Source organism: Parasteatoda tepidariorum, chromosome 4, assembly GCF_982258835.1.
Source record: "Parasteatoda tepidariorum strain Cologne lab strain chromosome 4, Ptep-v5.0, whole genome shotgun sequence".
Lineage (NCBI taxonomy): Eukaryota > Metazoa > Arthropoda > Arachnida > Araneae > Theridiidae > Parasteatoda > Parasteatoda tepidariorum.
In genome coordinates this window covers 4008697-4079337 of record NC_141758.1, presented here as the reverse complement: position 1 = coordinate 4079337, position 70641 = coordinate 4008697, and the positions used below count along the sequence as shown (strand labels likewise).

The window sequence follows — 70641 nt, the reverse complement described above, 5'->3', positions numbered from 1 at the left end:
TACTGTGAATTATTGATAGACGCTATACTTCCGCATGTTTGTGCGAGTAATTATTCAACAGAGAATACAACTATTGAGTAACAATGATGCCCTACAATAACGGGAGAGACATTCAGATTTTGACATTTTTATTAATTTCTCAAGAAATACTAAGAATATTATTTTATAACTGAAGAGATAGTTAGCTCATTCGTAGGGTTTAATTTAGCAATAAAAATTTAGTCGTCCAAGGGTATTCATTTAATTGTCATTAAATTTAATATGGTAGACAAATTTTAAAAAAAAAATTAACTTTACATTTGTATATTTTTTTATAGTATAACACTGAAAAATTAATAGAATAATATTAATAGAATTAGTAGAATAATATCAATAGAATTATCACTCGAGTAACGCAAACTCAGTTCTTAAAGGCCTTTCACAAAATAATTAGTTCTTAAATTAAGGGTTTCCTTGTCTTCTGAGTTGGCTTCCATAAAATAAATAGCAATCACGTGGTATATCTTTTCCCTAATCTACATGATGATTAGTTTGAAGTGGAGACGTGATTATCATTACTTTTTAAAGAATACATTAAATTCTTAATCACTTGTTTAATATATAATAAATATATAAAAACATTTCTAAAATTATGCATAGAGTGAAAAAACTACTTTAAAAGCTCATATCTTGAGAAATTTTTAACAATTTTTTTAATAAACTTTAAAATAGCAATTTTAATATTAAATGAAAATAGTTCCGAAAATTTCGTTGAATACTTGCAAAGTTATAGCCTAAAAAAATGCAAGAAAGAAATTTCTATTTTATTAAATTTTTCACATCTCCATAAATATGTAAGGGTTTGCAAATAACATCCAAAGTAATCAATGCAAATTAAAATCTTTTATTTCATCTATCAATCCATCATCAATCTTTTTTTAATCTATCATTCAAGTTAATTGCTTTATTTATTTTTTGGCATAGGGTGTTCAAAAATACTTGTTTTCGTTCGTAATTCATTGCTGGTCTTTGAAACTTTTTTTTAAGTATGAGAAATTTCATGACCTAATGACGACTAAAGTATTTCTTGAGAAATAATTCTAATTGGATTTAAACTACCTTATTTTAATTCTGCTATTCAAACTTTTTTCAATGTCTTGAATGTCTCCTACCTCATAAATTATTGGTCCAGTTTTTGTCACCACAGTTGTTACAATTGTTTATTTTAATGTTTTGCAAGATTCTGAAACCTGAAATTGCGACGGAATGTGTAGGAAAAGGAACACCATGAAATAAAAAAAAAATTCATATTTTTTTATTATTTTAAGAATTATTAATTCTTAGAAAAAAGTACCATGCGAGCATACCCACTCTGCAGAATAATGAAAAGACCATTTTTATTTATTATGTGGACCGGAAAGTGATGTCGTTTCAGCTCAGTAAATATTCGTTAGTCTTAAAAATCAATTTATTGTTTTCGATTCATTTTAATATCTAAAGCACGGAAACGACATTACTTTCCTGTTCACCTAATGCAAACTTACTACGAGTTTTTAATTTATTTATCTTGACGAAATTTATTGCAGTTCTGAGATCTTTTTCCACCTATTTTTGGACTAAGAGTAACTATCATAGTTTCTTGAAGCTAATTATTTCAAAAAAGCAAGTCATAAGAATTTCTCTTTTTAACTCTTAATTAATTTAAATAAGTAAACTTAATTTTTTTCGAAAAGAACAAAACTGAAGACTGAAAGGAGTCTTAAGATAAGTCTTATTTTTTCGAAATTGTCGACTTTCTCAGATAAACTAGATTTTAATGATTATATTATTTCTAGATTAATATTTTCATTATTAATACAAACCGTCAAACGGGGGACTTGGTGCCATGCTGGATTTTCGAACTCAAGCGGCAGATGGCGCCAGAGGAAGGAACCGATTCAAATTCGAAAACTACCACTAAGTATAGCGCCAGAGGAAGGAACCGATAGTAGGGCGATTTTAACTGGGGTACTACACCAATCAAATTATAACCTAAATTGTAACCTACCGTAAACCGGGGCGAGTCTACCCATTTTTTCAGTTTGCCAACTTTCAAGTGGTCAAACTTTTGTAAATATTAAAGAAAAAAGGATTTTAATAGGTGTTTCGGAATCGCTATTTATCCCTCTTTTAAGCTGTGAAATCGATTTTAGAAAATATTAATAGTTACGCTGTTACTGTATTTTTTTATAGAACTGCTGACAAATTTCTCGTATGGGGCGAGTCTACCCATTCTACTAAAATGAATGCTAACATTGTAAATAATCAAATTTTACTGTTAAATTGTTATTTTAGTTACTATATAGGATATTTATGAAGTAAAATTCATAACTTTATTATATATTCCATTTTTTTATTCATAAAATAACACAAATTGAGTATTTGATCGATTATCGCATTTTGATCACAGTTTTGTTTTTATAATCATTAACATTATAAAATAACATTTTTTTCTGATTATTGTTGATAAAAATAAATTAAAATTAATATAAATTTACAATTAAATAATTAATAAATAATAATAATTAAAGACTATTAACAAAATCGAAATTCAAACATTGGGAATCATGAAAAATCCTTTTCCCATTCTTTTAGGAGGTAATAATAATTTATAAATAATAATTTATTTAACTTGCATTAAATAAAAAAAGTTAATTTTGCAATATAAAAATTGAAAAAATAGGTAAAATAAACATATTTTATATTTACATTTATATTTAACCTATAAATTTTCTTATTAATGATAAATTTATCAATGCAGAATTAAAATAATATACTCAAATTCATTTAAAATGACTTAATTTTAATATAAACAAAGTTCTAAATTATATTATTATGCTTTATTAAAACTAAATACGAATGGGTAGACTCGCCCCGCGAATTCTGGCTTTTTGTTTACAACAGCAAAACTTACATTCTTTTTGTTTTTTTTTCATATAAAATTAATGTAATTTTAGTCTTAGATAAGTTTATCACTTAACCAAAGTGAAAATAGTAATAATAATAATAATATACTTACGGAGCACCAACTAAAAGTTTGCTGATTTTCAATACAAATCTCTCAAAAGACGTTTGAACAGGTTGGTTAAAAAGACACCAAATAAATAAAAACGGATTAAACTACTACCACGCCATCTTCCTTAGAGTCTGAACTAAGTCCTCCGTCGGTAAAAAAATTTTTATTTGCTATTTAAAATAGTGAAAATTAAATAAAACTAAAATGGGTAGACTCGCCCCTGGATGGGTAGACTCGCCCCGGTTTACGGTACCATTATTTGTGTCGACGTGGGTTTTTGGTGTCGTGATCTGGAAAAGAAGTATGGTCTGGTAATCATATTTCGGAAGCAGCCAGAAAAAAGGTTAAGTTCAGTTTTCTGTTACCTAACTATCAAAGAAGTTCTACATGCTTCGACGTTTCAAAATGGTTTTTTTTTTACCAGTTATAACCCTTAATTCAGTGTGTAGTGACTAGGTGTCATCTTGTTTCGGTCTGTCATCTACGTGCCACCCACCTGTGACAGTCTGTTGTCAAGTAGAGAGCTTGCCATTGATGTCCTAGATGTTGACCACCCATCTACAACAGTCTCTGGTCAACTGTTGACAAGCAGTGAGTCAGTCAATGACGCAAAAAACACTTGCCCTGTGCAAGGTGACTTTGTTGCACCAAAATATAAAGGAAAAATGTACCCGGGTCAAATGATTTCTGATTTCGACAGTAGCAACAAGGCATGTGTGAAATGCCTGAAGAAAAGTGGACAATTCTGGAAGTGGCCTGACAGCCCTGATTTTTCGTGGTACAAAAAGAGACAAATCCTGACGAAGATTTGTCCTCCCGAACCTCTACCAAATGGCGACAAATTTCAGATTATTCTAAATTCGGATTGACTGAAGAGAGAATTTCTATCTCAAATTTGTAGTTTGTGTTTCGTTTAATAAATTGAGTTATTTTGAAAAACATTTTGAAGAGTTTCTTTAATAAATAACAGTTTTCCACATGTATGGCCTTTTTCATTTTAAAATTTAAAGGTATACTCATAAAAAAAATTAACTTATAATAGCTACAATGACAAGGAGATGAATTCTGGAGAGTGATGTCAGGTGCAATGTTGCTTTTGAAATATATCCAAGCGTAACAGCAACAAAACATATTTATTAATATTTTAAACAATAAACAAAATAATTATGAAAATATTAAGGGCCTTTAGCAGCCAAAATACAGAAATATAAAAAGATATTCTCATAGAGGAAAGACCAGCCTACGCGCCGACTCCTCTTCATCTCCTCTACTCTTACTTCTTTAATTGGGTTACTGATTAACTCGCCCTCTAGTGGTGAGTCAATCACTACACCCCCCAACCAAGATTGAAATATTACTTTTACTTTTAATCTGATATATAAGAATAAAATAAGCACTGAATATTTCTGTAAAATATATAAAAGTAAGCTTATAATTAACCACATGAAAATAACAATTATCCACTATTAAAACAACAATTATCAAATATTAAAACAAGTTTTCCAAATATTAAAATAAAATTAATATATTAAACTAATATATAAAATTAAAGAAATGTAAACATGTGTAAAAAGAAATACCACAAGTTTTACAATTTCCATCAAAACTACGGAAAACAATACTTGATACTGAACATTCTTAATGATAAAACATATCAAAAAATTTACTATTATATTGTCGAGCAGTCTAAGTCTCAGTAGCTCAGTGATAGAACTCGCTTCTATAAGGCAGAAGGTCCTAGGTTCGATACGAGAAGCGGATACTAATTCCCAATTTTTCTGATTTAATTCTATGAACATTCCAGAAGCTTCTGGTACATTCAGTTTACATCATTTCCTCTTTAGTTGTTCCTAGGAAGTTTCTAGAACATTCTATACCAGTATATAAGCGATCCCGTCATTTGTAAGCAGTTCAGTTTCTGGTGCAGACTGGTTACCGTCGTTTGTACTTTCTAGACATTAATAAATTGATTATCTAAACCGCATCTTGTCATCTGCATTTAAACATGCTAACGTGACAAATTTGGTGGAGGCGCCGGGTACGAGTTAACCTCTCAATCAATATAACGGAGCAAAACACTGACCCGCTTAGAAGAAGCCGTCGAGTCCAAGGACTTCCACCAGAATTTGGACTATACGAAAAACCTAAAGAAGCTGTTCCGGAAACGACTGTGCCAGAGACAGACATGACCACTGGGGACAACAGGATATGAAACCTGCCTTTTGGATGACACCAACAGTTGCTGCTGAAGCAAGGAAACTAACAATCTTCCGGGGTACTCCAGGACAAGACCCGACAAAATGGCTGAAGGAATACCAGAGAGTGTCATCGTACAATCATTGGGATGACACTATGCAATTAGCTAATGCGTACTTCTTCCTGGACGTCACCGCAAGACAACGGTACGAAAACAATGAGGAGTCACTGATGTCTTGGACTCTGTTTGAAAGTGACCTTTGGAGACACCCAATCCTACCTCAGACGAGCCAAAGACCACCTCAAGTCTCGCGCGCAAAAATCCGGCGAAAGCATCCAGTCTTACATTCAAGACGTTCTCGGACTTTGTATTCAGGTTGATCCGACCATGTCTGAAGGGGATAAGGTTTCCCACCTCATGAAGGGCGTCGCAGAAGATGTGTTCCAAGCCCTTCTAACGAGAGAAATTCTAACAACAGCTGGTTAAAAACTATCGGAATTCAACAGAATTTTTTATTTTTCTATTTTTGGCATATTAGAGTAATTTTTTTTTTAAATATAACCTCAAGCTTCCGAAATATAGATTTTCCACCAATAAAGAATAACGTAGATTTTATTTCCACGCTTTTTCATTCAAAACGTAGAATTTTAATTCACATTATTAGCATTATTTTTTGAAAAAATTCATGTTTATTAATTACTTTCTACAGCTATGCAAGTCTATATTAAGACAGCATTAAATGTTTACTTCAATCTGTACTTTCAGTCTCAAGAATCAAAAGATTTTAAAAATGTAATTTCAGATGTGTTGGAATTTAGCACACACTAAGAAAGAAAGTAATTTCGTTAACTAAAATTAATTAATGCAGCAATTTATTTAAAATACATTTTAAAACTAAGAAAAGAAAATAATAAAAGTATCAATAATTTAAAACACTGTTTTTTAACTTCTAAAATCAATATATATATATATATATATATATATATATATATATATATATATATATATATATATATATATATATATATATATATATATATATATATAATATATATATATATATATATATATATATATATATATATATATATATATATATATATATATATATATATATATATATATATATATATATATATATATATATATAAATTTGTTGATTTAAATCAATGTTTTTTTTTTTAAATCATTTGATTTAAATCAACAAACCCTGCTCTCAAGTAATAATTTCATTTAATTTTTTTAAAAAGAAGAAATTATAGTGCAAAAGCCCTTTTTATTTGAAATAAATATTCAAGTATATATACAGATACAAAAACGCCAAATTCAATACTTTTTAATTTTTTTAGATCAAGTACAATGACACTTAACTATCAAAATATTTTTGTACATTGTACAAGCTCATAGATCAAATAGGAAATGTTCACATTTTTTTAAGAACTTCCTGAATAAAAATTATAACTCCTTATCAGCACTGCTCTTCATTTAATGTAAACACATTTTGAATAAATCACATTGTTGCATATTTTTTAATCATTTCCATTTACAAATTTATATAAATAATGATGCATCAAAAACATGCAAATATGTCTATATTTAAGAAATGAAAATGAAGATGTTATTTTACAATATATTTTAAACAGGAAATTTAAAATAATGTAACAATAGTGTTCGCCTCATGAATAAAATTTCAAGCATTCTACAATGTAATGGTCTGAAAAGTAGCCGATTAATTAATAATTATATTTTAACATGGCAAACCTGTTTAATAAAAATTAATTTTTATCTTTATCATTGTTATAGTGAAATTCTGTCAGATGCGAATTACCAAGTAAACATTGTTTTTACAAGCCTATTCTAAACTAACTACAATACTTATTATTTATAGTCAGACTACACGTTTTAACAGAGTGGTCAACTACTACGACCGAGCATTGTTAAAAATGAGCACAATCATAATATTCACTGATAAATTTATTAGATCATTAAACGAATTCATGAATGTTTCGATTAAGCGGTTAAGATTATTAAGTACACTGAATGTTTCTACAGGAAAAACATTACCTACGATACTACTTTAAGGTTTTATGTATCTATCATTGAAATTTATATAGTTTACTAAAAATTAATGAATCATAAATACCTTTGAAGTTAAAAATTTCATTCTCGCTGACCCTCTATGACAGGGATGGCGAACCTTTATAAACTGCTGTTTGTAGAAAATGCAACACCATGAAGGAATCATCAGAATCAAATGAAATTCGCAGCAAATGTCAATTATAGGATATTATGCAAATTAATAAAGTTTCAGAGCCATCGCGCGTGCGTGGCGCGCGCAGCGCCCTCTGAATTGATGCTGAAAGCGTATAAATAAAGTGCTGTAGCGGGACGTTGAAAATAGTCTATGATTATTTGTTAGTGGCAAACGTTTAGTGAGACCTGAGTATGCCTCCACGACGGAAGAATAAGAAATTCAAGCAACTTACGGAGTTTGAACGAGGGAGGATAATCGGCCTTCGAGAAGGAGGATTTTCCTATCGCGCAATAGCAGCTCGTATGCAGCGGAACAGTTCCACAGTGATGCGAGTTTGGAAGCAGTGGACCGACGAGCACCGAACAACTCGAAAAACAGGCACTGGACGACAGAAGGTGACGTCAGAGCGCGATGATCGACACCTGCTCCGCATGGCGGTGAATGATCGCACAGCTTCCTCCAGGCAGCTGGCAGCACATTGGTCTACTGCTACAGGTGTACAATTGTCGGCTTCGTCAATTCGTCGTCGTCCGCTGCGCCGTGGATTGCGTGCAAGGGTGCCATTATACAGGATTCCCCTCACGGCGGATCATCGACGGCTGCGTCGGCAGTGGGCTCTTGAGCACAGAGACTGGCGAGCTGATTGGCACCAAGTTGTCTTTTCAGATGAATCACGCTTCAATTTGTGGACCCATGATGGCCGTGTTCGTGTTAGACGTTATGCCGGTCAACGCTGCCTTCCTGAGTGTATTATTGAACGACATAGTGGTCGAACACCCGGAGTTATGGTCTGGGGTGCGATTTCGTATCATGGACGATCCAATTTGATACGAATTGAGGGTAATCTCAATAGCAACAGATACGTCCGTGAAGTGCTACAGCCCGAAGTCGTTCCTTTCCTTCAAGGCATCCCTGGAGCTATCTTTCAGCAGGATAATGCACGCCCACATGTTGCGCGGACTGTTAGAGACTTCTGTTCAGCACAACGCATGCAACTTCTTCCTTGGCCTGCTTATTCGCCGGATATGTCGCCTATTGAGCACGTGTGGGATATGGTTGGTCGGCGTCTCACTCGTGATCCGCGTCCTGCAGTTTCCAAAGACGAACTTTGGTTGCGCATACAAGCGATATGGAATTCTCTTCCTCAAGCAGATATTCAACATCTGTTTGACTCCATGCCACGTCGTATAGCAGCACTTATTGCAGCGCGTGGTGGCTGCACCAAATACTGATTTCGGACGCTTAATTTGTTTCTTTTGTTTTGAAAATTTCATCATTTATTTGTATCAGTACAAGTCGTTTCTGCATTAAATTTCATTTGATTCTGATGATTCTTTCATGGTGTTGCATTTTCTACAAACAGCAGTTTATATCAACGTGCCATATTTTCTAAAAAAATGCTTACTGAGGTCATCGGCGTGCCATCAAATAATTTTGACTTCATGATTATTGGGAAAATAATAATATTCAATACTATCAACTCAAAACTCTTTATTTACAACGAAAATAAAATGCATTTTGCAAAAATCTCAGTTATACGCGTAATTCAATTAAAAATAACATCAGTGTGACTTCTGTTGTTGCAGATTAGATGACAAATAATTTATATTAGGTTAAAGCTTATATTAGGCTGTAAGATGTTAGTTTAAACCAGTTGTTACTGGTTGTAATCAGTTGTTACTGAAACAATTTTTTTCAAATCAATTTCTTTCAAAATAAGCGAATTATTAAAACCCATATAAATACCTGTGTCCCTTGTAGTTGTTAGCAACCATGTTATTTCAATTAATTCTTTCTTAATGATGCTTCCTAAGCACTATCGAACAAAAACAGCTAAACGTGCTGATTTAGTGACGTCAGTGCTTTCTTCAAGACATAGCGATATAAAAAGAGCGGAGTTGATGTCAATTTTTTTGTTCATCTGTTAAATTTCTGGCCAGTTTCAAGATTCTTTCTTGTGCTGTGTTTCTAGATAGAAAAGCATCTTTGATGCGCAGAATTATCTTATCTTTACTATCGAAATAATCAAAAAGTGAGGGCGCATGCTAACCAGGCTTCCTTCAAAAACTCTCCCTCTTGAAAAGGTTTACTATGCCGAGCTATGCCATTTGCAGCCGAGTAATTTGCCGCTCTCGTATGACAATTTTTGCCAACATATTTAATCACATACGCCGACTGTTCATTTCTGTCCTACATTGCACTTTCAATTAATTATTTTTGCTCTGATTCGTTTTTTTTTTACTAACAAATTTGTGATTTGTTTCAAAATGCCGTTTCACAGACGATATTTAACATGACACTATTCCAGAACATAAAGCACACGCTGCTTTGTCGTCCTTACTAACCATGCCATATTTCTCAGTCCACCAAGTTTGAAATTCTTTGATGCGCTTACTAATCTTGCTCTTTTGTTTTTGTTGCTGAACTAGCTATTTTAAATAACAGTTAAAAATCGTAAATATAACACAAATAAGCTTTAAAATGCAGTTGTGACAACGACATTGACTATTATGCTATGCGTAAGCAAATTCTGCGTCACTATACTTCGTTCCACTTCAAGTTGGCACTACAGGGAAAGGTAGGATTAGTAATGCTGCGCCTTTGAAAAGTAGTTCTTCGCTATTTTGGAATTAATTACAGTTTAAATGTGCGTACAAATATAAATAAATATTCTGTATAATAAGAAAAGTTTATTTTCGAACATGTTTTAGAAGTTATGTCATGTTTAAATGTATTTAACTTATAAATTCCTTCTCAGGAAAGCGAATGTACTAAGAAAGAGACGTTTTAGTTTGGCGATGAATTAGTTTCCGAGGACGAGGAATTAGCGCGTTGGCTTTGTTTGTGCTCTGGTCACCAGCTTTTTCGAGTCTCCTTGCCTTTGCTTAAGTGTCATATTATCTCTTGTGCAGTTTTTACTTTGCTTTCCTTCAATCGCATAGCTTAATTATTCTTTTGTTTTGATTAGTTATTAACTGTTAATTTAATTTTCGCTAGTTATTTACTGTCAGCTTGTCTTTTTATGGTTGTTAATTGTTGTTGTTTTTTTGTATTTAATTGTTAATTTTTTGTAAATAATTTTTCATTTTTTGTTGTTTGTGAATTTTAATTTGATTTTTAATATGCTTCATAGTGAACTTTGGGATCGGTGGCGTGCCCAAAATATTGTGTCGCGTGCCATCAATGACACGCGTGCCATTGGTTCGCCATCCCTGCTCTATGATAATGGCGGCGACTGAGTATTGAGTATAGTAAAGTGCGGCGTGCTGGCGACTGTAAGTAACCTTAACTCAGCCTACTTCTGCTCTGCTAGTATTACCTTGTGCTTTTTCACATAAAATTACATTGGCTAAAAATGATATTTTTATTAATATTTCATTTATTGTTTTCTTTCATAAATAATTGTTTTTTTATTAATAATATGGGATTCGCGATCGCAACGAACTATAGGGGGCGTTGTTGTATGAGACTAATACCTGCGATTTCTATATGAACAGTCATTCAGTTACTCTAGAGTCGTCGTTAATGTAGCACGTAGCATTGCAACGTTCCTTCTTTATTGTGGCTAATTAAATTTAAAAAAGAAAAATGCTTGATATTCTATCTTATGCAAACGAAAACAAAATGGTATCTCTTTTTATTAGAGAAGGAATATCCAAAACACATCGGAAAAATATTTGTACATTAACAGAAAAAAATATGTATATTCTTATAAGAGTTAAAACCTAATGCCCGAGAAATAGTATTACTAAATTTAATGATATAACATGAAAGGCCTTTACATTCTATAGTTTTAAGAATCATATTACTTCAAAAATTAAAATGAACAAAAAGTATACATAAGCCTCATAATTCTATGAAATTTAATTTTGTAAACAAAGTTTTTTGACAACAATTTTTATCAAAAAATTTCAAGTTTCTATAAAAATCATTATTTAGAAACTAAGAAACGTAAAATAAAGAATGCTGACGAAACAAAAACAAAAAAACAATTCTTTTTTGTCGCCATTTTTAGTGCTAAGAAAATTCGTCTTTGGGATTTGCCAAAAACAAAACAAGATGCAATTTAATTTTTCAGGAGGGAAATATTTTACCGAAAAAACGAAAATGTACCAATTCCCACAACATGAAACTTTATCTTGGTAAACGTACGTTTTGGAAGTGTTATTTCATTTGGAATCTTATTTATCAGAGTTCATATGGCGATATGATTGTTTTGAATCTATGCTAAACTCTATATCGGCTCATTTTCCACCGAAATCCGATTGACTATTTTGATTTTAAATAAAGTGTTTTATTTTAAGGAATTGTCGCAAAAATTTTAAGTGTAGATTGGCGGCACTTAAAAACCGCCAAATCTGTCGCGGCGGTGGCGTTAATACGTAAGTACCGAATTTTTATTCCATACTTTTCTGAATCATATTACTTCAAACATTGGAATATACAAGAAGTATACATAAACACATTATGTTATACCATTTAATTTTTCAAAAAAAGTATTTTGAGAATAATTTTTATCAAAAAATTATAAACTGAAAAACGGAAAATAAAGAATTCTTAGGATAAAAAAAACGATTTTAAGAATTCTTTACATTGAAATAAAAACTTTCATATTGTTTCTTTTTTTATTATTCTTATAGTTCTTAATCAGACGTAAAAAACCATTCTGTAGAGAACCATCATCAAATGAAAAAAAAATATTTACAAGCAAATTTTTTATTGTAAAAATCATTGCACTTACCTGATTTATAATTCCCGGAGAATTCCAAAATGATAAGTTCCTTGTTTGAAAACTTTATTCTCAAATAATAGATACATAGTTAATCCCTTCATTACTTTTAGATAACATACTACACAGCAAAATTTTATAATTGATATGAATTTGAATATGTAGCTAAAATCAGAATAGCTGAATTCTAGTTGAACTTATTCTTTCAAAACTAAAAAATACTTACCAAAAAAACGATTAAAATTAATTAAGAATCAGCACAAATGGCACTATTTCAAGTAACTTGGATAATTTTTTATTGTTGTTTTCCGAATTATATGGATACAGAAATATATACTATTCTATAACGAAGAAGAATATGCTATAACTATTACAATTCTGTATGTTCTGCATTCATATTTATTCACTGGAATGACGAAAGCAATGTTCACTTCACTTTAATTCGTAATGAATTGAAGACAGAAGAAATGCATTTTACCTTAATACACACATCTGTAACAGTATCCGAAATCGGAAGTCATCAGTTGCAAGTTTGTTGATAATAGAAATTAAAAATTATTGAGGAATTTTTCTTCAAATGTTTGGCGTGTTCTGTTCCTGAAAGATTTACTAATATTCTGGAGATTTTTTTCAAATTCTTCGGCCTTTTCCTTAGGGAAATTTTGTTTCTTATTTGCTGCTAAAAAATGGCGTCTGATTCAGTCAATGATTTTGATGGAACTAAATGAAAACGTGATAAATTAATGTCTGATATTTACAGGTTCCCGCTAGACGGCGTACTCGAGCGTTGCGATCGCGAATAACCTTTCGCAAAAATGTGGCACTGTACCAAAAGTAATGAAATAGATGATTATTTTGAAATAGATGATTATTTTGAATGTTACTATTAGAAGATAGGATTCAAGAGTATTGCGTTTTCTAGCATGGCAGTATTATATTGCATCTTTCTGTTATTAGATCATATCTTTTTGCTACCTGGGTATTGTCACATTTACACTTAATGAAAGTGACAAATTAATCTTTACTTTTACTTAAGCCTTTAATTTTTCTTTAAGCGTTATTCCCTTTTTTCTTTCAATTTAGCAATTTTTTTATTTTAGCTTTCTTGTTGACCTTTCTCATGGTCATGCGGTCATCGCACTTCCTGTGGGGAAAGTCAACCAACCCCTCTATTCACGCCTTTCTATTTCTTCCTTTATTTTAAGGGGGGCTAACTAACCAATCTCTTTCGTTTAAATTTCAAACTCTCCGCCTCTTTAAATTTAATTGGCCGTAACTTTTCTGGTGCTACCCTAGTTATGGAATTTTTAAGTCACTTTTAATACATTCTCCTTTTATGCTTCTTTCTTGCAAGTTCCCTTTTTTTTTTTCCTCTCCGCGATGCGGACTTCGGTCCGTATCAAGGGGATCGTTGTTTTTTTTTACTTTCTTTTTCTTAACCTTAATTGTAGTCAATTTCCATAAATCATACATCTGCATGTTAAATTTTTTTAAAAATTATTAAAGACCGTCTTAAATTAAGCTGTCTTTCATTAATTGTCGTTTCAATAGTTAAATATTTTTTTGCTTTCCTTATTTCATGCATGACGGCATTTCTTTCGTCACCCATTTCTAACAAAGGCGTTCCTAATGTTAAAAATTTGTTATAAAGACGTCTAAAGAATTGTTATCTTGTTTGTTTTTCTTAAATAAATCTTCAGTTCAAGTTAAAAACGTGTGTTTCTTTCGTCTTTTCATGATGATTGTCTTCTCTTTGTTGTTGCCATTTTTCCTGTATATGTGGTGAGTACCTTTTTTTATTGTTTTGGGCATGCTTTCTATTATTATATTGGAAACATCAGCTTACTGTATTAAATCACATATTTATGTTTGGATATAGCATGACTTAATCTTATTTATCTTTAATCTTTAACTTATTTATGCCCTTTTTCTAAATTTGGTGTTACCAATTTGTTCAAACCTCCACACTTTGTGACCCTTTGAACCTATTGGGTTATTGTTATCCCACATTAGCTTAGTACTACCACTTTCCTTAAAGATCACATCCCCCTTAATTTAATTTTAATTACCTTTTATATATTTTCGGCCTTTATTTGTTTATTACAAATTCTATCATTTAACCCCTTTTTATCATGACTATATCCAAATACAAGCACTATACCAAATGATTTCAACCCATCAATTTTAATAATACACAAATAACTTTACTTAATTCGCACCAACATCTTGTTTTAATTAAACTCTAACAAATGGTGCCGTAGTATAACTTTTGTGAGGTTTTTTGGTTTGAAATGATGTAACTAATTAAACTTATTAATGAAGAACATTGGTTCTTATTTGAATTTTTTCTATGCGATTTGGTAGAGATAAAAATGATATATATTTATAAGATAAAATAGTCTCAAAAGGCTTTTATTTTGTATTTATTTTTAACCTAAAAAGATTTAAAAAAGATTAGTTACTATCAAATATAATGTATATTTATTAATATTGCTAATCTCATTAAAAGAGGTACTTTGGTTATATTATTTTTACACAATTTAATAAGTTGCGTGTTTTGTTCCATTATTCTACATATAAAAAAATATTGCATTTTTGAATAAAATTTATCAATGTTTCTATATTGATGGACTAAGTCCCAATTTTTTATAAATTTTATTGTATGCTGGCCATACAAACTGAGGAGACGTCATCAGTAATTTATTTGGAATTGCTACTTTACCCATCATTTGGATCTTTGTTTAAAATGATTCAATGTTTTTTTTTTCCACAGTATTTTAACCTTTTTACTATATAAACATTAATTTGCTTTAAAAAATATCTATATACTTTACCATTACTGTATTTTACGAATTAGAAAATTTTCTGACCGTTATTTTAGTTGATTTAGATTCCTCTTGGTCAATTTTTTAGCTTTCTTTTTACAAAAAAAAAAAAAAAATGTTTTCTTTCCCATATTTTTATTATTTTTGTGAGTCAATGTTTTAATATAAGATTCGCCAGGTTTATTTGATTATGTTACGCTTTTCATAGTAGAGTATAATTTAGTGTTTATTTGAATTATTACAAAAAAAAAAATGTTTGGGATAGTGTAGGTCCTGAATTTGCTTGAGGTAATACTTGGGCGCATCTCGTTTGGGATAAATTTTTAAATTATTTGGGATAAAACTAATGACTTGAGGTTTGGATTTGTTCAATCGCTGTTGAACTTTTAACTGACCATGTGTTTACTTTGTAACAAAGCGAACTAAAGAAACATAAGCGAAATGAAGATTTATCATTTTTCACGAACATCAAAGACAAGTTTCTGAAGACACCTTCGGTCTTCAGAAACTTGTCTTATGAAACTTTGCTGTGAGGATTGCTAGCAACTTCATCACAAAAATTCGACGATGGTTCGATAGCTTCTTATAATACATCAAAATTTATTGCTGATTCTGGGAAAGCTCATATAATCGGTGCAGAGTTGATACTGCCGGTTGTCAAGGAAGTTTTAGAAACAGTTTTACACCATCCACCCACATCCAATACAATCAAAAATATCCCTTTAAACAACGATACAGTGAGTGGGTGATGGCGCTCCTGCAATGGTGGATCGACATCGTGGGTTTATCACCCTTTTGTGAAGGGAAATACCAGATATTTTAGCTGTTCATTGCGTGATTCACATACAGCATTTAGTAGGTAAAAATCTCAGCGACCGTTTGCATTAATTATTGCAATATGTCATGTTTGCTGTGAGCAAAATTCACAGTAATGCTCTCAACGATTGATTTTTCAGACAGCTGTGTATGATAAAGAATTCGATCGCTTGCTACTACACACTGAGATTCTCTGACTTTCCGAAGGCACCTGTCTCAATAGGTTTTGGAATCTTTTCGACTCTGTGATGGAGTTCCTCTAAAACAGAGAGACAGAATGCTAGAATTTAAGAAAGATTTAGGCTGATTTATTTGCGAAATTTAATGGCATAAATTTACAACTTCATGGCGACGAGTGCAATTTGATCCCTTCAAAAGTCAGTCATTTCTGCCTTTCTGAAAAAACTCATTTTGTGGAAGCAGAATTTTGGTTGGAATGAGTTCAGCTAAGTCGCTCTGATGATGCACAATAATATTGTCAACACATTGACTCTTTGCACGTGAACTTTTCTGACCGTTTTAAAGATGTTTTGTTCCCTGGAAGTCCCTCAATGGGTTATTGGGTTATGAACCCTTTTGTGAATATTGAAACAGCAGAGGTTTAGACTTATGAGGAATTGGTCGAACTTTCAACTAATGAAACTTTGAAGTGGTGATCGTCTCGCAGAATTTTGGCTTCAAGTTCAAGGTAGCCTGTACCCTGGATTGCGGACTATCGATAAAAAAAATTTAAATGACTTCCCTTCCTCCTGCCTTGTCGAACTTGATTTCAGTGCTGTTATGGATCTTGTCACAAAAAAAAGAGAAATCAGCTCGAAATTGTGCAACGAGGGGACTTCTCACCTCACTATATGTATTGAACCGAACGTTAAGAAACTAATGTTTCGTTGATATTACTTTTTAGTGTAAAAAAATTATTTTGAGTGTTTTTTTAATTATCTAATTAAGAATAAAGGATTCTTTTTAAGCATAGGCTTCTTTGTTGTGTTTTTTTCATTACCGTATCTATTTTAATTTAAACAAATAGACTGCGATTACCCGCAGTGAGAAAAGTATGGAGTTAATGTACACATTATTTTTTTAAAAAACCAAATAAATGTAACTCTTAATAAATTGCTTAATGTTGTCTGTTATAATTGAGCGCACATCGCTCCATCACCATGCTCTAAATAATTGAATTTTCACAAAGGGGGGGGGCGATGAAATGTTTTTTGCTGCTTAAGAGGGCGGTAACGTTAAAAAGGTTGAGAATCTATGGGATAGAGCGTTCGCCTTTCAATGAGGTGAAACGGATTCGAATCCCAGCAATGCTTGATACGGATTTCGCATCCCGCTTGCACCGATCACAGTGGTGACGTAAAATGTCCTCAGTGGTAGACGGATCATGGGTTATAGTCCCCTTGCCGTCTGGCTAACAGTGAGTGGTTTTCGTGGTACTTATCTCTATTTATAAAGCAAATGCAGGTTAGTTCCATCAAAAAGTCTTTCACCAACGCCAATTTCTCCTAATACTTGATCCAGGAGTTCCCTTGTCTTCTGGATTTGGTTCAGCATGACGAGGCTACGCAGCCGTAAACTCAAAATGGCTTCGGCTGTTCAACGGCGCTTATAAAATAAAAAAGAAGAGAGACGAAAGAATCTTCGATAAACAATCTTAAAAGTGTGTCGCAAGATGCATTCTTTTAATGATCGATTTCATTTCAGTTTCACGACAGCTCCTTTCATACTTGAGGATGGTCGGCTGAGTGGCTTTCATCTGCCATCAGAGGTCACTCACTTCTTGCTTCAAGTCCAAAACTCTGAATTTGAAGAATGTTGGCCACTGTCTACGAGTGAAGAGCTCTCACACCCTACTCTTTCTCTCGTGAACAGCTCGTCAAGAGGACACTCATCACAATCCAAGAAATGAAATCAGTCCACAGGCCTTTGTTAGGCACATTCTGGCTGTGGAACAACACACTTTCTGGTGAGTGAAGCCATTTTGTAGGATGATCAAACGTCTCACAGTAGAATACCGAAGTGAAGCATCACTGACTACGGTTAGTAAGTGGGTGGGTGACCACTCTGATCAGCCTGTGCGAGGGTACGCGGTATCCGTCCTCGTTCAACTGTTCTACCGTAAAATTCCTGCGTCACACCTCGTGGTTGCCGAAGAAGGGGTACCATCCCCTTTGTAGATCAAAAATGAGATGGCATGTCTTTGGATCTTCTTAGGGATGTTTCCCAGATCACCGCCGATAACCCATTGTGCAACTCTAGTGCAACGTAAATAATGTACTATCACTAAACGGTATAGGGTTTATTTTGTTTTAAAAATTTAAATTTTTTTACCTCCAAGAAAGACTATTTTATTTCATGGTGTGGCAAGGTGGGGTTCTATATTTTTCAGATTGATCTAATGGAACTCGTAAAACTCTTGTGTGAGTTAGTTAACCATTTAATGTTCTCCCGCGCCATTTAATATGCTTTTGTCTCCTGTGTGAAACGTTTGGCAAGTTAATATCAAGCGTGTAATGACATTAATTTTCATTTCTTTCAGGTTGGAACGATAGTTGCGACATTTTTCAGACTTTCATATAGCTGTAGCGTTCCCTGTTTCAGCCGATTGGAAAATGGATCTGAACAGCATGTTTCTGAACAACGAATATTTACGTCCAGTAGAGTACCATAAATGGGTAAAACGATCACTTATATTACAAAGATTGCATTATCCCACAGGATGTCACAGACAATAACTTTTTAACATGTTGTTTGCTCTCATACATTTAATACATATCATACATACATCAATGGCAATTATGCTGATTAATTCAATCTCACTCGAATTTTAGATTAATATTTTTGCACTGTACTCGTGCTACAATTAAACAATGTGCAAAAAAAAAACAACAAAAAAAACGGACAACTGAATAATCTTTTATTCCAATGATCGGGTTTTCACGTTGTATGACTCAATTTTAATGGTTGGAGGGGGTGACTTGGAATATGCTAGATAAATAGTGCAGAAGCTATTCTAAATTACGGAATCATACACAAGAACGTACTTTCTCCGAATAATTTCTGTTCCCCAAAATATCGAGGGTAGACGCAATCTGGATAATTTGGTCCCCAGGAGAGCGGTCAGAACCCCTTAATGTTATTTGTACTTTTTTTTCCATATCTAGAGAAATTGTTAAGCAAATTGAAACATTTTGCACTTAGTTATAAAATTCGTTTACCCAAAGATAATTCAATGCAAAAACTAAATTTCAGTAAATATTTATTCTTTTATTTAATAATAGCCGAAAAAGTTTTGAATTGTAAGATATACAGTTTTTTACATCACTTTAAAGTAATTTTACATGGTAAAATACAAAAGTTTTTGAGAAATAGGTCGAATAGTTTTTGAGAAATCAAATTTTAAATATACGGCATGTTTGCATCTCGATTTCTCAGAAACTATATCTTGATAGGGTCAGAAATCCGAATCCGTATGTTTATTCAGAGAAAGTGCGTTTTTTAGTCTGATATTGCAATTTAAAATATCTACACTTATTAATTAACATATTTAAAGTCACCCTTTTGAGCCATTAAGATTGAGTCCTATCATTAGCTCAAGTTTAAAGGGTGGTATGTTTTTCATTTTGCGAACTGTACAATGAAATGGGTATTACTGTAACCTCCAATCAGTCGTTGATTTATCTCATCTCAATCGCTTAGCAAGGATTTTTTATTATTATTTTTTTTTTAAGAAATTAAACATATTTCCCTTCCCCCCCCTTAAGTCTACTGTATATAAAGGCCAATTTTTGTGACTAGACATAGAGTAATACTATTCTTTGTGTCCAGGTGTTTAAGCATTGGTGCAAAATCTTTTGTTTTGATACTTTAATTTTAAAGTGAAAGCTTATGATAATGCAAAATTTTTTTAAGCCAAGTCCAAACGCTGTTAATAGACTAAGTTGAGTAATGAAATTTGTTTAAATGGAATCTTATTCTGAATTCTCTTTTTCAGGATGATTTTCAACTCCACTTAATATTGGATTGCTACGGATTGCGCATTCATATTACCGTAATTTATGCGGATCATGAAACAATGTGGAATTACGAAAGGGACAGAACAGGAAATTTAATAAAATAAGAAATAACTTAATGCTGTTATTCACCTCCCGAAGGAAGGGAATTAATTAACTGATAAGTAAAACTATTTCACTCTTTTTTTTTTTTTTTTAAGCAGACGTCAATTATACGTGAATTTCACCGGTGAATGTCAACATTCACAGAGTTGGTTAGGTGAATATTCGAAATATTTGTGAGATCCGTGTCGATGTTAGTTTATTCATTGATATTTTATTACTTATTCGATATTTTGAAATCAATTAGGTTAGATTAAGAAAAGCATTAATGTTGAGAATATCTGGCGAATATATACAGGGGAAAATGAAAGTGCGTAGAATTCTGTACACTTTTCTTTTTAATAAGAAACCTTTGTTCGGTATTTCCTGCTCTGATGATCTTCTAAGAGTGAGTGCCATTGCCCGGCATTTAAAATTCTGTAAAAGTTTGCTAAATATAAAACGGAACGCCCTTTAAAACTTAGATCATATCGATGTTTTACGTCTATAATTTGATGGCTCCAAGTCCTAACGAATAATTACATTTAATATACACTAACTATTTAGTGCAGTAGATATTTTAAGCTTAAATATTTAAGATTGTGCTCGACTTCGTGCTCAGGTCGTCGGGCTACCGAAGCAGGGGAGCCATCCCCTTTGTGGAGGATCAAAATTGGGATGGCATGTCTTCGGATTATCCTCAAGGATGTTTCCCAGACTGTCGCCAATTACCCATTGTGCAGCTCTAGTGCGACGTAAACCACCAACAGATATTTTAAGTGACAAAAACCATACGCTGAAACGCATTTTCTCTGAATAGACAAATTTTTTTCGACTAGTTTGGATTCTGGACCCTAAAAATATGTAGAGTAAACGTAATCTGGAAAATAGAGTCCCAATAGTTTGATCACGAGAACGGTTGCAAATTTGGACCCCTTTATGCTTATTTTACTTTTTGTTTGCGTATTTCTCCCTACCTCGAAAATTTAAAAAATGTTTGCATGCTATTATAAAATCCGTTTATTCAAAAATAATTTCCATGCAAAAAATAATTTTTAATAATTATTTATCATTTAATAATAGCCTGGAAAATTTCTTGAATTACAACGTACAAGAATTATTACATCATTTTAAAGAATGTAATTTTGTATTGTAAGATAGAAAATTTGAACGAAATCGCTCTAGCAGATCTGATGAAATCAAACTTTAAATCTGATATTTTTTAAAATTTGTTAACTCAGAAACTATTTGATCGATTGCGCTCAAATTTTGTATTTTACTATAGAAAATTATTCTTTAAAACGGTGCGTTTGGCTGACCACCTGACCGGAACATCTGCACTTCAGACCCCAAGGTCAAGAAAACTGAGATGGGCACAGTAGGCCTTGACCCTCTACTGGCTGTCGTGCGTTTAGTAGTTTAAAAAATCTGAAGTCAAAAACACGTTTTAGTTTAGATAGGCGTGCAATAATCTTTTTTAGAACTTTATTTTGAAAAATACTTGTTATACAAAAATAAGATTTTTATATTGTTCTGCACTAACGTTAAAAAAAAAAAAAAATGACTAGGCTGAGTTAAATTTTATATATTCACCTGGTCCCGGAACCCGGCAGAATGTTAGTACATCTCTACTTGTAATACGTACCATATTTTACGAAATGCTTTACAATAAGTTTTCCTCGTTGTTTAAAACTTTCAATTCTTGAAAAGTGGAAGAATTTTCTACTTTCGCTCTACATTTATTCAGTAGCTCTTGTCTTTAACGACATGTTCATTAAAGTAATATTTATAGTATGATTTTTTTTCATGTTTTTTATACATATTTAAAGCTATCTTTTCAGGAATAACTATCCAAACCTGCAGCTCTGTTCTACTTCTGTTCTTGGACAACTAGTTCACAAACCATGCTCCCATCAAACAGCTCTTTAATATATGTACTTTTTTATTGTTATACAGTAATGAAATATTTGTTAGTTTTTTATGCAATTTTTACGTTGTTGAACAATGTTAGCTGTTAAAAAAATATATTATTGTTCTTTAAGTATACGCATTTTATTTAGCCGATTGTGAGAATGTTATGGAGAAAAAAAAGACTCTTTTTTACGAAATGTATCTCAAGCGTATGCACTTTAAAATGATGCAAAGAATTGAAAAATGACACGGATTTTTAAACACTATGCAAGGTGTAAAAAAAGTAAGGAAGCTGTAAAATATCTGGAGAAAGTGGGGTAGGACCGGGGACTAAATTATAACCCCCTACGCTGATTGCACTTCTAGTTGGTTCCGCTTCTATGTAGGTCTCTCTTCTCATTGACGTGTGAGGGGGAGGGGTGCAATTTACAAAAGTCAAGCACTATTTTGGCAACCGACTTCTACTTGGCCGAGAAATTTATCAAAATATATTATGCCAAGTTATTAAATTTGAAATATTGCAATCAGGATTAGATTTACAATTAGAATAATATACATTTAAAAATGCTTTATTTAAGCGTTAAACGACCTATTCTCAGCAAATTTAAAAACTGCTTTAAAAACTTACTCTTTTTTTTCTCTCTTATTTTTTTCCCACATATATTTATAGATATTTTTATTTCACTATTTTTCTCTCTAATTTAACATAAGACATAATTTATGCCATTAATTAATAGATACTTACCTTCTGAATTTCATTTTTTTTTTTTTTTTTCAAATAAGAAAAGGTTTTCTCATACGGTAACTTACTTATAATTCTAAAAATCTTTTCAACATTTTCATCGAATGATAATTTTAGGGCAAAATGCATAGATTTTATGAGAGTAAAATCATTAGCTTAAATATTTTTATATAAATATGAGTGTTTGCATAAATTTTTGTCTAATTTATAGAAGTCGGTTAGATTTAACAGCCTTAAGAAAGATTTTTTTTTAATTTTGTTAACTTATCTTGGGATGTATAGCTATGCCTAAGAAAATTGATGCTTAAATATTTTTTCTAAATAAATATTATTATATGTATAATTTTTTTACTTTAAATGTAAACCTTTCATTCAATTTATGATGTTTTTAAGAAAAACATTAATATAAAGTCGAATTATTTCGTCTATTTTTTTTTTTTTTTTCTCGTTTGAAATAATTTTTAATTCTTTCTTCTTTGTTCATTGCAACTTAGTAGTAAATATTTGATTCTAAGCATCTTAAAATTAGTTTTCTATATATATTGAAAATCAAATTTTTACTACTAAGTTACAGAAAGTAAAACAAAGAATTAGTTAAAAATCATTCCAAATGGGGGGGGGGGAAATGGACGAAATAATTCAACTTTTATGTTTTTCTTTAAAAACATCATAAATTAAATAGAAAAAGTATACTGAATTTCTAAGTTTCTGATCGCTTCTGTTACTGTTGGCATACTTTAAATCACTTGATTTTAGTCATGATTAAAATCGTAATTTGAAATATTTGAATTTTTTTAAAGAAATCACCAATTTAAATCAGCTGTAATTTGTATAACTTAAACGAACATAGTTTTAAAAACATTAATTATGAATTTATTTAGAAAAAAATTATTAATATAAGTTTTTAATTTTTTCATGCAGTGTAAATAAAAAATACATTCCTTAAGGTAGGAATTTTTAAAAGTCTAATTTAATTGAAGATGTATGTTTATTAAGGAAGTGATTTTTCTTACTATGAAATAATAAAAGGAATATGCATTGAAATTACTATATTATCCCTCTCATTAAAAAATGCATTAATACAAATCAAAAGTGATTTTTTTTTTAAAAAAAAAGAATAATTTCAACAGATTGATGAAAAAATATTAATTGAAAAAAATATAATTAAAAGTATTTCTATACAATAAAATAAATAAATACATTCTTTTGAGAGCTATTTCTTGAAGTCCGATTTTATTGATAACGAGGATTTCGTTACTAAGAAATATTGAAAGTGATATACATGTAAATTATTATGTTTCAAAATAGACTATACGTGAATAAGTTTGATACGAAACTTTCAAATATAGTTTTTCATTCAATATATTTTTTAAAAAAATTCTGGCTAAAAACATATTTCAATTACACCCATTTACTTTTTTGCTAATTAAAATGCAGAGCTTTTATATCTTAATGAATATGTAGTTAGAGCGTATCAAGACTTCCTCAAACCAGAAAGACGTTTTTTTTTAGTTATGTTTTATCTTAACTAATAAATCTTCATTAGGTATCTAGTTAAAAAACTGTCTCCCGATTTTTAACAATCATTATCAAGTTGAGCCTGAAAAATATAATTTTGATTTTTTTTAAACTCAGTGATTAGTTTGTAATAATATAATTATTTTATCCATTTTCGTAAGAAATATTAACTATTTTAGTTCTATTTCTTTTAGACAATAGTATGATTAAAATCAGATGCTTTAAATGGTAAATTTAAAAAAAATCCAATAAATTTTATTTTAAAAATAAATATTTGATTCAAATCAAATATATACGATTTTGGAATAGAACAAAAAAAAGTTTGCTAACCATGGCGTCTGGTCAGAGTTGTAGTCATTAACTTTTTAGTGTGTTAACGGTAAAAATTCGAACATTTTAAGTGGAAATTACTATTTTTTTTAAAAAATAATATGCAGAAGTTTGGTTAACATAGACTGGTTTAAAATTCATTAAAATCAAAGTTTTAAATATTAATGTAAGGTTTTTACAATTTAATTAAAATTTGGTGCTGCACCCAGAACTTTTACCTTTTAACTAATTTAAGACGATAAGTTGGCAAAACTTTTTTACCAATATTCTTGTGAAGAATTGCATCGGTCTAATTAAAATTTAGACCGAGTTTCAGAACTTTAAAAGCTCCTTGTCACCTTAAAATGAACAACAAAAATTTTTTTTCATAGTTAATATTTTAAAATTACAGAAAATGTCAAAATTTACAACATATAAAAAACTCCTTTTAATTGAAAATTACCACAAGGAGGAACACTTATTGACAAATCCCCCCCACAGCACACTACCTTCAGCCGAAAAATATTGGATGTTTCCATCAGAAATAATTTTACTGCATAATTGAAGTAGGAGGGATGGTCATAAGGGTTCCCTTGGGAGCAGTAAACCAACCTTTCTCAAAGGGATGTTAGCAGAGCAGTCCACCATGCTATAGAAAACCATTAGAGCAGTGTTTCTTAACCTCTTTGATATAATGGACCCCTTTTAAAATTTTTTAAGAAGTCACGAACCACCCCCCTGTGAAAAAAATAATTGCAAAAAACATCAATTATTAGAAAACATTTAATTATATTATTTTAATAGTATATAAAATTTTTAATGTGAAGGTTGCTGCTGATTTTCCTTAATTAATAAATTGAATTGGGGGATGGTTTTCGACAAAGCAACGTGCATATCATGTTCAATATTCAATCGATTTCGATGTTATGTTTTTATTGTCACAAGTGTGGAAAATCCCGCTACGCAAAGATACACAGTAGGAAACGGAATTATAGCTGCCATAGCTCGCTTTACAAGCAATGCAATGGGTAGGCTTCCAAATGTTATAAAAATTAGGAGCAGTCAGCGGACCCCCAAAATATAACTCATGGACCCCTTAGGGGTTCATGAACCACAGGTTAAGAAACCCTGCATTAGAGCAATCCGCTATCACCGAGGACGAGCGGCTAAATTGCTTGAATGTCAAATTTAATAAAGATATTCATTGTTGTGTTCAATATATATCATCCTTGAAAAGTCATAGACGTTATATAAATGATTTTTCTTTTTTTACTAGAAAAAGTCAAATCATCTGGTCTTACCCCACTCACCACTTGTTCGGTAAAACTGGGTACACATGTTAACTGTATAGAAAATTTAGAAAAAACTAGAATGTCAATAAAAAAGGGGAAGCATGACAATTTCAAAAAATTATGTATGTAATTTACATATGTTGTCCTACACTAGAGGAATGGAAAGGACAATTGTCTCGGAACTTGGGACTGCTTAGGGTCCGACCAAAATTCTTTACAAAAAATATAGTGCTGAGTGCCTATTATTTACTTGGTTTGAAAAAAAAGTCCAACTCTCAGTAGCATTTAAAAAAATTTTAGGTCAATTTGTAAGTTTTTATATGTTTCTGACAGAGTGAAAAATAACAATATTAAATAAATCAAAGGAAATACAATGATAAGCCACGTTTCAAAATGTTCAGTAGAGCGTTTTTGTTAAAACCACGATTTCATAAAGATGTATTCAGGTGAAGTCAAATGGAAATTACAGACACTTGTGTAAAATATTTATTTGGAGATAATGCTAAGGAACAGCTTAAGTAAAAAGGTCACCTTTAGGTAAGATGAGACTTTTCACTATCAAAGCTCTTCAGCTAAGAGAAACAAATGACATTTTAATGAATTAGAAAAACCAGGACTCTGTTTAGAAAACACATTCAAGTGACATTTTAAAAAAAGAATTTGCAAAATCCATTTGACAAAAATTAAGTAACTGTTTAGAAAACACATTTTCTTAAATTTAGTGGATTTAGACTTTTTCAAAATGTCACTTAACGACTTTTCCCACTCAATTATTTAATGAAATAAATATGCATCAAAATTTTTTTCCCTCAATTTTTTTGTTGAATTGGATAGGAACGACTGGTAACTTAAAAATGTTTTATTTTATACAAAAAATATTTTACAAACAGTTTTGGCACTTTTGCATTTCAGCAACAATCAACAAAGTAAATTTCACATAAATTCAAAAAATAAATGCGATGTGATTATCACAGTCGAAATTTGATCAAAACCCAAAAAGAATGTTTCAGTGTATTTAAAAAATAAATTCATTTTTTTTTTCATTTAAAAAAAATCTTTCCTTAAATATAATTATAAAATTTGTAAAGAGATTTTCAAATCAAAAATCAACCTTCAAACAAAATTCCTTATTTTTAAATCTAAAATTAAATGCAATATATATAGTGTCCATAAGAGAGCAGCAGGTATTGGGGTCATTATTGTGTAAAAAATATATATTTTAGAAACATTGCACATAAAATATTTCATAAAAAAATCAGTATATCTGTAACTGTGAATGAACGAAATGGGTGTTTGTAGACCTCCACAGGTGAATGTTGACAATAGTAGCTTTGTTATACTAGGTCTAGTTAAGTGCCACTGTCTGGTATACATCTAACCGGTACTCTGAATACTGATGTTTTTTCTAATCTACCCTCAGAGCTCTTTTTGATGATACAACCTCCAGTTGTAGTCAGAGCGCACAATGCTATCATTGTTTTAGAGTTGAAAGTTAAATTAGAAAAAAAAACAGTTATTTTAGAAAAAAAAAGCATCTCAAATATCTTACTAATCTTCTTACCTTTTAAAGCTAATTAATTTTCATTCTATAAAATTAAATGCAAACTTAAACAAAAGACATAATTGTTTATTTATATAAAATAGTTCTATTATTCATAATTGGTAAAATTGTTTTTACACATAATTATATCAGTTGGGATCATTTTTATAGACATTAAATTTTATTCATAGATCCATTCTTCATGACGCCAACATAAGTGGCATTACCGCACCAAAAAAATGATACTACAATTAAAATCACTCGCCAAAAATCATGTACCTTCGATAATGGAGGCAACCTCTTAAAGCGTCCAACCGCTATCAACGGTCATTTTATTGTGGAGTGGTCGCTCCCAAAAGGTTTTGATGTATTTACATGATGTCTGACCATGCATTTTTAATCAAATATAAAAAAAAGTACCAACTAAAACTTCGACAAAAATTGCAAGATAGGGCGAGGGAAAAAACGGTACCGAGGAGAGGAAGAAAAGAAAAAAGGTTTAAACACTGTGCATAAGAAAGCAATTAATAAAAAAACTTATTATAAATATATTTTCATTTTCAAGTAAACATGTTGAAGGGCATACACTTGCCAATAGTTCTCCCTAATTTTGATAATGTTACTTATTTGATAATTTTAATGCAGCTCTGCTTTCACTTCATAAAATACACTTCATATATAACTATTTGTTAATAATACTTAATACTTCAAATTCATACTGTAATCAGAAGGGTTGAAGTAGATATGTTATTTAATGTCATTGTAATTCCACAGTTTCATAATAGGCACACATATTCATGTTTTGATCACTATGTAATAAAATTAGATGTTCAAACATGTAAAAATGTTAGAGCTCTGATAAATAGTACAAAATTCAATGTTTACTTTGTGTTTATAACATTCAAATATTTATATATATATATATATATATATATATATATTTGCTTTTCTACTTTCATAAACAATAAAATTCTCAAACAAGTTCATGTTTGTGAGACATGTACATATTACTAAACAGTTTTTACGTGTTTGAGAGAATTTTTTATAAAATTCCAAAACTATTAAAAGCGTTAACAAATGTGATATGATCATCAAAAACATATCATGCAGTTGTTGCATAATTTTAAATATTTTTTAAACACTTTTTTTTTATATTTTTAAAAAAAAGATAACAGGTAATAGATTATCAAAATGCGGACAATATAATTATTTATAAACTTTCAATAGTAAATATCATAAATTGACACAGACCATGACTTGGCAAATATTTATCACCCAGTATCATTTATCGTCTAGAATGAAACTGAATAAAAGAAAAATACTGTACGGTATATATTATTATTTCAAATATTTAGAAAATAGCTTCTTAGGTAAATTTAACAAAACAACCATACGCAACTTACAGCTTGTTATTAAAATAACCTTTAAAAAAAATACTTGTTTCTTTGAAGAAAAAACAAAGTTTCGATAAAAAGAAGAAAAAAACACAACTGACACTCAACGAAACCTTTCGCAAAAAAAAAAAAAGAATGCGCATGACAACAAAATGTGCATGAAGAAAATAACAGGCACTGATTAGAGTATAACACTGATTGCTTTCGAATTCAATAAAAGAATTCCAATTCATGAATACATATTTGCTTATTACACATTTTGAAATTTAAAAAATAAGCAAAATCATGTAAAATTGCTGAACAATTTTAAATTCAATTAAAAGATTTCCTAAATAAATTTTTATTTTACTTTGTTCCATTTTTTTAAATAAAATTTTTTACTTATTTTTTTCAATTAGAGATTGTCAGAAAGCAAAAAAAAATATATATATATATAAACTATATTTTGGCACTTTGGAATTATCCACGTCGAATACTTTAGCCAAAAACTATATTATCGCTAAAAGGTAACTTCTGTGCCAATAACCGCAAATTTTATCACTTTGTTTCAGCATTTCTTATTTTGTTTTATCCAATTTTATCATTTTTTTTTAAACTTTGTTTTTTATATGATAAACTTAATGTGTTTAGAATGTTTATTTTGGAAATCGCTTTTCTTTATGATGACGCCATAGGATTTGCGCATTTTCACAAGAATTGACAGGGATAATGCCTAAGTACCATATTGTGCTATGAAAACAAACTTAATTATGAATTGATAAATGCATTCACTCACTAAAGGTTTCCTTAACAATAAACTTAAAATAAAATCTGTTATTCATATTGATCAATACTGTTCATTAGATTTAATTTATTCACTAGGATTTCACTTAAACATTTCAATAAGCTAAAAAAAAATCTGCTATAGACATTTAGCAATATTATTCACTCACACATTAAGGGTTTCATTTAAACTTCCTATTACTGACATTGCTGGTAGCAGAACTTACAGAGTCATTTGTAGCACAAACCCCAAAAATTAAAAATTTTCTGCGATTTAGGTAGAGATTATTATTTTAAAAATGACACTTAAGTATAAAGCATAATTTGCAAATAAAAAATGCAGTACACTCTCGATATCTCAAAGTTCAAGGGATACTAAAATTATTTCAAGATTTCGAGATAACAAGTTCAGAACTAAATGTGTTCTAAAAAGTAAAAAAAAAAAACATTTTAAAATATTACTGTAAAAAGTGGTGAAACATACGAATAACTAGTATTAAATATGTATGTAATGATAGTTGATTGTAAGTCTAAATGCAACAATGATAATTTTATTTTCAAAAGTAAGACAAAAACAATTATGCATTAAAAGGTAAAAAATGGGCTTACAATTAACTTAAATTGTGACTTCTCAAAAAAAAAAATTATTTTTTATTTCGAAAAAAAATTCTGACATAGCAAGGTTTTGAGAAAAAATCCTTCGACATAGGAATTCAAAATAACAGTAGGTGGATATGTAATGCTAATGAGAAATTTTTCTTGACATAGCAAGGTTTTTGGGATATCAAAAGTATACTGTACAATTAAGTTTTATATAGAAACTTTATGTTTAAATTTAATTTGAATTTTATATACTTATACTTTAGTTTTGCCCAAAAGGAGAAAAATTTATGCTTATACTAAATCCAATAAAGAAATCAAAAAGAAAGAATAAACTTGCAGATGGTAACTTTTTTTTTTTTCATTTTAAAGGGAAAAATTAACATAAATGTAATTTATGATATTCTTATTTGTGCTCATTTAAGGTTCCTTTAATTGAAAGAAAGACAAATAAAATAATGACTAGAAAAATTAACATGAAGTAAGCATCTTTTTTTTGGTATCAAATTAAAAAAGGAAAGTAAAAAACAACTATTCCTTATTTTTGTTCATAAATATAGAAAAATATTTTCTTTTTCGCTCTATTTTTGATTTTTATTTGTTGTCAATTTTTTCCCCCCATTCGTTCTTGTTTTAATAAAAATGTGAGGTTGAAAATTATCTACAGATGCTGTGATAATCTTATTTGCCTTCTGCCAGACTAGAGGGTTTCTGCTACCGAGCTGACATTGATTAATATTAATGGCATAAAAATGATTAATTGTAAAAGCTTGCAATTAAAAAATTTTGTCTATACATCTGGTTCAAAAATTATCTCATTTAACATGAGCGGCATATGGAATAAAGACGATATGGATGCATAGAGATTTCGACTTATTGCATCATCTCTCAGAGCTTTCCAATGTTTGTGATGATCTAAGCTGGATATATTTCCATAGATTATTAGACTTTGGCGAGCTCTCGTTAGAGCCAGTTTTGTCTTAGAACAATCTGATGCAAAATCTTCAAGCTCATTTGAATCATTAGATTTGACACATGGGATGATTACAATATCTTTTTCTTTGGAAAGGAAATGGTCCACAGTATTAACCTCAACTTCTCTACAAAAATCGTTTTGAAACAAACAAGCATTGTAAATAGGAACTCTGTTTTTAGTGGATATCACACCAATGTTCGCTGAAGAAATTGCTTGCTTGATGATGGAACACAGATACGCGAGTGCCAACTGATCAGCTTCACTCTCGTCCGAGGACCCGATATACTGATCACTTATAACGTCTAAAACAAAATATGGCTTCAAGGGAGATAGCCTGTAGCGATCATCTACCTCTGGTGAAGTCTCCAGTGTGTTGTTGTAGAAATACACAGAAGGAAAACGGCAAATTTCAGAATGCATACGAAACTGTTTTTTCAATGAAAAAATGGGACTTTCAAGATTAAATTTATTAAAAAAAGAGTAAAATCTTTCAAACATAGATCGCTTCAGATCACATTTTGATTTCTGAGCTATTTTTGGAGTGTTTGGTAGGACATCCCCAAATAGTATTAGTTTGTTGATACCGATAGTCAAACACTGCAGCAGTTCCAACTCAGTACAATCTGATGCATTATCCACTATACAGCACGTAAAAGGCACGGCAACATTTTGAGTAGACATCAAATTCACAACACTTTTAATGCTGTTGCCCAAAGTTGTTAGCACAATGTCACACTCTTCCAATAAGTTGACCCTGTACTGCTTACACGCTCTGTGCATGCTGCAGTAGAGGTGAGAGCATACACTTCCAGAACATGCAGACAAGCAGGCTGCCTTGGATGCCTCTCGCAATTTCTTCTCATACTGATCTCTCATCAACTTGTGTTCTTCGGTTAGGGACAAAATTCTATCAACTTTCTCAAAACTCGAAGCTGTACCCAATTCCTGTCTCAGAACATTAATTTCAGAAGCCAAGCAATCCAGTTCTTTCTCCGAGGACAGCCTTTTTTGATTCAAATGCACAAAAGGTTTGTGCGATTTCAATTTGTGGTCAGCCATTGATTTGATTTGATGGGTCAGTGCCAGAAATCTATTAACTTTTTTAAAACTGGCAGCATTGCCTAAGTTTTGGTACAAGGCATTAATTTCAACTTCCAAGCAGTTCAGCTTCTCTTCTGAAGGTAAATCTTTTCGGCAATGATTTTTACACATCCTTGCAACCATTTCTTCTAGCACATATGCCTGCAATTTTTGGTGAACTGTTTTAGTGGTTCCTATTCTAATAACATTTAAAGATTTACATTTCCAAGTGTGGCGTTCATTTAGTTCAATAATCCTTAAGCCAATTTCATCTAAAGCAGAATCAGATGGAGCAGTCACTAAAATTTTTAATTTAAAAGTATTAAAAAAAAGCAATTTTTCCAACAGCTGCAGTACCGAGTGAGTTTTACCTGTGCCAGGTGCACCATGACACAAGAGCACCTTCAATGGTGAATAGAAATTCATTATTTCCTCCTTCATTCTGTTTATATATTCAGCTGAAGTTATATCTGGTGAATGTTGACACAAGAGAAAATTCTCCTCCTTAAGTTGCAAGACAATATTCTTAAATGGAGAAAATTGAAAAGTACACAATGCATCAGCCAATTGCAGATGATCCTTAATGTTACAAATCCCACGAGCCAATAATATTTGGTTTCCCAAACAAATCTCTTTCTTTACATAAATACTAAAATCCCATTTTTTAGCTTTTGGCACAATGGACAATGTTTTGGTTTTGTCCTTGAGTTCAAGAGCTTTGAACCTATTTATATACCCGAACATCTGAGTATTAATCTCACGTTCTTTGTCAAAGATATCTAGAAAAACTACCGTACCTTCCGATGGAGTGTAGGACTGACTGTCAGTAACATACGAACAGCACTGCAGCTCAACCATGTCATGTTTATCAATACAAAAAGTAGTCACACAATAAAAATCATGAGAAATTTTGTTAGTTGATTTATGTTCTGAGCATTTGAGCAACATATATTGCCATATATCCAAGACTATGGCGGAAGAAAATGCAGCAAAGTATGTGTCAAAATGATCGAATGTAAGGTCTAGGTGTCCTGAGCGGTTTGCCACAATAGGAAAAAAATCCTGTACCTCATTTAACCACCTGGGATTCCATTCCATGATTTTTTGAATGCAAGTCAAGGAGTTGTACTTGTGTGAAAATTCATAAGGTTTTTTGGCAGGAGCATTATTGGCTTCTGAGTTGCATGGAATGATGATGTCGGTGTTTTTTCCGATAGGCCCTATGTCAAAACCGTACATGCAATCATTATCCATATCGAAATTATCCATGATTAAAACTTCAGAAGATGAACTTTGACCAGCACTAGAGTACGAGTCATTTGAAAACTCTTGCTCTAACCAATCCTGAGTAGATTGTGATGGATACTTTGTAACATTGTTTTGAAAATTCATAAACGAGTTATTCAGTTTTGTGGAATTATATTGTTGATAAATAGGGAAACAGGACTTATTAGGAACCGTCTTTTTATATTCAACAATTGGTGACTTAGAAACTGTACAAGATGTTGGCAAACGTGTGGAACTATTATCACTTAGTAAATTTGTATAACTTTTATAAAAATTAGATCCTTTATTTACAATATCTTTTTGGCAAGTGGAGTTCGGATTTTGTACAGTAGGTAAATCAAGTAAGAAGTTCATTCGACTTGAAAAACGGTTAGCTCTTTTTGGATAAGAGTTTTTCCTCTTACTTTTTAAAGTTGTTTTTTGTGTGGAACCATTGTTATAAACCTCAGTTTCTCTTGAAGCACCATCTTCAGAGGAAAATTGATCTCTCTGTCTTTGAAAGCTATAAACTGGTGAAAAAAGATTTTCAGCAAAATTTAGTCTAACTTTAGATGCTTTCTTTCTCTTCTTAAAGATGTAGTTGGAAAAAGATGGTTTTCCATTAAGGCATTTTCTCTTGAAAGTATATGAATTATGATATTGAGAAGCAGTATGAGCTTGTTTTTTTAGCTTAGACAAAGCAGAATTTTTCTTCTGCTTTGATAAAGGTATTTTTGCAAAGTAACTGTTATTTTCAACATAAGCCGACGGTTGTCCGACACTTTTGTTACTCAAAACTAGAGTAGATGAATTTAAACCATCAGAGGTATGCGTATCAGTAATTCCCATTTGTTGCATTTCTGCGTTACCCTTTCGAATAGGTTTATAAATATCATTCCTCTTATAAGATTTATTTGAGTTGCGTTTACTCGATGGGGAAATCTTTTCAACGGCTTTGGCCACTAAACTGAAATTTTCTCTCTGAACTGTTTTCTTGAGCCTCTTTTCAATTGCAGCCCCATCTGTCAACAAAATGGGACTTTCTTTCTGAACTGTTTTACCAAGTTTTCGTTTAGAAGCAGAACCATCTCTCGATAAAGTAAGACCTTTAACCCGTACACTGTTATTGGCTTTTAGCGAAGAAAAATGTGTTGAGCATTTATTTTGCCCACTTTCATCAAGTCTCTTTTCCAAGCTAACAGATGAAGCTTTCTTTCTTCTTTCTTTTCTAAAGTTTTTGCATTTTCCTGAAACAATTGAGTTCAAGGGACCATTGCCAGAAACACAACTCAGTAACTTAGAATCATTTTGAAAAGTAGCTTTGACATCTGATGGTAGCTTAAACTCCTTTGAATCACAACGTGTCAGTAAAACAGTACATTTTTTTATCAAATAACTAGGATCGTGAATATTTTTAACATAACTTTCCTCATTATGGCACTTCTGTTTCAAGTCTAATCTCTCTAATAAGACTGAACAATTTTTTAAGTTGTGGGCTTCATAACAACTTTTATCTTTTATTGAAGATAAACATGTTTCTGATAAAGACTCAGTGTCACTATCATAGAGTTTATGCTGTACTAAGTCTCGCACAACTAATGCACAACCCTCACTACTTTCTGGATTTTTGTTTTTACATTTAATTTCAAGTGAATTAGGAGGATATAGCTGATTTTTGTACGAACTTAATGCCAAGTCACATTTTGTTGAATCAAAAAAAGGGTTATTGGTACTAATATCATTAGGAAAATCAATCGAAGCAATTTCAGATTTGATGGCAGATTGCAATAAAGGTATTTCGGTTATTTCACTAGGAGGCTCAGTAATAGAAAAAACTTCAGAAATAACACATGTTTGCTGCCCGGGAGATCCAATTAATTCATTAGAAATATAAGAAACCTCAGTTTTGATAACTGTTTGCAGTTTGGCAGTATCAATAAATTCATTAGGAAGATCAGAAACAGAATCATCATAAGCATTGAAATCTTTCATTGAAGAATCATCAACATTGATACCTTTGATTGAAGAATCATAAGCATCTATACCTTTGATTGCAGAATCATAAGCATTGATACCTTTGGTGCAAGAATCATAAGCATTGATATCTTTTTGCAACTCAGAGGCTTCAAGCATATTCAGTGAAGGAGGATTCTCACATTTCTCATTTTCTTTAGAACTTTGATTAATTTTTAGATTCTTATTTTTTGTTCCACTTAACTTAGAAATGTTAATTTTTTTTCTATCACTTCTTTTATGTTTCTTAACAGATGTTTTAGTCATCTTTGATTGATCAGAATATATATTAACAATTGTTTCATTGCAAGAAATATCATTTTTATTCTTTTCTGCAACTTTGTTAACTTCTACTGATTTCAAGCCTTCACATTTTTTCTTACAACTAGCATTAGCTTTCTTAGCAGATTTTTCTGATAGCTTCGATTGATCAGAAATTGATTTATTAATGGTGTCCTGATTACAAGGAATAACAGTAATCTCTGCAATTTCAGTTTTTGTTTCAATTGATCTAAAATTTTTGCATTTTTTCTTGCATTTAGTATCAGATATCGTGGCAGATGCTTCGGAGGATTTTGACTGGTCAGAAATTAATTCAGTTAAAACCCTATCATTAAAAAAATTATTACATGTAGAATCATAAGAAAAATCAATAACAAAATCGATGACATTCTTAAGAGGTGCACTACAACATTTTAAAGAATTAGTTTCTAAACATGAACACTCAGCTACATTAGTAGCGTTAAAATTTTTATTACAGTTTCTTTCAAGCCACACAGAAACTGAGGGAACTTTTTCATTGCTATTAAATCCAGTGCCATCTGAGTGTAAATTTAAAAAATTAGTATTTGGAATTGTATTAAATCTTTCAACACATGAAGAACTTTGATTTTTACTAATATTATTGATAGAATCACTCAGGGGGAAACCTTCATTAACATTAGCATCCATGATTGATACAGAACTGAAGCCTGCATTTAATGAAAGGTGATTTTGGATTCCTTCAATCTTATCTTTGGAAACACTCAGTGGTAGATCTTTATTAACCACAAGACTGTCAGAAAGCAAAAGATTCGTGTTTGAAACAGAACTAAAGCCAGTATCTGATGAAGCTTCACATTGAGCTCTCTTGATATTATCCCCAGAAACATTCAGTGGTAGGTCCTCGTTAATCCTTGGACTGTTGCTGACTGAAGCATCTGTGTTTGAAACAGAACTAAAGCCAGTATCTGATGAAACTTCACATTGAATTCTCTGGATGTTATCCCCAGAAACATTCAGTGGTAGGTCCTTATTAATCTTTGAAATGTTGGTGATCAAAGTATCTATGTTTGAAACAGAACTAAAGCCAGTATCTGATGAAACTTCACATTGAATTCTCTGGATGTTATCCCCAAAAACATTCAGTGGTAGGTCCTCGTTAATCTTTGGACTGTTGGTGATCAAAGTATCTATGTTTGAAACAGAACTAAAGGCAGCATCTGATGAAACTTCACATTGAATTCTCTGGATGTTATCCCCAGAAACAGTCAGGGGTAGATCCTCATTAATCTTTGAACTGTTGCTGACTGAAGCATCTGTGTTTGAAACAGAACTAAAGCCAGTATCTGATGACACTTCACATTGAATTCTCTGGACGTTATCCTCAGAAACATTCAGCGATAGGTCCTTATTAATCTTTGAACTGTTGCTGATTGAAGCATCTATGTTTGAAAAAGAACTAAAGCCAGTATCTGATGAAACTTCATTTAGGATTACTTTAATCTTTTCTGGAGTAAAAGTGGGATACAACTCTTTATTAACATTCAACCTATTAGTGTTTGAAATAAAATCAATTGATGTATCAGAAGAAAATTTATTTTGAAGTGCTGTAATCTTTACATTGGAAAAGCTTGATAATTTTTCATTACCCTTATCATTGTTAACAGCCAAAACAGTGTCTGAAATAGAATTAAAGCATAGGACAGGTGAAAACCCAATTTGAAGTTTTGCATTCTTTTCTTCAGCCAAAATGGGTTGCAATTTTTCAATATTTTCAGAACTTTTAACAATTAAAACATCACTTGAAGTGCAGCATGTATTAAATGAAACTTCATCGTGGATTACAGAGGTCTTTCCTCCAGTAAAACTTAGAGCGGATTCTTTCTTGAAATTAGAGCAGTTCGAAATTTGAACTTCAGTATTTGAAATAGGAGTAAAACATGCATTAGAGGAAACTTCGTCGTGTATTATTGCAATATCATCTTCAGCTAAATTGGACAGCCCTTTGTTAATCTTAGGACTTCTAGGAAGCAGAATATCATTGCTTGAAATAGAAATAAAACAGGCACTAGAGGAAACTTCATCTTGAACTAATGCAATATCTTTTTCAGCTGAACTGGACAGTTCTTCATTGACCTTAGGGCTTTCAGTAAATAAAACATTGTTTGAAATAGAAGTAAAACATGCCTTAGAAGATATTTCATCTTGAATTACAGCAATACCATTTTCTACTGAATTGGACAGCCCTCTATTAACCTTAGGGTTTTCAGGAAGCAGATCATTGCTTGAAATAGATATAAAACATGCATTAGAGGAAACTTCATCTTGAACTAATGCAATATCTTTTTCAGTCGAATTGGATCGTTTTTCATTAATCTTGTGGCTTTCAGCAATAAAAACATCATTGTTTGAAATATAAGTAAAACATGCATTAGAGGATATTTCATCTTGAATTACAGCAATACCATTTTCAATTGAATTGGACAGATCTCTACTAACCTTAGGGCTTTCAGGAAGCAGATCATTGCTTGAAATAGATATAAAACATGCATTAGAGGAAAATTCATCTTGAACTAATGCGATTTCTTTTTCAGATGAACTGAACAGTTCTTCATTGACCTTAGGACTTTCAGCAATGAAAACATCACTGTTTGTAATAGAAGTAGAACATGCATTAGAAGATATTGTATCTTGAATTACAGTTATATCATTTTCTTTTTCAATTGAATTAGATAGCCCTCTATTAACCTTAGGGATTTCAGGAAGCTGAAGATCATTGTTTGGAATAGAAATAAAACATGCATTGCAGGAAACTTCATCTTGAATTACTGGAATCTCCCCTCGAGCAAAATTAAAGGGCAATTTTTTGTAAGTGTTAGATAAAATATCATCATTTGAATGGGAATTTAAGCATACATCGGATGAAACATCATTTTGAATTTCGGTTCTTTTCTCCCCTGAAATGGGTAGAAAATGAACAGATTTTACATCAGAGTGACATTTAATTACTTTCTTTTGTATTACAGAATCAAAGCTGGTTTCAGATTTTTGTTTCTCAGATGTGTTGAAGCTCAAAGAATTTAAATAGGGATTTCCGCATGTTTCAGATAAATCTTTTATGTTGACTTTGTTTAGTTTCTTTCCCACAGAATTCGGTTGAACAAATATGCGTTCTTCATCCGACTCACATTTAATCTCTTTATTCTCTAATAAGTTAAGATTAATTTTTGTATCAAGATGTTTTGTATTATGGGCAACAAAATTATGTACAGTTTCTTCAAACTGAAGTAATGAATTATAAATTTTTGGTAATGCTACTGTAGGCTCAGAAACTTCTGTGGTATCATTACAGTTGTCTTTTCGTATATTAAAGCCAATGCTTGAAAGAGACAAAGATTTAGGTAAAACACTTCTATTAGTATTATCATTGAAAATGCAATTTTTTGGCAGACCTGTTTTGGAATCCAAGTGATTCAAAGATATTTCTGGCAACGTAGAAGATAAATTTATATTCTCATTTCGATTCGAAGAAAAAAATTTTGGTGAGAGACACTTTTTGGATTCCTTTCCATTCTCACATATGTCTGACACTGTTTTGTTTTTTTCCACCACCAAAACATCACTTTCATTTAAATCTTCTTTCTTTATAGACAGCTTCGATTTCAAAACACAAATGAATCCATCTTTAATGGAAGATAAATAGACAGGAATTCCAAAACCAATGGTGTCTCCAACTCTCAATTTTCGCAAACCGTTCTTGTTCTCAACTCTCTGAGCATTTACATAAAGGCAATTAAGACTTCCCAAATCTTTAATGTGCCATTCTCCGTTGATGTTGTGAAAGGAGGCATGTCTCCGTGACACTAAGCTATGAGAAGAGAGTGATACCACAGTCTTTCTTCCAACAATCACTTCATTTCCATCTAAGCGAATGATGATGGGATGTGGATTGTCCGGATCAATTTGTTCTAGAGTGTATTCCATGGCAGTCGGTTATCGCCTGTGGTAACAAGAAAAACAAATATAAACATTTAAAACCAGTGTGATGTTAACAATTGAAATGTTCAACTCTGACTAATAGGGTCTAAAAAGCCCCAAGCCTTTTTTAAAAAATCTACTAACTCGGTAGGAATTTTTATTTTTGTGGGAGGGACTTTAAGATTTTACCTAAACCACTTTTTAGGCTTAAATTCTTAAATTTTATTTCACAAGAGAAAAATTTTAATTTTATAGAAAACTTTCATTACAAAATAATAATTTACAAACTAATTAGAATAAAAAAATAATATAGTACCGTCTTTTCATCTGAATACAGTAGAAAACCATTTATCCGGTATCCAGATAACCGGGAAAAATTTTGCTCGATTTTCCCGCCATTTTAATCTAGAACGAAAAAAGCGGAAATTGGACTCATCCTTGAAGTTGAGTAGAGGAAAAATGTAAGGAAGGGGAAAAAATTTTTCCCCGTTTTCCCAGAGAAACGTCATTTCCTCCGTGACCTTGAAGGCAGGGAAGGGAGAAATGCTTTATTTTTTTCTTTAGGCCGTCAATCAAACTCTAGGGTGTGGCATGCTGATTTCGTTTTCTGCCTGATTTACGAGGGGGGTGGGGAAAATGCATTGCAAGCATATCAGTGAACAGAAAAAGAAAAGAGAAAAATATATTTATTTGAGATCGACTAATAAAAATAAAATCTTTTTCTTTTGAATAAATTCTCATTCTTTGGAAGTGCGGTATCAATTGCAAGTTTTTCTTGGTGTGGAATCACATCTGCTGTAATTAAAAATCTTGTTTTTATCAACAAAAAAAAATAAAATAAAAGGAGAATTGTTTATTAATTTAAACATAGGATTATTTTATGAAGCAGATTACAGTTTTGTTTTTCTGATTCCACTACGTTTGATTTTTTTTCTTTTCGCAATAAATTTCGCACTCAATAAATTAATTCTTTTTATTCATAAATTTTATCATTAGGTTTTTTTTTTTTTTTTTTTTTTTTTTTGAATTCCGTTGATCTTGCCTTGTTCCGGGTTTTAATATTTATGCTACTGCCTTTTTTAACTATCGTTTCGGTTCGATAATTTTCAAGTGTTTTTATTTAGATTAATAAGTTTTCTTTTTATTTTATCGTTTCTCCCCGTATAATTAGGTATGAAATATATTGCGTTATTTAATCATTGGTTTTGTTTATATTATTTAATTTAGGAATTGTAATTATTTTTAAAAAATAAATATGAGAATTTTGTATTTTTTAAACTTGATTTTCTTGTCTAAACTTGCAAATTTTTTTATTCTTTTAAATGTTATATTTCTACCATTTTTTTTTTCTTTTTAAAGTTAGGAGTACCTTTTTTTTTTCTCTTACTTTATGCATTACACTTTTTCCTTGTACTTCGGGTTTGATAAAACATCGATTAACGACACTTTTTGGTCGATCCAGAAAAACGGGAAATTCAGATATCCGGGACAGCGATGGTCCCGAGCATCCCGGATAATTGGTTCTCAACTGTATTAATAAAGGATTCACAATTTAATTACTTTCATAACTAAATATATAAGCATATTATTGGGGTCAGAGAAATATGCTGTTTTTGTGGTTATATATATATACACTTGAATAATATTTCAGTAACATAATTATAAATATTTGTCTAAACAATTTCCATAATACTTATTTTGTTTAGCGAATAGGACCTAACTAATAACTTAACTGGAATCAGGGTAAAGAAAATTTACCCGACTCTTTTAAAATCATCTCTGGATTCACAGCCCTATGTACAACAAATTTTTATTTTTAATCAAGGCTGCTATAACATATGTTTTAACTGTATAGAAATAACCGTGATTGTAACTGTGAGGTAATTGATGCATTGATGTTTTGGATTGCTTGGAGGAGGTCGAAGTTCATGTTCAGTGCTTGTTCTCTTCTGGTCGAGTATGTTGCCGTGTAATTTAAAATGGTTAATAAATATCTCTTTAATTAAACTCCAAGCTTTACATTTCATAGTGTAAATAAAGAAAGAGCTGTAAAGTCCGAAGAAAAAAAATTGCAAGAGTTGGAGAACTTTGCTTCATTTCTAGCTTCAAGTTGAAAATTTGTTTTACTTTGATTATTTTAAAATGAAAACTCCAAAATTATTCCTTCAAAATACTACAATTGTTATCTCCCTATAAAAGACAGAACAAACATCAAAACGTTTCTGAGTTTTCCATGAATTTTAGTTCATACTATTTTATAAGAATTATGAAAAATGACACCAGCATTATAGAGGACCATACCATATTAAAGTATATTTTATTTCACATGTTTTCTTTCTTTATATCATCCCAATTTGTTGTGCATTATAGGGTTAAATCATTCGTAATTTAACTTCGTTTTATGATACAAAATGAAAAATGCAGAAAACTCCTTATCATTTATATATTTATATTTAGAAAATTGCCAAAAACTTTTTACTTTTAAAAGATATTCAAATCAGATTTGTTTCATAAGTTATCAAATAAGATTCATATAAAATTCTTTAATATCTCCCCCCCCCCCCCAATCATGAAAAAATATTTTTAAATGAATTTCCCGTACGCAGAATATGAAAGGATTACTTTACATTGTTGATATTCAGCTTAGTTTTTAACATTTTTTTAAAAGACTTTTAAAATGATATGTTAGACATTAAAAATCACTCCAAAAATTGTCTTTAATTTCATTGAATATTTCTACAGCTATAGTAAAAATTTAAAAAAATTTAAAGCTAAAAATTCTTTATATATATACACATATAAATGTACATACAGGGAAACCCCTGGGGAGCGACCACTCAACCTTCGTATCTCGAATTTCTTATAATAGAGCGCAAATGTCCAAACAACATAACACTCTTTATCGGCAGAACTTTCAGACGAAGATGAATTTCATGAACCCACAGAAAGTAGAGATGAAAAGGTTGGGGGTGTTTCTTGAAATTTTGATCACTGTCCCCTGCACCTCCTTAACTTGAAAAAAATATAATGATTCTGTCAGTAAGTGAGGGGTTGATGAGTAGGACAGAGTGACCACCACGGGTTAGCTTTTCAACATAGATAAGAAAGCTAGGAATAAAAATTCATTTTTAGCTCAAAATTACAACCAATGAATCGAAGGAAAATTATGAATTTTGAAGTGAACTATAGAAAACAGTTGGCACTCAAACTTATAGATATCATCGATGAAAAAAGTTTTACTTCCAAAAGTAAATGTGTTCAATGCTATCAGAATGACTGTTCTGCTTGGAAAAATGTGTCTCTAAAAGTTATCCAAAATGATTTTAAAATGGCTTGTTTTAAGAATAGCTGTTAAGATGAAGAACAAGAGGTTGAAGGCAACAATAAAGAAGAAGAAACTGTTGACGCTGAAAATACAGTTTTGGATTTGCAAGAATGGAATGCAATATAATCGGGATTTAATGTTGAAATTAATTTTGAAGATTTTTAGAAGTAGACAACTACCTGGCAACATTCGGAACATTGACAGATAGTGTCAAATATAATGTCAAAGACAAATCATAGATAATGTCAAAGGAATATCAGATGAAGAAGTTGAAAATCATATTTATGAACCAAAAGTGAGAGCAAAAAAAGCTGTAAAATTCTTACAAACTTTTTATTAATCCTAAGAAAATATTGGCTATGGGGGATTTGCTGCTCTTCCAAATGGTAAAAAAATTATCGAAACAAAAAAGTTTAGACGTCGAAAATCTTTGAAAAATTATTTTAAGCGTTAAATGTACGTTACATTTTTTTTATGTAAATAGATGTGTGTTGTATAATTAATTTACAGAAATGCCTGTATTTTTCTACTAAAAACAAGTACAGCACTTTTAATAGAATTTCTTAATTTATTTTAATTTTTTAAAGTACCTGTATAACTCGAAACCTCTTTGTCTAAAATTTTTTGTCTTTCCCGTGAGATTCGAGATAAACAGGTTCGACAGTAAAACGTTTAAACAATAAGGAGAAAAAAAATAGCAGTACATATTTACATAAAAAAAAGTTGAAAAACAAAAAAGATATGAAAACTGAAATCTTCCACACATGACATTGCATTGATAAGTTTAATATTGAATAAAATTTTGGAAGAAAAAAAAATAATGTGTCTTGATAATGTTACAAGCTTTCATTCAGCTTGGTTTAATATTTACCAATGTATGCTATACTATTTTTTTTTTTTTTTTAATATGTGCATTGTTTTTGATTGATTGAATGATAAGTGTTTAGTTTAAAGGCATTTCTCAATAAACGTGCTGCAAATTTGGTAAAATTAATTTTAAAAATTTGTCAATTAATGCAATGCAAACTTTAAAATAGTAACCAGAACAAATTAGTTAAAAAATTTAAGGAGTTATGGGGCTCATAAGCAGGGAATGAAACTAAGGATATTTGAAATAGAAAAACATTTTATTCTGGAATTAATTTTCAATCATTTCTTATGAATTTGGCATATCTCTAAAGCTGCACCCATGAACAGATTATCTTCTTGCTCTCCCATCTAACTATGCCACTGACATTTCTATCTTTTTTTTCCCATTATTTTTCAATTTACAATTCAAACAAACAGACAATTTACAATTCAAACAAACAGACAATTTACAATATAAGTTGAAATTTAAGACAGAAAAATTACCATTAAAAAGAGTCTTTGATAAGACGAGGATCCTTCCAATGGTTATTTTAGAAAAAATTTGAAATGAGTCAGGAGCATTATGTTACATCATCAGTCCTAGAATAAAAATAAATCTTATTTTAAACAACAATTACCTATTATATTAAATTATACCACATGAATAACAAGGACGCGCAACAATTTTGAAAATTATGCAATAGAATCGCAAATTATCTTTACTTGCTGGTTATAGAGACAGTGAAACCAAATTTACTATAATATACCAAATATTTATTTTTATGAATAAGAATATTATATTTACATTTTTTAAAATTACATGACTGTTATATGTAGAATTTCTTTAATTTTTGTAAACATATATTAGCTTAAATATTGGTTTCCAGCCTGCATTTTTACTTCAGCATTTAAACTATGAGCATAGCAAGCTTAAATTAGATCAGGGGTCTGTCCAGACATTTTGTGAAAGGTCTGTTTTTCGTGAAATTGTGAAAAAATTACTCACATTCTTTCAACCAGGGTCCGCTTTTATGAATTTGTGCAAATAGGGTCCGTTATTGCAAAAAAAAAACTTTTTCGAGGAGTTTTTAAATTGTAAAGATATACAAGATTATGCTCGACACTGTAAAATTATAATTAAAAAAATTAAATTTTAAAAAATGAACAACAATTGCTGCTTCTAAATTAAAGATGCAACATACAAATATTTGGTATTCAGCCTATACTGCTGAGCGCAGAATATTCATTTCGGACGAATAATGGAAGAATCATCTGCCGAAGACAAAACTTAATTCGTTTACATCCATCTTTCTTGTTTTCTGCCCAGGAAAGGGTTTATTCGATTAACAAAATAATAATGAAGATAAACAAATTTGTGAAGGGTCCGATTATAAGAAAAATCCTTTTGTGAAGGGTCCGTTTTTAAGTTAAAATATTTTGTGAAGGGTCCGTTTTTATGAAAAGATATTTTGTGAAGGGTCCGTTAACGGACCCAAATTTCTTCTTAACAGACCCCTGTAGATATTTAATTTTTTTCAAGCTATCAACATCTTCTATTTTTTTTTTAAATTTGTAACAATGCTATTTTCATGACAATGCAACATTTAAAAAATTTGTTTTTAAATATTATATAAGAACAACTCAATATAGAGGGATCAGCTATCACAAAATTATAAAATAAAATAAACAGTATTAGCAATGTGAAACAAAAATGCCACAGCAATCAATGTAGCCTTTCAAAAGATGTAAAGGAAAGTTTAATCAGTAACACAGGATTTCAACAATGAAATTTCGCATTTTTGATATTGCATCTGACTGACATGATACCCAAAAGTGGAGATTATTTACATACCACATTGAAAATTAGAAAACCACAATAAAAAACACAATCTTAATCAGTGTTCCCATTCTTGAAACAATAGTACAGACTTTAGTTTTAATATATATTGAGAAGAGATACAAGGCTTAGTTCAAAATTTGAGGAAAGTATCTTTTTATACTTCATGCTTTTACAGTACTCTTACATGAGTTTTCTGATATCAATACTTATTAAATTGAGATATGATAATCAAAAAAAAAACTGTATATTGTGATGAAATATTTTATCATTTTTGTAAATATTTTTACAGGATTCCTACACTATTTTGAGAAAACAATATCCTGACTTTTGCAGGTTTTTCCTGACCTTTAAAATAAAATTCCTGACCCACCTTTTCCCACTCCAACAAAACTTTTAATATTGCAGTTTCAATTAGTTATAATATGCTACTCAGTCATAAGTATCATAGATTGAATAGGATAAACACTTATACATTAAAGTGGAATTGCGTAATAGCACTTTATATCCCAAATTATATTTTCAGAAAACTTGTGAAACATATTTTTAATTATCATTAGATTAAACTTTTAGTGTGTTTTTGTAGTATTTAAATAACTATTTAAATAAAAGATCAAGATAATCTGTTGGATTATGGAAATATTATTTTACTTAATGTTAAGTGGAACCAAATGCATGAGTGTCGTCAGGATATAAAAATCTGCGAGATATGCATCAGTTTCCTCAAATAATATTTACTCTTAAAAAATACAACAATTGTTACATTAAAATATTAATTTTTAAAAATCACAATTTCACTTAAAACTGACTTTTCTTTTAAAAGATAATATTGAAATATAAAGGGGAAAAAAGTCAAGAAAAGTTAATTACATACAAATATAAATTCAGATAGAAAAATTATGCAAGTTGTGAGAAAAATAAAATCAAAAATATCTTTTTTTTCGAGTACAGTAGGGAACCGATTATCTGGAACGATCGGGACCATCGCTATTTCGGATAACTGATTTTTCCGGTTTTCTGAATCGATACAAAAAGCCGTTTTTTTTTGTTAGACCCAACTAAAAAAAACAGAAATAGTTGGAAATAAATTTATAAAGAAGAAAAAACGATGAAGTAATACACTAATGATTATTTCCAAAATGATGGTAAGGTGTCTTTCAAAAAAGAAAGAAAAATCCTAAAATCTTATGAGGATAAAAAAAAAAAATTAAAAAATGGCGGGGAAATTTATCGAATTTCGTTCCGGTTTTTTGGTTTTCCGGTTTTCTGATTTCCGGATAACGGGTTCTGTACTGTATTTTTAAATTTATTTCAGTAATACTGTAAGCTTGCGGAGAAACTCAGGGGCTCCTATGTCATATAATATTTCTCAACATATTTTGTTGTTGGACAATTTCTGAATCAAGAACATCCAGTTCTGTTGCAGCAGTTTTCGTCAATTTAGATTTTCTTAATTTCAAATCATCGATCTTTTCTTTTATTAGTTTTCTAGAAATTTCAGCTTTTTAATTCCTTCATTTTTTTTTTCTGGCTTCTAATGCATGTCTCCATCTTGTTCTAGATCCTTTTACAGCATCTAGCATTTTTTCATTAATGTCTATGTTTTTTATTCCATTTATAAATGAAACATAATCATACACACGCCTTTGTGAAATAATAGAGTCTTCATTGAGGTTTTCAACCAATAAGTTTTTATTGACTGAAAATCCCCTCCATCGACTGCTGCGTTACCATGCGAGAGGATAAGAACAATTTTTATAACCTCCCACAAATATTCACATATTTTTCTCCATGCAAATATTTCGAAAAAAAATTATCTAATCTCTTTTGCTGTGGATTAAACTCTAAGAAACTCTTTTGCTCTTCTTTTTTTTTTTGGCAGCATCACAAATCAGTAAAAATTCGTTTTTTGACTTTTTTGCTGTTGTTTCAGCTACTATTGTCTGTAAACCAGTTATTGACATAAAGAGCAATAAATCTAGCAACTCTATCAAAAATTCCTTTGCTATAGGATAAACAGGAGGAAAATTGCTAACAGGACAGGTTCTACCAGGGAAAGAGGAATGTTATGAGGAAATTACATATTTTGAACAACAGAATTTTTCCTTGAAACTTTATTTTTGCCTGTCAGTCTTTGATTGAAATATAGTTTTTTTTTTATTTTCCTAACTTTATGAATATGTAAGAAAAATCCTGACTTTTTAGCTTAATTTTAGAATAGCCTGACTTTTGCAGGTTTTCCTGACAGTGTAGGAACCCTGTTTTAGCTTATCATAATATATGCATAATTTATGAAAATATATAATTTTAAAAATTTCTTTCCACCAACTTCAAATTAATCCATGTATATGAAGTGAGAAAGTGGTCGTTAATGGAGGTGGGTCATTCTTAAAAGGATTACCTCCATTGACTTCAAAATGCTATCAAAGATAAATGATTATTCGCAAATGATTTTAATTTTAGTCAGTGTTATTTACTTATTGTAGAAATCTCACTCGTGTTGGCATCATGAAAACCAGATGAAGGAATAAAACATAAAGCAAATAAAAATGACCCCTAATTGAGTAAAAACAAATGTACCAATTATGAAAGATATAATCGTTTTAAATAAGTAAACAATTATGTTTCTTGCCTAAGTTTGCATTTAATTTTATATCAGAAATATTACCTTAAAAAAGTGAGAAATTTGTTTGCTTGAAATGCTTAAGGTTTTTTTTCTAATTTAACTTTTAAAAATAAATCATTAATAGCATCTTCTTTAGCGCACTATGACTGTAACATGAGGTTGTTGATCACTTTCAGATATCATCAAAAAGTGATCTCTGAATAAGTGCCACTCAAAATATTTTGAATCTATTCATTGGTTTCGTTAATATTTGTTGTTTTGATAATTTTTTGTGTTTCCTTATTTGATCTTGGTGCAGAGATTTTCCTGGTGGCTGGGAGAAGTTTCAAAGGCTTTCATCAACACAAAGTCTATGGAAAAAATTTCCTTTCTTTCCAAAAAGTGGTCCCCGACACAGACGTGGCGTTTCCTGGAGGTTTCACTGGATGAGTTTCCGATGAAAGGCGTGCCCTTTTTTTTCATAAAATATCTAGTTATAATTCAACAAATGTGTAACTACATTAAATTAGGGTCAATGGCCTAAATCAAATTGGTTATGAAATTTATATAGTATTTAAAGAGCATGTCACTACTTTATATGTAAATTACACCTAAAAAAAATAATTTTTTTCCCCCAATTCTTTTCCACAACATTAATTTAGACTTCAGAAAATAATGTTTCAGAAAATATTTCTAACAAGGAATCTAATTGAGATAGATCAAATAAAAGTTTTGCATGTAATTAAATAGTTTTGTTGTTTGCGAAAAAAGGGGACGCATTTTTAAATTTATCAGGATGTCCCCTAAGAGCAGTTTCCGTATCGTGATCTGTGTCAGAATAAGCACAAAGTCTTGCCAACTTCCAGGCAGCAACCCGTGGAAAAAAATTCACAGAAAGATACCAACTCAAAAGGTAAAACTCGTAGCCATCCTCAGGCAAACATATGCAAAATTTTTCATTAAAAAAAATAGAAAGTTCAGAACTATAAAGCACCTTGGCAATTGTAGTTGGTGCGATAAATCATGATTCAGAAATATCCCTGTCCCCTTCAGCCTTCCGAATGTTGGATATTCATTGCAGAAGGGAGCCAACTCAAAGGGAATAACTCGTATACACCCAAGGGGAGGCCTCTACATGATATATATATTTTTATTTAAAACATACGAGTTTAAAATCCATTTGTGACCGTGGAAATTGTAGTTCAGACAACAGATTATAAAACAGAAATATCCCTTTCCCCTCAATAATAAATAAATAAAAAAGATTTCCATTTTATTAGTATTATTAAAACTAAAATAATAGTTGCCCTATATTTTTGATTTCATAAATTCAACTTAAAAATTCATTGAGCAGATAAGAAATCTCTCAAATAAAATAAAACAATCTAAAAAGTATAAATTTTCTCTTCTTCTAAAAACTTTAATATCTATTTTATAATTGATTATTGTATATGTAAGAGCCTATTTGATTGAAATTTACAATAAATACTTAATGCATTATAATTTGAGACTCAGTGGAGGTTTTTGACTGTTTTAACTCATCAAAAATCCAATTTCATTTAGAGATTACAATTTAATGCAGATTATGGAAAATTAATACTTATTATTGGATAAAGAACTTGTTTATGAAACTTTTCCAATTATTATTATTTCGATTTACGGTTCTCAATAAGAGCAAACAAGAAATCAGTTTTCAAGATTAGTAAACAATAATATGCGTTTCATGTTTTCTTCAATCACTGCACTTGGTTTATTTTGTTGTTGAAAGCTACAATAAAACTAAATAGATACTTAAATTTATACAAAGCAGAAAAAAAATTAAAAAACCTTAACGTAGAACTTATTTTTCATCTTTTATCAAACCAGAAATTAAGCATATTTTTTACTTCAGGCCTCGCGCTCTTTCGTAGTTATTGTAGTAAATAAGTTAGACGAGCTCTATGCGTTAGCTTATAGCTTTATTTTGAGAACGATTTGTGACGTGAAAGAATTTGTAAAGGATTGGAGATTTGGCGATCGAAATGGGCTGCAGGTGGCGTAGAGCAGAACTCTCTTCCTATGGCAACACTTCACATGCTTTCCCCATTAGCGTGTGGAAAGTCATAGAGGAAGGAAGTACGTTAGTTTCTCTCTTGATTTTCACATAGATTAAAATCTTTTAAGTTGGAAAACTATATGGAACTGAAAATTACGTTAAACATAGTTCTAAAAAAAAGTATCACGGGAATTTTAAAAAATATTTTTATTAAATAAAAAGGAAAAATATTAAGAAAAGGGAAAATATCGTAGTGCATTCCTATACAACTGAAGAGAGGAGGAGAGGGAGGGAGAAGGGCTAAAGCAGTGGTCGGCAAACTTATTAGCCAAAGAGCCAAATATGAACATTACAACAATTTTAAAAAAAATTGGGAGCCAAATGTGCTTGTTTAGTAAACTTTTATTACACTAAATGAGTAGTACACTAAATAAAACTAAATTCCATACTTAATAAATATTTATTAATGCGAACAATGTGCTTGCATCTCCTTGGAAAGTTTGAGTAAGTCAGGTTTGTATGTTATTGTTTTTAATTTTAGGCATGATTCCAAGTTCTCATCAGACGACTTCTCAGTTTACTCTTGATAATGTTCATGCTTGAAAAAGAATGTTCGCATATATATGTAGAACCGAAAAGGGAAAGAACAGCAAACGCGAGCTTTTTTAGCTGATCGTAAGAGTCAGGAATACCATTCCAAGCGTTGAAAATGATCATGTCTTCCTTCTCCAGGTCATTCAAAGCAGACCACTTGCGTTGTGAACTAAGATCAAATTTTTTCTTCTCCAATATTTCCAATTCATCACAAAGACGTTCGAATTTAGAGCGCCATATCTCCTTGTTTTTTTAAATCCAGCAATTGTATTTAAGAGCTACCAATTTCAATTTCAAAAGGAGAAAATTTCAACTCGGTTATCGTAGCATTAAGAGGATTCTGACAAATGCTAAAGTTGCTCTGCTGTTTTTAAATTCCTGAAACCTGCTGAGAAATGCTTCCCTCATATTTAAAATTATTGTTTTAAAATGGTGTTTATCAATAGAGGAATTATTTTCTTGGCGATACTTCATCAGGCTCGGAAAGTGAAACAATGTTTTCCTTTCAAAATTCTGAGCAAAAATGGATAATTTATTTTTGAATGTTATTACTTCTTGTAACATCGAAAAAATTAAGTTTCCTTTCCCTTGTAGTTTACGATTTAGCTGATTTAGATGAGACGTAACGTCTACCATGAAATTAAAGTTTTGGATCCACTGATCGTCTGTTAGTTCTGGATAGTGGATAGTTCCCTTCTCAAGGAGAAATGCTTTAATTTCCGGAAAAAGGGACACGAAACGTTCTAAAACGTTCCCTCTTGATAACCAACGTACCTTGTTATGAAGCAGAAGATCAGCGTACTCACTCTCCATTTCAATTAAAAATTCTTTGAATTGGCGATGATTAAGAGCTTTAGCTAAAATGGAGTTGATAATGATAATTACTAATTCCATAACTTTACAAATTTCATCCGGAAATGTTTGCGCATGAGTGAATGAGACAATGGTAAACAAGTATCTCGTGATTAATTTTTTCTTTCAATATAGCAACAAACCCTTTTCTTACGCCGATCATACTTCTGGCCTCATCTGTTGAAATCGACACAATTTTATCGAGGGGAATATGATGTTTTTCCATACACTCAATTACAGCATTTGTGATATCTTCTGACCTCTCAACCCGTCTGACCTTTGAGTGACAATAATCCTAAAAGTTCTTCTTTAGGGCCAGAATGAGACATAAATCTTACAGAAAGTGAAACTTGCGTATCATTATGTCACAACACTCGTAGACTGCTATTGATTAATCCGAAATAAATTTCAGATCTTATTTATGCTGGGTGGTTATATTCGAATACATTTTAATTGTTCTATCTTTAATGGTTTTGGCAGACAATGGTACCTCTTTAACTGTTTTCAGAATATCTGCTTTGTTCTTAAAATCCCGAAATAGCTCTTCGGATTAATTTATCAAAATGAGATGTAATTTTTTTCTTACCAAGTTTTTTTTTTAAATGAAAATATTATTGCGCCTTCCGTGGATATTTGTGCCAGAGCCGCATTTAAGGAGCCAAAGAGCCACATGCGGCTCTGGAGCCGCACTTTGCCGACCACTGGGCTAAAGGCATGAAACCGGTCTCTCCCCAGATGGCGTATTCGAGTGTTGCGATTTTCATTTTTCCTCTCATCCATCGGATGTCTTTCACCTAACAATTTGCTGGTGAAAGCGATTTGAACGTTCGAATAGGATGCGTTTAACGCTGGGATTAAATTAGATTTTCGATTTCAAAGATAATTTTTAACCAGATATTTTATGATTTTTCATATTCATTTACCAAGATATTTTATGAATACATTTCAGACATAATTTTTTGTCTCACAAATTTATTATTTCGTATAATAAATGGATTAAATAATTAGTTTCGGTGGATCGCATTCATTTCATCGACAATCGCTTCATCGACGGGCCATTTCATCGACAAACCGTTTCATCGACTAGGTCATTTCGTCGACAGGCCATTTAGTCGACAGGGTCATTTCGTCGACAAGTCATTTCGTCGACAAGGTCATTTCGTCGACAAGCCATTTCGTCGACAGGGTCATTTCATCGACAGGGTCATTTCGTCGACAGAGTCATTTCGTCGACAGGGTCATTTTGTAGACAGGGTCATTTCATCTACAAATCATTTCGTCGACAGGGTTATTTTGTCGACAGGGTCATTTCGTCGACAGGGTAGTTTTGTCGACAGGGTCATTTCGTCAACAGGGTCATTTTGTCGACAGTGCCATTTCGTCGACAGGCCGTTTCGTCGACAGGCCATTTCGTCGACAGGGTCGTTTCGTCGACAAGTCATTTCGGTGACATGATCGTTTCATCGAAAAATCATTTCGTCGACAGGGTTATTTTGTCGACAGGGTCATTTCGTCGACAGGGTCATTTCGTTGACAAGTCATTTCGTCGTCAGGGTAGTTTTGCCGACAGGGTCATTTCGTCGACATGGTCGTTTCGTCGACAAGGTCATTTCGTACTGCTATTTTGTAGGCAAAGTCATGCGTAATTTTGAAACTAGTTTAAAGATTTTTTATATTAGACGTTATGCCCCTTGCACTTCTTTGTAATTTAGTATATTTAAGATGAAATTTTTTTAAACCTAGCCTGATGCAAATCTTAATAATATGTTAAAGTTGCCGGAGTTGTTGTTGTTGTAGTTGTAGTTTATTTACGTCACACTAGAGCTGCACAATGGGCTATTGGTGACGGTCTGGGAAACATCCCTGAGGATGATCCGAAAACATGAGCATGGGCAATTTTCAAATAAAGAAGCATTTTATTTGAAAATTGCCCACTGCTTGCTCTATTCACATCACGTTGCAAAAACGAAACATTAATTGTATTTTACACATTTAAGTTGTATATTACACAATTTTTTTCTAGTCATATTTAACGCATTTATTTCTAAGCTTAATTTTTAGTGTACATTATTGTAGATTATCATCGCGAAAGCAATTGCAATAACTATTGTGAATGATTCTTGATGTAGGGAATCAATGACAGGTGAAATTAGGAAGGAAAAAAAGACGGTATATTATGACTCTGCGAGATAATGAAACCATGTGGTCTGTAGGTAATTTCAATGACAAGGTCTTTCCGTTAACAGGCCATTTCAGCTGCAAACATTTTCTGTCGATAAAAAGAAAATTATACTTATATAATACTCCCCTGCAATGAGTAAAACGCATTAACACAGTTTAAAATCTTGTCAAAAAAAAAGGGAAAGAACAGGAACAAACTTTTGCAATGATAACAATGGTGATGTTTACAAAGAATTTAATCCGAAAAACACAAATCTCTTAGATAGTTAGCTAGTAAAATTACTTCTCATTTTATCAAAAATTTATATATTCCCGGTGTTTAGATATTTATTTTTTTCAAACCCAGTTGATTTTTTTTTCATATGCAAGCAATCGTTAATTTTGTTGCTATTAACATATTAATAAAATTTTCTTACATAAAATTTCAATATTTATATATTTTCTCTTTAAAAAAAAAGATCGATATAGGAAAAAAACAAGGTTGTATGAGTGGCTATTACGAAGGTTGGTGAGCGAAGTGAGCAAGGGGCGGAACTTCCTAGTATTATAAAAATCTTGGGGAAAAAATGCATGTGGGGGGAAAATAAAATGACAATCCAACTTGGAAAACATATTGGGAAATAATGTTGATAAAAAATTTTGTTCTAACCCTCTTCCTCATGTCTTTGTCAGCTGTTCTGCTGAAGAGGGAAGTTTCTGACAATTCTTGTGAAATTTAAATGAAATATTATTTGAAACAAAAATCTTGTTCTCTTATTTCCAATTTATTTTATCTCTTATGTAATTAATTATTTATAATGTTTTGGTGTTTAATATGTATTTTATCCTATATGTTCCCTAAACATTTATAAGTTCTTTTACCTTATAAAATGAACTTCATTAATGTAAAAAAAAAAAAAAAAAAAAAAAAAAAACTCACAATGACTCCACATCCTCGGTATGCGATGCAATCGAAATGATATAAAAAATGGTTCTAAGTCAAAGGAGGGAAGAAACCCTGTCTAATTGGTTTTTATGATCTACTGGCCAACTGGCGGTCCGCGAAGCCTTTTTTTGTGGCCCGCGAACTAAAATATATTGTTGTCATTTTTTGCGGACAATTTTTGTAAAAAATCTATATGGGTTTAAAATACTTTCCTTTCTTAAAAAACCTAATTTCTTCGCTTCTGTTAAATTAACATACGGACGATACAAAAAAATTATTTTTCAGGTTTTGCATCTAAAAAAATATTGTTTCAAGAAAATATTTATTATTATTTGCAATTCAATAGTTTTGTTTTGTACAACTTGATAAAAATCTGACAGTAATATTTAATGTTCCATCAAACATTAAAGAGTCCTATATAAAATTTTGATAAAGTTGCTGCCCGCCATTTGACTGGTGTTTTTAATTGCGGCCCCCGGCCTCATGTAAGTTGGAAATCCCTGATCTAAAACGTTTGGGGAAAAAAACGCAATTTATTACGATATAACAAATAAATTGACTTTTGAGTTTATAATTGAGGAGAGTTATCCATATGCATCTGATTTTATTCTCATTAATGTTTTATAAAAATAAGTTTGGCAAACTTGTTTTTTTACTCAAATATTAAAATGTTTTTCTTTTCGATTTGCCAGAGAATAAAAATTTATTTAAATTAATAAAATTTGCAGTGAGAGTATATATTTTAAAGGCGAACACTAAGGAAAGTCTTTTAAAAAGTGTAATTGGAAATGGAAATGTTTTTAAATATCATGTTTGATATGTGTTCTGAAAAGAAATGTGAATTTTTGTTACCAAAACGAAAAAAGTGGAATTTCGAATATTGATAGAAATTTATTGTGAAATTTTGCCCTTGTGGGTTTTGCAATGAGTGAAAATTTTTATAAATTTTTTTCTCATTTGTAGTCTACTGAACAAACTTGACATTTTAAATATATAAGCATTTTTTATTTTCCTTTTTTCTGCATTTTAGTTTTGAGCCTCCTGGCTTGTTCAGGCCGAAAATTATCAAAATTTTGATTGGCGATAAGTTGTGCTAATAGTGATCAGTAAGCGTTTGAAAATTGTGTTTTCATCCTGTACAGAAAATCAGTTAAAAATTTCAGCAATTAAACTAGTAAAAAATTGGTCAAATTTTAATTGCAAGATTTTTTTTTCTTTTTTATACAGTAAGAGTTATTTATTCTTACGTTTAAATTCCAGGTTTGACTTTTTGTTAATTTTCTTTTAAGCAAAATGTGTCTAATTTAAATCCTGCAAATAAAAAATGAATTAATTCATCATTTACTTACTACTATTATTATTCTTATTAAATTATACTATTATTATTTAATTATAATAATAGTATAATTCAAAAATAGTATAATTTGATAGTATTAGATTAGAATTTAATAATTAATACTATTATTAAATTCACTATTCGTAGAAGAAACACACTTTGTGAAGAGCAAACACTAACACGCTTGCAACGTTACGCCTGTGCTTCTAAACATTTTTGGTAAGGTGAGTAGCACTTTAAATATTGTGGGAATCTACAACCGCCTCGGTAAATACCTAAACATCAAGTTTGCGTTCCTATTGTTCTTCGAAATCTCTAATAGTAGTAACGAAACTAAGACTCAGATCGATTGTTCGAATGAGCATATTCCTGTCCTAATGTTAAGGATGCTGAACAAAAAGTTTAAAATTGCAATTAAGGTGAACATTAAGAAATTACTTTTCCATCATAAAAAACCTAGAATTTTTTCTTTTACTTATGCAGACATAATATACAAAAATGAATATAATAATTAGGTCTATGATTATATTCATTTCTGTGAGAATTCGACTGGAGCCTATGTTTTTGTTAAAATTTATGTAAAAATGTTGAAATTTTTTCCGCAATAAATTTAGCTTTCCTCTCCTTGAAATAGTGTCTAAATTTTCATTGTAATATATTTTTATTACTTTTAATTCTAAAAATATATTTTATTAATTTGATTTGATATTAAAAACAATTTGATTGCTAACGTCTCACTATATTAACTGTTGACCACGGTCCGGATATCATGCTTGGTAATGTTCTAAAGACAATCCTTACATATCCTGAAAATAATTGTCGAGCTATTACGATTTAGATATAGAAAAGTAGATTTCGATACATCAACCGTTTAAATGCTTTTCAACTACCTATTAATTAATTTAAAAAGCGAACTTTTTTTAGTGCAATTGGAACAATATACAGCCATAAAGAATTTTACTTTAGTATAAAAATTAAATAATTGCATTTTTCTAATTAATAATAGAAATATTTAGATTAAATCTCCAAAATAGTTTCAGAGTTACGCATGACACTATCAACGAAATGACCCCGTCGACGAAATGACTTGTCGAAGAAATAACCCTGTCGACGAAATGACCGTGCCGACGAAATGACTTGACGAAGAAAAGACCCTGTCGACGAAATAACCCTGTCAATGAAAAGACCCTGTCGACGAAATGACTTGTCGACGAAATGACCCTGTTGACGAAATGACCCTGTCGACGAAATGACCCTGTCGACGAAATGATCCTGTCGACGAAATGACCCTGTCGATGAAATGACCCTGTCGACGAAATGACCCTGTCGACGAAATGACCCTGTCGACGAAATGACTTGTCGACGAAATGACCCTGTGAACGACATGCCTGTCGACGAAACGGCCTGTCGATGAAGTGATCTAGTCGATGAAATGGTTTGTCGATGAAGTGGTGTCGATGAAATATCCTGTAGATGAAGTGATTGTCGATGAAATGAACCAGACCCGATTTGACATATAAATCATGAAAAGAAAAGGGGAAAGAACTGACCCCTGTCGAACGCCTATTTTCATCGGAAAATTGAATGATAGTACTTTCCACAATCACATGTCTATCCTTCTGCGTTTGATAAAATTTGTGGATAAAATGGGTAGTTTTAGCAGTCATACCAGATTTTAAGGGTTAAGGCATCCTGGTTATCATTATCGTAGGCAGCGTGGATGCCAAGGGAGCAGCAAATTTCTTTTTGTACCGAGAGTCGGATGATGGTCAGTACTGAATCTACCCCTCTAAATTGGAGAAATATGCCGGGAGGAAAACTCCAGTCCTTAGTAAGAAATCAGTGAAATGTTTAGAAGCATTCGTTCCAGAGTTTTCCTCAGAGCGGATGTGAGCGATTTAGGTCTATATGATGACTTAAGTTCAGTAGATTTCCCTGTCTTATGGATAGGGATGGCGTTAGCTAGTTTCCAGGATTTCTCCAGAACTCTGGATACAGTTCAACTCATTCAGTGATTTCTTCAGAGCCACTTCCGAGAGAGAGAGAGAGAGCTCAGTGCTTTTAAAGGAATTTTTTCTGGTTCTGGGGATTTACAATTGGAGGATGAAAGGGCACCATGAAGTTCCTGTAAAGTGAAGAGTTCAGGAAGTTCCTGTACAGTTGATTGAATTCCTGGTTCACTCCGCTAAAGCACAGGGGATGAAGGTTATTGGTTTATAGTAGAAAACTGCAAATGCGTTTGCTTGTGTTAAGTTCAACGTTGTTCACTACGATAATGTTTGAGGTTGCATTTAGTATCTCAGGACAATTTAATATTCAACGGAGAATTTTGCTGTTGGATTTAGATTGACAATTGATTGATTTTTTTTATGTATTTTCCCCAAATAAGGATTTAGAGCTCTTAAATATTTACGTTTTTTGCCTAATAAAAAGGACCACTGACTGTTCCAGAAGGGTAGAAAACGTGGGTTATAGGTTGGTCTATATGAGCTATATTTCTTCAGTTTTTCCTGCTACATTAATTGAAGGCTTTGCGAGAAGAAGTTATTTTCTGAAAAGATTCTAAGTCGGAGATTAAGGGTTTCCAATGAACTCCAGTTTGTTTACCCGAGGGAAAATTATTGTTGCATATTTCCTGAGAAATGCTCACTAGTGAGTGATCACTTTCAAATGTGTCAGGGGGTACTACAAAGCTTGTGTTTGGAAAAAGGTCAGTTGATGAAATTAAAAAGTGAGTTTCAGCACCCTGGCTTAAAGTATGTTGGGATCTTTATATTTAGCAGGCAGTATTGTGACTCAAGAAACTTTTCTGCTCCTCCTTATGGTGACTAAGCTTCTAAAGTAGCGTTTAAAGTCCTTAAGTAAGATGAATAGGCTTGTTAGCGATACTACCAGTCTACTGGAGGTTGTAGGAGCATAACAGTTTATAAGTTAGATGGAGTAGTCATGCGTGGTAATCTAAACTGCTAAGATTTCATTGTCTGATGGTGGTAGATTTGGTATCGGTACAACTTTCGATGAGATGTCTCAGACACCGAAGTTGACCACTGGTTGTGGTCATTAGGCTGGTGGGAGACCACTTTGATCTGCCTTCGTAAGAGCCGAGGGTGCGCGGTATCGATCCTTGTTAAACTGTTCCACCGAAAAGTGCAGGTCATCCGGCTACCAAAGCAGGGGTGTCATCCCCTCTGCAAATGATCAAAATTGTAATGGCATGTTTTCGGATCATCCTCAGCGATGTTTTCCAGACCATCTCCAATAGTCCAATGTGTATAGCCCATCGTGTTTATAATCGCACTTAAGTAATTGAGCACACTAGCCTGCATGTACCTATAAATAAATAAATTTACTCGACAACTGGTAAGATACACGGTTCCCAGTAAAACAACGCGATCGAGCCTCACTGGCTGCTGTGAGTGAGCGGGTGGGTGTCTACTTCTACCAGTCTGCGTAGAAACCGAGTGTAGACGGTATCGGTTCTTGTTATACTGTTCTGTTCAAGTGCTAGAACTCACGATCAGGTCACCCCGATACTAAAACAGGAAAGTCATCTCTTCTGCAGAGGATCAAAATTATTATGACTTGTCACATGTCTTCGGATCATTCTTAACGATGTTCCGCAGACTGTTACAAATTGTGCAGCCATATAGCGACGTGAATAAAGTAGTAAGGTATCATTCTCACTGTATCAGTAGAGGAATCGAGACTGTTCTGTTGAGCAATTGTAGCCGGTGTGCATTCAGTTTCATTGTTTACCTAAGGCTCTGTAGCGAATAGGAAGCTGTCATAACTTGTGCTATTTGTTCTTTAGCTTAGCAAGAGCTTATAAGACAGACTGTGTAATAAGTGTTGTTGTTGCTGTAGTTCATTTACGTCACACTAGAACGGCACAATGGGCTATTAGCGACGGTCTGGGAAACAGCCCTGAGGATGATCCGAATACATGTCATCACAATTTTGATCCTCTGAAGGGGAGATGACACCTTGCATCGGTAGTCCGACTACCTGTGAGCGAAGTTGAGCACTTTAAAGTAGAACAGTTTAATGATGACCAATACCGCATACCCTCGGACCATACACAGTCTGATCCAAGTGACTTGACTTCGGTTATCTGCTGGGAACCGTGTCTTAACGATAGGTTCCCTGTGTCTTATCGATCACTGCGGGGGTGTAATAAGTTTACAAGCTTACGTATACATGTGTAACCATAGGATGTAGTATGCACAATGAGCAAAATAAAAAACGGACCACCATGAATAAATTTTGATCTAATAATTGGATCTCCGCGTTCTTGGACTCAATCTTAATGGTTTTAGGGGGTGACCTCAAACATACTAATTAATAAGCACAAACGATATTTTAAATTACGAAATTCGACACAAAAGCGTGCTTTCTTTGAATAAACATATCTCTTTATCTCCGGATTCAGATTTTTCACTCCAAAAATACAGGGGGTAGCCATAATCTAAGATATAGAGTAGTTCGAAGTATGGACCCCTCAATGTTAGTTTTACTTTTTGCGAATTTCGCTATATCACGAAAACTTTTTAAGTGAATAAAAAGTGTTTGCAAGCAATTAAAAAATTTGTTTGTCTTAAGGGTATTTTAATGCAAAAAATATTTTTTTATTATTTTATTTAATTTTATTAAAAAAATTGAGTTTTGAGGTCTGCAATTTTTTACATCATCTTAGAGAATGTAATTTTACATGTCAAAATACAGAATTTGCGTGAAATCGGTCGAATAGTTCCTGATAAATTGAAATTATTATTTAGAGAATATGGCCATACTTAGAAAAAAAATGAAACAAAGAAATGAAGTCTCTCAAAATTATCAAGAAAATCATTCTCATAACATCAAGAATTTCTGTAAAGATAAAAAAAAATCAACTGTTGGGGCTGAGAGGCTGGAGCCCAATCGCCAAGAATTCCAAATTAAAAGTAAGTAAATTGTTCCCAACGGACAGTTAGGAGCATGGGAAGAGATCCATAGTTACGCGATTTATCAAAAGATAACAAAAAATAGCCAACCCCCAGACTCAGTATAAAATTTGAAAATAATTTGGCGAAAGCTAATCGCCAAAAAGACTGTGAGAATAGTATAACCATGTAACTGAAACATTTCTGTGGCAACGAAAAAAGAATAAAACCAATGGCGCACCCAGGATAGGGTTTTCAGGGTTTAAACATCCCCTTGGAATTGCAAGTGAGGTTTATGAAAATCATTAATTTGATTATCTAAAAAATTTTTGTACAAACATTTTTTTTCTTAAGGCTAACTTTTATTTGAGTAAAGAAGTTATATATTATTTTTCATTGAGTAAAGAATATCTGACCTGAATAGTTCGAAAGGCTTTTTTTTCCTTTGAACCCCTCTCATTTTTCAGAAAACGAATCCACTATATGTAGGAGGGAGGCAAGTTATTTTGAAAACAAAACTAATGTAAAAGAAGGTTTGTTGAGCAGGAGGATTGTTACAGCTACCCATTGTCCATACCATGTCTTCATTAGTTTCTTTTATTTAGAGAAATGCAACATGATTCAAGTAGGAAAAAAAAGCCTTTGCTTGTTGCTTTTCTTATATTTTATCCTGGAATATTAAAGAAATATAATTAGAATATATTTATCTGCAATATAATTAGAAGAAAATGATTGAATCACTTTATTTCGATGTTATTGTTGCTGTCATCGGCCATTAGACAGAGGGGATGCGATTGTTCGTGTTTTCCTGGGGTGTCATGTATGGCCAAGAATTCGATATCTGCACACGCCCATACGTCACGCCCGTTTATAGGGTGGACCCATTCATATGTCCATTCATTGTGGTCCACAGATCACAATTTTACCTGAAAGAGAGAACGATTCCAAATTGTTATGGGGGTATTGATTTGTTATAAGAACATGGAGGACCTTGTGACCCGATAGATTTAACGTGCACCAGTCACTACCCGGGGAATCTTCGGCCGACTGTTTGCGATCACCAACCAGGCTATCCCGGCCCACTTTATTTCATTGATCTGCTTTTATAGAGATGTTTAATTATAAAGTTAGTCAAACAAAAATTAGGGGAATGACATAGCATAACAAGAGAAAAAATAATAACGTTCAAAATGAGTACAAAAATACTGACTGTCAGATAACACAGACCACAACGATACCACGTGGTAAAACTGTAGAGTTCTCAAAAGATTTGGATTTCACCAAAAAGTTTTCCTTTTAGGGTGTGGGACATGATATCGAATTGTAAATTAAATCTAAAAAATGAGTAAAAATTTTGGATTTTTAAAATGACATTTGAATTTTAAGAAAAGTTTTAAAAAATATTTAGATGAATTAGGAGAAGAATAATTAAAAAAGGAATTCAGAGGACCATTTGGGAAAAATCAAAATTCGTACACCCGCAAAAATACTTTTTTCAAGACTCATTTACAAAAAACCATTAAGAACTTTTTAAAAAAATGTATTTGCGCCTTAGTTTTCACCATTTTACAAGATAATCAAATCATTAAGTTAAAATGAATTTGGAATTCAAATAACTAAACCACGCATTGACAGACAATGAGAAATAATATTCCTGTAGATTTCAAACGAACAACACTTTTTATGAATAAATTTTCAAATGATGCCAAATTTATAGAAGTTACTACAGCAAATCATTATTAATAACGTCAAAAATAGGGATGAAAATAATATCCTTGAAAAGATTTTATGATTTAAAAGAAAATATTACGGATGAGTTCATTTCTGTGACGCCAGTTTTTGACATCTTGTGACAAAAAAAGGAAAAAGGTCGAAAATTTGGACTCCTTAATGTTAATTTTACTTTTTGGCCATATTTCGCCATATCTCAAGAATTTTTTAAAGCGATTTGAAAATTTTTTGCATACAATTATAAAATTCGTTTATTCAACTATAATTCAAAGCAAAAAAATATTTTTTAATAATTATTTATAAATTTTTATTATTTAAATTAAGAATAATAAAAAAAGTTTTGAATTTTAAGGGAAAAAATTTTTTTTTTTTTTGTCATTTCAAAGAATGTAATTTTTAAAGGCAAAATTTGCTCGAAATCGGTCGAATAAATCCTAAGAAATTGAATTTTGAAAAAGTCTTATTATTAAAAGTTCGAATTTTCAAGAATCTTCCGACCGATTTGGTTCAAATTTTATACAAAATTAAATTCTTTAAAATGATTTAAAAACTTATATATCTTACAGTTCAAGTTTTTTGACCTGTACCGTTACCCCTTTGGCTGTGATCTCAAAATTTAAATTTAGTAACGGTTACCCAGGTTATTTAGTAGACAAATATCTAATGAATTACAGAAAACTTTCAACATTTAAAACTCATTTTTATTGCACCTCTAAATCTTCAAAAACATAATTTCACACATTTCCAAATGCCAACATGGGAATAAACATTTATACATTAATTAAAACAAAAATGCAACCTTAAAACACTCAAGCATAACCTTCAACTTCTACAGTTCAAAAAAAAGACATTTATAAAATAAAAACTTCATTTAACATTTCTAAAAACCCAGACTTGGTTTATGATATCTATAAATTACACTTAAATGCTGATTGTTCTCCTACACAAAAAAAACACAACATAACAGTTCAGAATATTCGGTAAATGATTCCTCTAAAATGTTAACGAAATAAAATTTAAAGTTTTATAAGTACCCTACGGAATTTACTGCTTTCACTCTGGAACCGCCCACCGGAAAGGTAGATGAACTCATGGACAAACTCCTCGGCTAGGATCTCGAAATTTCTCCAGCTATTCTAATTTCAAGCGACTTAGGCATGTAGAAGGGGGACACCGGACGTCCAGCATAGATTCCTTCGGACTTGGCCCATCGTCTCAAAGATATCGGCTTTTGGCTAATCCCGGTAGTCCTTCCCGCTAGAGACTTCAGTTTAGCTTTCCCTAAGGTTACGATCCACCATCTCCGAGATACTGTCACGAACCACTCCTTCAGCGGACAAACTCCGTATCCCCAGGATACTGCTCTGATTAACTGCTTACTACTGGTACTGCAACTGCTACTAGCCACATTCATCGCTTCTCTTTTATCCTCCCGTCAACAAGGCGAAAGAATCTAGACTGACCTGTTTACCACGTCCAGAGTCATCCCGCATCCGGCGGACGTCAGAACCAAAAAAAAAGATCCCTGAGAAAAACCGTCATGAATCCACTAATACCCTATACAAGTTATAATACCATCTTCAATAAATATTAATAAATTTAGTTACATAGATTTTACCCAAAAAAATCCCTTTTTAAAAGACTAATTCAAAATTTCTAAAGAAAATATCATTATGATTGAATTTAAACTTTACCGTAGTGGTGCCATCTACAGACAAATAATCTATCTTTAAAAGTATTACAAAAAAAAACTTATAATAAATTTCAATTTATTACAATACCATCGCCTCACCGAAAAAAAATTTAAAAAAATTACTTTTAATTTTTTGAAACACTATAGCACTATGTTAAAATGACCTGGAACACTATCAAGAAATCAAGAAAACTAAATTATTGGTTTCACATAAAAATTTCCGTTTTTTCCTTTTCTCTAAGCTGTTCATAAATAATTCCTACTTAAAGTTCAAAATCTCCAAAAGCACCACGCGGCTTTAAACCTACTTTTAGATCTTTATCACTACAATCAAATCTGACCCTAACAATGTGCACCTTGCAAGGAAACAGAAAAGAGGAATCAAATATGCGCCAAAGTAGTTTAAACTACACTTAACTTTAAAAAACATTATAACTCAGATTTACACTTAGCAATACCTTTTCCAGCGGCCCATAGGGGGTCAGGAAAAGATTGTACAGCATCGTTATCAATGTTCAGCTTTCAAATTTTAAACATCGAAACATTCATAATCTGCATTTTCAAAATAACATTAAAAAAACAAAAATGGGACAAACCCAGTTTTGACTGATTACATACATCATTACAAATGCCAGTGGAGACCTACACTTCACACTTATGTACATAAAAGGACCGTGGTCCACCTGAAAACAAAAAACAGTCTCCACCGACCTACTACATTCCGGCTTATGTAACCAAAATATGCACCGCCAGATATAAACTCCTCCTCCATATTTGGAGAACATTTGACATTCCACCCCAACACATTTATAACCCAATTTAAAACAAGAAAAATTTAGTTGCACCCCCCTCTTACAAATTCTAATTTCTTATGACCCGTCCATTTACTCGTTGTCTTAAGTTATAACGAGGTTGCGGAAAAGGCACGAATTTACCTGTCTCATACAGTAGATTTTCTGGAGCAGGTGTTTCTACTCTTTCCCTATCTATACTGCCACTGATTTGGTCACCGAACCCACTATCTCTGGATCGCAAAACTTCCAATCTTTGCTCCGCCTTTGCCACATTCTCCACATGAACAACCCTAGTATAGCCAAAATTTTTTGTATGTTGGATTTTCAAAGTGACCGGAGATAAGACTTCAACCACCCTGAAAGGGCCCTCATTAAATTTAGCAAATTTCTTGCACTGGTTTTTCTTTAACACAGGATTGAACCAGTATACCTCATCCCCTGCTTGGAAACTATATTGTTTGATGTTTTGGTCTCTACGAGCTTTTCTATTTTCCGCAGAATATTCTAGATTTTCCCTCGCTGATGCATAAGTACTATGCAATTTACCAAGTAAATCTTTGGCAAAGTCCTCAGCACCCGCATAAGAGAAAGGTTTATGATTCCTGAGAAATTCCAGAGGTAAAGTTAATTCCCTACCATACGTTAATAGTGCCGGAGTACTTGCAACGCCAAAAGAAAAAAATGGTCAGGTATAAACACACCCGTTTGACCATCCTGTGGCGAAAGCTTATCTTTAGGACACATATTCGGTTACAACTCAAATTTCACAAACACATTATTAATTGAGTAAATCTTAACTTGTTTACGTCTATTTCAAAAACTGGGAATACATGAATACACTCAAATATGATACAACTTTAAAACACATAAAAAGTCAAATGTTAGCATCTGGAAATGCAAAAGATTGCAGCACCAATTTAGGCCCTCTCTATTAAATTTGCCTATCCTGGTCACGGCACCAATTTGTACCGTTACCCCTTTGGCTGTGATCTCAAAATTTAAATTTAGTAACGGTTACCCAGGTTATTTAGTAGACAAATATCTAATGAATTACAGAAAACTTTCAACATTTAAAACTCATTTTTATTGCACCTCTAAATCTTCAAAAACATAATTTCACACATTTCCAAATGCCAACATGGGAATAAACATTTATACATTAATTAAAACAAAAATGCAACCTTAAAACACTCAAGCATAACCTTCAACTTCTACAGTTCAAAAAAAAGACATTTATAAAATAAAAACTTCATTTAACATTTCTAAAAACCCAGACTTGGTTTATGATATCTATAAATTACACTTAAATGCTGATTGTTCTCCTACACAAAAAAAACACAACATAACAGTTCAGAATATTCGGTAAATGATTCCTCTAAAATGTTAACGAAATAAAATTTAAAGTTTTATAAGTACCCTACGGAATTTACTGCTTTCACTCTGGAACCGCCCACCGGAAAGGTAGATGAACTCATGGACAAACTCCTCGGCTAGGATCTCGAAATTTCTCCAGCTATTCTAATTTCAAGCGACTTAGGCATGTAGAAGGGGGACACCGGACGTCCAGCATAGATTCCTTCGGACTTGGCCCATCGTCTCAAAGATATCGGCTTTTGGCTAATCCCGGTAGTCCTTCCCGCTAGAGACTTCAGTTTAGCTTTCCCTAAGGTTACGATCCACCATCTCCGAGATACTGTCACGAACCACTCCTTCAGCGGACAAACTCCGTATCCCCAGGATACTGCTCTGATTAACTGCTTACTACTGGTACTGCAACTGCTACTAGCCACATTCATCGCTTCTCTTTTATCCTCCCGTCAACAAGGCGAAAGAATCTAGACTGACCTGTTTACCACGTCCAGAGTCATCCCGCATCCGGCGGACGTCAGAACCAAAAAAAAAGATCCCTGAGAAAAACCGTCATGAATCCACTAATACCCTATACAAGTTATAATACCATCTTCAATAAATATTAATAAATTTAGTTACATAGATTTTACCCAAAAAAATCCCTTTTTAAAAGACTAATTCAAAATTTCTAAAGAAAATATCATTATGATTGAATTTAAACTTTACCGTAGTGGTGCCATCTACAGACAAATAATCTATCTTTAAAAGTATTACAAAAAAAAACTTATAATAAATTTCAATTTATTACAGACCATTATTAAAAACAATAAAATTAAATAATTATAAAATGTTTTTTTAAAATGGAATTATCTTTGGATAAACGAATTTTATAATTATGTGTACAAATGTTTCGATTCGCTTAATAAGTTCTTAAGATATGGTGAAATACGTAAAAAGTAAAATTAACATTAAGGAGTCCAAACTTTGGACCTGACAAAACTATCGAGATCCTACTTTCAAGATTGCGGCTACTTAAAATATCTTCTGCGCTAATTAATTAGGAAGAAAATCAGATCATTCGATCAAAAGTTATTCAAGACGTTATAAAGAAATTATATCTTCTGAAGAGACTGTTTTGAATTAAAAATATTCGGAAACACCAAGAAAAATGAACCAAATGAGAAAATGGTATATTTTCTACATTCACATGTTTTGTATTTTATCCATGTAAATGAATAGACAATTTATTCGTTGCGTAATAAATGTAATTTATTGATGAAAAATAGCTTTTAGTTTAAAGAGTTTATTTTTATTACACGAATATTACTTATCATCATCCATTTTAAAACTCTTCTTAGAATGATTTATGAATTAATAGATTCTGTTTTCGATTGAGTCGTGACAGTAAATTAATGAGTTTTACGTTTGTATTGCAATAAATAACTCTACCTAGAATGATTTCTGAATAAATATTTATAAATAGATTCTGTTTTCGATTGAGTAGCCGTTGCATTGATTATTAAGAAAAGAATAAAATATTAGCTTTTCCTAAAATGTAATAAAAATGAAATAATTGGTTTAATTATTAAATTAAAATTCGATTAAGAATGGTTATAAAAATAAGTTTACGAAATTAAAGAAATTTTGAAAGCTAGGAAGTATGAATGTGGCATCACGAAAGCCACATATGATACTAAGAGAGTATTTGACATACAAGTACGAAGAAGAGAAGGAAAGAATAATTATTAAACAGGATTTTAACATACTAGAACTCAATCTTAATAGTTCGAGACCTGAAACATGCTAAATAAGTATTAACGGGGCCGGTATAGTCTGGTTGGCAGGGACTCACGTTTGTGTATGAGAACGAATCCAGCCGGCCGGAGACTCCCCTTGTAGTAAATGGCGACTGGTGCACGTTAAATCTATTTGGTCATAGAGTCCTCCATGTTCCCATAAACAAAATTATACCTCTGGGGGTACTGAATTGAAGAAGGATCGTTCTCTGGTTCAGATCAAAATTACGATCCATAGAATGGATGGGTGTGGTTGAATTCTTGGTCTTAGGCAAACAAGAACCCCACCTACCATTATGGCCGACGACAAAAGTTATTGCAGACGAAATCAGACGAAAGAAACTTACTCTATCGGAATAAATATCCCCTCTTTTAGAAGGATTATAATTCCCCAAAATTTAGAGGGTAGTCGCAATCTGCGAAATAGAATCCTAATAGTTTCATCAGGAAAACGGTCGAAAGTTTGGACCCCTTAATGTTAATTTTACTTTTTGAGTATTTCGCTATAGTTAGAGAACTGTTAAAGGAAATTTTGCACACAATTATAAGACTCATTAATCCAAGCAAAATTCCAAGTAAAATTTTTTGTTTGTTTTAACACTTATTATTTTTTTATTATTTCATTTAATAAAAGTCAAACTAATTTTTGATTGTGAGGTATGCAAATTTCTGTATCATTTTAAAGTATGTAATTTTTTATCGGTCAAATACTTCCAACGAAATCGAATTTTAATTATATGATTTCTTTAAAGTTCGATTTCTGTAGAAGTTTCTCGGAAAAAGGAAAAAAAATTCAAAAAGGAAAATGTTGTAAAATTATGAATGAAATGAATTATTCATTTGCGTTTTTTTTTTTTATAATTATTATTATTTTTTATCAAAAAGTAAACTAAAGTAAGGCAAAAGAAAATGTTTTGATTGCTGAACTTAAATTGCAAAGTATCGTTACGTAAAAAAAATCTTGCCTATTTATATAAAAATAACGGGACACTAAATTGAAAAGAATGAATCAAGGACCAAATGAGAAGAGACCAAAGGTCACTTGGTCATTTTCAAAGGTCACTCCTCCCTCTGTTTTTACCTTGCAGAATCTCTTTGAGAATATTGGCGTGAACCTTAAATAAAACCTTTTCTTAGTGAATTTTTAACCATAAAAAAGTTAATATAAGAATATATAATTAAAAAGTAAGAACCCATAGGCAAAAAATTTTTTTAAAAAAAAGAAGAAAAGAATTCAATAATTTATTGAACATTAAAGGCCAGTCTCGTTTTGCACTTTTGTAATCTGGTACTCTGGGGGATCACCCGTATTATCCATTTTTTTCATCGATCCTGACAAGGCAGGAGATGTCTGTCGTCTGTCAAATAAGCTATGCCCAAACTTAAGCTTTTTATTTTTTAACACCTTTATACTGATGATACTATTTATGACTCGCAAGTTCGAAAGGGTTAAAAAGCAGGGCTGCCAACTTCTTACACTTTTTGTAAAAATTTATTCCAGTGGTACCTAAGTTTATATTTTAATATATGTTTTAATTCATTTGAACTTATTTTCAAGACCAACACTGCATATAAATGATTTAAAAGTTCATATGCAATGCCACTTTGTTCTTGCTCGTTCGTTGGTGAGGCTTTTAAAATATTGCTAAAGATACAAAAATTCTGAAAGCTTTCGTTTTTAAATGTCTACCACTTAATAAAAAGTTTGCGAAAGGCGTAGTAGTTTAAAGGTTTTAAACAGTATTTTATAATGGTGGTAAGCAGTATTTTATGATGGTGTTAGACAGTATTTTACAATGGTGCATTAGCATGGTGCCAAGAAGACAATTGAGATTATTTTTTCTCCAGAGACCCAGCATCTCTTTATAGGATATTTACTTTTATCTCTTAAGTTAGGCTTCATGTTGCTTTTTTTATACTTTTACAAAACTTTAGATCTATGAAAAAAAAGCAATTGGTTTAGTTTTCAATGGTCAGAATTTTTAAATAAAAGGAAAAAGTATGAGAAAGGTAAGAAATTCGATTCAAATGAACAATTGTACAGTTCTTTTAGTCGAATAAATACCTTATTTACTGAAGTCCAGTGGATTTTGATTAGAAACAATAATAACAAATGAATAATAACGCGATAACAAAGGAAGACAAGAGCATCCTACAGCATATAAAAAAATACTAATTTGTCAAGTACTCTTCAACCATTAAAAATATTTTTTAAGAAAACTATAATT

At 31.6% G+C, this 70641-nt stretch overlaps 1 protein-coding gene and 1 long non-coding RNA gene across 3 annotated transcripts; one reads left to right on the top strand and one right to left on the bottom strand.

Moving 5' to 3' along the window:
* Positions 1-13303: 13303 nt before the first annotated feature.
* On the top strand, positions 13304-21990 carry LOC107438895 (uncharacterized). Of its 2 annotated transcripts, XR_006225403.3 has the most exons (5): positions 13336-13996; positions 17560-17821; positions 18395-18530; positions 19850-19971; positions 21791-21990. It is a non-coding gene; the product is annotated as an uncharacterized LOC107438895 (long non-coding RNA). The 2 variants fall into 2 exon arrangements; XR_015432926.1 differs by lacking the exon at positions 19850-19971 and having other exon boundaries at positions 13304-13996.
* An 8568-nt stretch (positions 21991-30558) lies between these two features.
* On the bottom strand, positions 30559-50171 carry LOC107438900 (uncharacterized). Its single transcript, XM_016051313.3, has 3 exons — positions 50035-50171; positions 44270-44365; positions 30559-39613 (listed from the first exon to the last, which is right to left on the bottom strand). Exon 3 carries the CDS (start codon positions 39595-39597, stop codon positions 30808-30810), a length of 8790 nt encoding a protein of 2929 aa, XP_015906799.2. The 5' UTR covers positions 39598-39613; positions 44270-44365; positions 50035-50171; the 3' UTR covers positions 30559-30807.
* Between the last annotated feature and the right edge of the window lie 20470 nt (positions 50172-70641).

Coding starts and splice junctions, on each gene's coding strand:
- LOC107438900 (XM_016051313.3), bottom strand. CDS start 39,597: ATGGAATACACTCTAGAACAAATTGATCCGGACAATCCACATCCCATC.